At 35.7% G+C, this 57,951-nt stretch overlaps 3 protein-coding genes across 7 annotated transcripts; 2 read left to right on the top strand and 1 right to left on the bottom strand.

Moving 5' to 3' along the window:
* Positions 1 to 4,873: 4,873 nt before the first annotated feature.
* On the bottom strand, positions 4,874 to 12,348 carry LOC110460732 (flocculation protein FLO11-like). The gene is made up of 4 exons (XM_021513833.1): positions 12,209 to 12,348; positions 9,749 to 10,268; positions 8,661 to 8,924; positions 4,874 to 7,320 (listed from the first exon to the last, which is right to left on the bottom strand). The coding sequence occupies exons 2-4, from the start codon at positions 10,104 to 10,106 to the stop codon at positions 4,874 to 4,876; spliced, it is 3,069 nt and encodes a 1,022-aa protein (XP_021369508.1). The 5' UTR covers positions 10,107 to 10,268; positions 12,209 to 12,348.
* Positions 12,349 to 12,495: 147 nt separating this feature from the next.
* On the top strand, positions 12,496 to 19,541 carry LOC110460739 (coiled-coil domain-containing protein 65-like). Its single transcript, XM_021513843.1, has 10 exons — positions 12,496 to 12,598; positions 13,693 to 13,845; positions 14,349 to 14,601; positions 15,170 to 15,393; positions 15,700 to 15,897; positions 16,490 to 16,567; positions 17,003 to 17,143; positions 17,615 to 17,767; positions 18,285 to 18,502; positions 18,969 to 19,541. Exons 2-10 carry the CDS (start codon positions 13,705 to 13,707, stop codon positions 19,063 to 19,065), a joined length of 1,503 nt encoding a protein of 500 aa, XP_021369518.1. The 5' UTR covers positions 12,496 to 12,598; positions 13,693 to 13,704; the 3' UTR covers positions 19,066 to 19,541.
* Positions 19,542 to 28,423: 8,882 nt separating this feature from the next.
* On the top strand, positions 28,424 to 48,667 carry LOC110460723 (cytochrome P450 4F4-like). Of its 5 annotated transcripts, XM_021513803.1 has the most exons (15): positions 28,424 to 28,523; positions 28,620 to 28,655; positions 29,190 to 29,333; positions 29,714 to 29,970; positions 36,230 to 36,431; positions 38,449 to 38,576; positions 40,349 to 40,473; positions 41,558 to 41,620; positions 41,819 to 41,942; positions 42,867 to 42,999; positions 43,842 to 43,965; positions 44,457 to 44,652; positions 45,419 to 45,501; positions 45,795 to 45,860; positions 46,766 to 48,667. In XM_021513803.1, exons 4-15 carry the CDS (start codon positions 29,809 to 29,811, stop codon positions 46,863 to 46,865), a joined length of 1,506 nt encoding a protein of 501 aa, XP_021369478.1. In that variant the 5' UTR covers positions 28,424 to 28,523; positions 28,620 to 28,655; positions 29,190 to 29,333; positions 29,714 to 29,808; the 3' UTR covers positions 46,866 to 48,667. The 5 variants fall into 5 exon arrangements, with proteins under 5 accessions (XP_021369478.1, XP_021369479.1, XP_021369477.1 ...); XM_021513804.1 differs by lacking the exon at positions 29,190 to 29,333; XM_021513802.1 differs by having other exon boundaries at positions 28,424 to 28,655.
* The last annotated feature ends 9,284 nt before the right edge of the window (positions 48,668 to 57,951 follow it).

The raw sequence follows: 57,951 nt of genomic DNA, 5'->3' as shown, positions 1-57,951 counted from the left end.
CGATCAGTCTCAAAAGTTGCCCTGCACAGCTAAGGACCAAGGGGAACCTGCATATAAAATTTGAGAAAGATCCCTCTTGTACTTCTTGAGAAATACCGATAACAAGAATTGTTTACGGACGGACGACGGACGGCGGACGACGGACAACGGACGGACGACGGACCACGGACGCAGGGTGATTTGAATAGCCCGCCATCAGATGATGGTGGGCTAAAAAATCAAGCTTGACTAAAATGCAAGGTCTTTTATCAATTTGTAATACACGAGTTCTCACTCGTTTTAGTAGATTTCTAGAAAAATTTGGCAGAATTTTGAAAGCAGTCTGTTATTTAATGTACTTTTTATCATACCAACTTCATACTGTATCATATTATGTTCCGCCATGTTTAAATTGTACCAACTGTATGACCTCTTGTTTCGCACTATTGCAACTGAGTGAACAAATAAAATCTAAAAAATCTTAAATCTTAAAGATACCTGTCCTTTGAAGATTACAAAGGAGCGACACCCGACTTCAAAGCCAGTCAATGTTTACCGTTACGCGACCGCAAGATTCTTTTGATGTACATCAAAGGATCGAACTAGTCTGATTGTCTTTTTCTATGACATAGTCCAGGGGTGCAGAAAGCGAATGTGAGAGTAACCCCTAGTGTCTCGAGGATGGCATGACATATACACATTTGAAGTGTGTGCAGACAAGGATCGAGTTGCTAGAATACAACTACATGCTGACGTAGATCATTGATTGTTGTTCATTAGCCAGAGTTTCCTCTTGCCCTGACACCAGACTTGGATATTTTGAGCCCTAGACATACACTTTTCAAAATGTCCAAGTATGGTGTGAGGGCCAAGAGGAAACTCGGGCTAGTGGTTTATACATCGGGGTCAAGAACAGACTTGTGCTTTGTTTGTATTTTGAGTTGCATATAACTAATTTTTTTTGATTGATGGCCTGGATAGATTTAACCCACTCTAAAAGTTAATCCAATCGGGCATGCCCTTGGCTTGTCCATTGTCTGGCTCATTCTCCCATAGAATACATCAGTATCCGATATTAGTAGCAGATGATATGCAGCTTATACACGACTCCTGCTTATTTATAAAACAGTAGTTTATAACTGTGGAGAGTTGGTTTCTATGGAAGTCTAAGTTTGATGAACAATCTTTTTTTTTTTGATTGGTTTAATTAATTATGAAACTATAAATGATGAAATGTAACAGGGCGAAAATAACGTACATACGTGTACCATGTTTAGTATAACTTAAGGTAAAATGTACCACTGCATAAGCTATCTTCGTTAAAAAGAGTTCCACTTAGACGTTGTTTTTTACTTATAGTATTATTCCTTCAGTTTAGATATAGCCATCCTTTCGGAGTTTATGCTTACAGAGGGTTGAGCGTCCGAGGCGCGTAGCGCCGAATGAGGGGGAGGATAGGGCGAGGCCATATAGCTGGAAAACATTCTAATGGGCCCTAGAAGCAATCTCTCGTGTTCTGGAAACGCCTTTTTAGACTAACAAGTTAAACCCGAATTTTTGTATGAATAATATTTTATTTTGTTCTTCACTCAGTTGCTTTTGATTCACATAAACCTTCGATATTTGTCGAAGTATATAGACATAGAATAACAACACTAATTTATCAGACTAAAATTTTCAAGAAGATTTTTTTAATTTCTTTCCTTTTCATGATTGATACGGACGGTCCATGTTAATCATAAAAAAATATAATATATACGATTAGAAAAAAATCTTGAAAATTTGATGTATGCAAGCATACAGGCATAAATGTATGCTACGCCACCGGTCGATACTACGGGGGTCACGCTCACTTTCGCTCTCTGAATACCGGGAATACGCCATAGCAAAAACCAGGGCTCCGTGTAGGCCGAGACAGGAAGATTCTGGGTTTTTTTTACCAGAGACCAATTGCAATCAAATAGCTAGCCGCGTGCCTTCAATTTTGCTAGGACATATCCCAGGGATGCAGAGAGCGAAAGTGAGTGTAACCCATGGATCATGAAGGATGAGATATAGCAACCAAACGGAGATTTTTCTTGCTTAGAGTAATTTCCACTGTCAAGTTTTGTCTATTGCAATGTTTGTTGTTTTTTCATAGGCTTTGCAGCTAGAAATTGAACGCTCATTCTAGTTCATGTTTATTTATAATTCAAGGATGGCAACATTGGTCAAGTGCACACCTTGCAATGCAAAGGGCTTGCTTTTCCTTTTTGTTTCTTTTTTCAAGCACTCAAATTTTAAACAACTATACTTTTGTAGAATGCGTCACAACATGTGGTTTTTATGGTAAACTTGTTTTGAAAGGAATAAACCATTTTTTCACAATAGTGACGTTTTAACGGTAAAAATGTGTTGGTGCCATTTACCTTAAAATGTTAATGATGTAGCCGCATTGTACAAACATGTATCAATAAAACAAAAATGTCAATTTAAAATTTTCTATATTTTATCTTTAAACTCGTCAGAGAAAATTTGCATCAACATTACTCATGTAAACTGTTGCATGAATATAATTGGCCTTAGGTATTGCAGTCCAGTATTGCATACTATAGCTACTGTATTCTGAATTCCTGGGATTACACCTGAACAAACTACTGCATTAACAGTTTCTGGAGTTACACAAGTGCTGTGACTTCAATGTATGTAAATGTATGCGTGAATGCCAAGTATACTTGTTTATATTCAATTTATACATGTAGTGATTTACATGTATTCAAATCCTCAGAAATTTGAAATTTAATTGATATAAAATTATACTAAGAACTAATTATGATTCATAATTTTGAAAACAAATATTTATGATTTGCATGCACATGTTTTGTAAATCTAACCTGGATGATCTTGTCCAGTTAAAGCAGAAATAATGCCATATGTGTATCAATGGTACAAGGATAAAAGTGATAATTGATTGAGCAAGACTGATAAACGATTCAGCAAAGAAAATATGACAGACAGAAATAAAGTCCAGATTACATCTCTATTAACTTGAACATATATACGTTTTAGCACTTAAAAGGACATACTGTATTCCCTGTTATTAGCCCCCTCCCATATATATGAGCTCCCATGTGGCTTTTCAAAAGGAATTGAAATTACAGTATATAAACCCCCTCCACCTCCCAGACCTAAGCTGGCCCAGTTGATGATTATGGCTGGTGATCATGGCTGAATTTTCCTGTGAAGTGGATGAAATATCCAATATCCAAACCTTCAGTCCCACTGGAATGACTATACTGTCCTTCTGTTACACTGTAACAACAGTTAAAGTTGCATAACTTGTTCTATCAGAACGCACATCTTATTATCCTAATAAGCGCCTTCTTTTCAGCTAACTTTTAAGTGCCCTGGGAGGTAATTATGGCAAATACAGTATGGTGACTATTATGGGGCTCAATTATTACATGATCTAATGGCAACAGGTTCCCCATTTATCTATCCATGAATCGAAGCATATATGGTTATAATGATTTACCATGGGTGATCATATTCTTGAGGTTATTTATATTTTAACAACCAGGGTTAGATAACTCAATGATCTCTATAGTTGGTCCTCATTTAATGGTGCAGAAGCAAATGTGGGCTCTTCCTGAACCCTTTGCTAGACTTACCTAGTTCAAAGTTTGCTTCAGTAAATCTACTGGACCAAGTATCCTTAATAACCTGGGTTACCCTAACTGCCTTTAGTATGTTCACCAGAGTAAAACATAGACTCATCAATGTTACAGGAACAATGCTAAAGGTCCTAGATTACACACAATCATTGTTACAGGGTACGATAAACCAATAAATCTTATATTTTATACTTTGTCATCAAGGTCCAAGATATGGTCCAAACTACTGTATATCATTGTTACTGGGTAGGATAAACCAATAAATCTTATATTTTATACTTTGTCATTGAGGTCCAAGATTACACATACATGTATGGTCCAAGCTACTGTATCATCTTTGTTACAGGGTACAATAAACTAATTAATCTTAAATTTCACACTTTGTCATCAAGGTCCAAGATTACATGTATGGTCCAAGCTACTGTACAATTTATATCATTGTTACAGGGTACGATAAACCAATAAATCTTATATTTTATACTTTGTCATTGAGGTTCAAGATTACACATACATGTAGGGTCCAAGCTACTGTACATTATTGTTACAGGGTACGATAAACCAATAAATCTTATATTTTATACTTTGTCATTGAGGTCCAAGATTACACATACATGTAGGGTCCAAGCTACTGTATCATCTTTGTTACAGGGTAGGATAAACTAATTAATCTTAAATTTCACACTTTGTCATCAAGGTCCAAGATTACATGTATGGTCCAAGCTACTGTACAATTTATATCATTGTTACAGGGTACGATAAACCAATAAATCTTATATTTTATACTTCGTCATCAAGGTCCAAGATTACACATACATGTATGGTCCAAGCTACTGTATCATCTTTGTTACAGGTTACGATAAACTAATTAATCTTATATTTTATACTTTGTCATTGAGGTCCAAGAATACATGTATGGTCCAAGCTACTGTATCATCATTGCCTGGGAAACTTAAATTACAACAAATATTTTCTGTTCCCTTTTGACACTTTGGCACATTGTTTAATCTTTCTATGTTTTTCTGATGCATTGTTTATTGATGATCCCTGGAGAAAATTCCCTTACAAATATCACACTTGTATTTATTCTTCATAGATTTGTGGACATAATGCACAGCGGAGTGGTTTGCCATTTCCACCATAGATGGAAAACATAGCTTGCACAATGGACAAGGGATGGTGTCCTCATCTTTCTTGAAATTGTTCTTTATTTTTTAACAGTCAACATTGTCGCCAATTATTTTTCAGGACTTTGATGATGTTAGTTTTACTGTGGACTGTGATGGTACAATTGTTTTCGCTATGGGATGTAATGGTGTAAGTTTTGCTATGGAATTTGCTGAAATGAGTTTCACTTTGGACAGAGATGGTGTAGATTTTACCGTAGAATTTGATCGTGTGGATCGTGTGGATTGTAATGTACACTGTGAGCATGTGGATTTAATCTTTCTATGTTTTTCAGATGCATGCACTGTTGATTGATGCATTGTTAATTGATAATCCCACGAGAACATTTTCTTACAAATATCACACTTGTATTTATCCTTCATAGATTTGTAGACATAATGCACAGCGGCATGGTTTGCCATTTCCACCATAGATGGAAAACATAGCTTGCACAATGGACAAGGAATGGTGTCCTCATCTTTATGGAAATTGTTCTGGTGTAATATATTTTTGTTTGTTTTTTTATTGTCAACATTGTCACCAATTATTTTTCCAGACTTTGATGAAATGAGTTTCACTTTGAACAGAGATGGTGTAGATTTTACCGTAGACTGTGGTCGTGTGGATTGTAATGTACACTGTGAGGATGTGAATTGTACAGTAGATTGTGAGGATGTGGATTTCACTGTGGACTGTGAGGATGTGGATTTTACTGTGGACTGTGAGGATGTGGATTTCACTGTGGACTGTGAGGATGTGGATTTCACTGTGGACTGTGAGGATGTGGATTTTACTGTGGACTGTGAGGATGTGGATTTCACTGTGGACTGTGATGATGTGGATTGTTTTACAGAATGTGATGGTGTGAATTTTAGTTTAGACTGTGATGATGGGAGTTTTATTATCAACTGTGATGATAACGGCTGAGATGATAGGGGTTTCACTGTGGACTGTGATGATGTGGATTTTACTGTGAACTGTGAGGATGTGGATTTCACTGTGGACTGTGATGATGTGGATTGTTTTACAGAATGGGATGGTGTGAATTTTAGTTTAGACTGTGATGATGGGAGTTTTATTATCAAATGTGATGATAACGGCTGAGATGATAGGGGTTTCACTGTGGACTGTGATAATGTGGATTTTACTGTGGACTGTGAGGATGTGGATTTTGCTGCGGACTGTGATGATGTGGATTGTTTTACAGAATGAGATGGTGTGAATTTTAGTGCAGACTTTAATGATGGGAGTTTTATTATCAACTGTGAAGATAACGGCTGAGATGATAGGGGTTTCACTGTGGACTGTGATGATGTGGATTTTACTGTGGACTGTGAGGATGTGGATTTTGCTGTGGACTGTGATGATGTGGATTGTTTTACAGAATGAGATGGTGTGAATTTTAGTGCAGACTTTAATGATGGGAGTTTTATTATCAACTGTGATGATAACGGCTGAAATGATAGGGGTTTCACTGTGGACTGTGATGATGCCGATTGATCCAATTTCATGCTCTTTGACACTTTCTTTTCTAGACATTTATTTGTCTCTGCAGATTGTTTCCTTTTTAAATGAAGATGAGTGGGTTGAGAAGGAACTGATAAGGAACTAATATATTCTGTTTCACTACTTGACCCCACAAATCTACCACATGACGAGTCACCCTCCAGGATTGTCTGTGTCACTGCAGTGCTTGTCCTCATCAACTCATGCACGTCATCATGAGGTTCCTGTTTGATACAGGGTACATCAACATCAGACTTACAAGTATAGTTATGGTCGTTCATGATAGCTAGGTAACTACAAGGTTCATTGTTATATTCTGGTTCCTGTAGAACTGCCATATTACTATCAAGTTCAAGGTCGTCCTTTGGTTCCTGTGTGAAGGTCACATGACTATAACGTGGTTTAAGTTCATCCTTTGAATCCTTTAGAATGGGTGTGTAATTACAAGGCTCAAAGTCATTGTTGGGTTCCTGCTTGATAGTCACATTACTAATGTTTTCCTGTCCAACACTTAAGGCTCCTAATGATGAAGTGAAATCTCCTTTCCAAATTGTGCCAGGAAAAACTGTTATATTTGATGATATGTCTCCCTTTTCAACTGCCTTGGATATACTTGAGGAGTTATTTAATGTACTGACTGTCTGTGTTACTTCTGTAGAATTGATCCAATCTTTCCTGGATTCTGCTGAATCTACTAACATTTCGGTCACCTCTTCCTTCCTCACATGAATTAAATCAGCTGACATTTGGTTTGCTTTTTCCTTCCAAAGAACTGAATCTGTGTTGTTAGACTTTTTCAGTGAACAATCTCCCCTGGCATTCAGTGCTGTGTTGTTAGACTTTTTCAGTGAACAATCTCCCCTGGCATTCAGTGCTTGGCCTATGATTGTTGCACCTTTTGGTCCCACAACTTTGATCACCTTAATGATCCTTCCTGGAATTGTTTTGAGGGTACTCTCTTGTTTACCATGTTGTACATTCAATTTGGTTTTCTTCAAAGCCATAACTGGTGCTTTTACTACAACAACAAAAGATGAAGAGCTATTAAGAGATGTAGACATTTTAGTTTTCAATCTAAAGATAACTCTCAAATCAAACTGATGTCCTTTATCTTCTTTTGTTGTTTATAACTAGTTTATTTATCATTTTTCAAAAACAAAATGTCAGAAAGTGAGCATAGCTACCCATTGTTGACCTGCCTTTGGAGTGATCACAACCAATTTTCTGTAAATGTTATTTTGAGTAACTGTGACTTAACCTTGATTCAATGTCAAACCCAAGTGTGTGTGAAGCTTCTAAAACAATATACCAGAAGCTGCTAAAGTGACCACAGGCCACTTTCTGCAAAATCCTACTTTTATTTATTATTAAAAGGGACTTTTTACCAACCATGCCAATATTCAAACTGGTCGAAGTTATTTCCAATGTACCTGTCAGAGTTCATGAAACCCTGTAGTGAATTTTGGTAGAGTTATCTCCCTTCGGCTGCTGACTGCGCCAATAGCATCACTGTGACATCTTGGCGCAGTCTCTTTATTGATAATGATAATAAATAATTTGAGGCTCTTATATACTGCTTTATCACAACCTAGTTAGTAGGTCTTCTCGATGTGGTTCACAAATTTCACATCCTGACTTCTAACAGGATGCACACTAGTTATTTACCCCCATATTCTAACTAGTTTTGGGAGATGAGAGCTGTACATGTCCTCAAACCCTATGTAGAGTCGGTGTGAGACTCCACACACCACATTTTTGGAAATACGGCCAACAGAGAAATAAAATTACAATAATTTTGACCAATAATACCCATATCTGATCTTCCTAAGGTATGTCCGTATAGTAACTTACATTTCAGTAGCTACAGCACTAGTGATGATCATGGGAAAGGATTTCTTAAGTGAAATTCTATTTTTAGAAACAGACAGTGACATTGAACTTTAACAAATCATGCTCATTTTCAAACTGAGGATTCATTTTAGAAATACAGCTGTCAGAATGATGACGATAAGTGTGATGGTAAAATTCTGCTAAATTGCAACAAATGAAAAAATTGAACAAACGAAAAAAAGACATAAGATTGAGAAGATAATTTTGGCAAATACTGCTAGACGGCAAATACCAAATTGAATGTGAACAAACGAAGGTAGACATGAAACATTCATAGAAGGCAGACATTGTCTAATCATACACCAATGAAATTTATAGACAGGGAGCAATATTTTCATATCCCCAAAATTAAAGCACATCATGCTCGTGTAAATAAACAAGCTGAATTGGACCTGGCATAATGGGGGGAAATAATCCAACTCCAGATCAACGTTAAAAGGGAAACAAATAGCAGTTTATATGACCTACCTTTTTTGTTGCAATCCTTGAGACTTTTCAATGCCATTTGAACACTTTTTTCATCAGTGATGATGGTTTGGGACAGAACCTGATTATCAAGTCCAATCCTCAGTACAGTAATTTTACTGCTGTCATTGCCTTTTCTACCACTTACTGGAACATCAGTCTTTCTCCTTCCTTTTTTCTTCTTACTAAAGACAGAAAAGTTAGTTTCACCGCCCACTTTCTTCTTTCTATTGACTTTCACTTTCTCTGTTAAATCTTTGAATTCACCTGAAACAAAAGAGTGAATGTTATATATACCTGTTAAAGTACAAAAGTAGTTTGTAACAGGAAAAATTGTACCCTAACTGAACTTTATACATCTTGAATAATAAGATTGTCGCTTAGCAATTATAATCCACAAATTGATATTGCCATTTTCATCCAATAAATCTTTAATTATCATTCAGCAATTCATTCAAATAAAAAACTATTTCTTCATAAAAATGAATAGTTCAACGAATGAAGAAAAATACTAATGCTGAAATTCTCATGTGCTAAAAATAAGATTTTCAAAAATTCTTTAGGTAACTTAATTATCATAATTATAAGGCTCCATGTGTTAATTGATATTGTACAGTAGTGTAGAAGTATCATTGTGTATGTTTGTAATTGTTATACCTTTTTATATCTAAAATTTCTATCTATCCAGTTACAGTCCTTCAAACTTCAATTAGTTTAATAATCACTATTTCCAAAATTATTCAAACTCTTAAATAGTAAATCTGTATCACCTGTCAATCATAACCCCTTAGCCCTATGTTAAATATTTAATGTACTATTTGATATCACATAAGCTGTAACCGAAATCGGAGAAGATTTATAAACGCGTAAGCCTGTTGTCCAATCCTTTGGGAAACAATAAAATATCTTGAATTGAAGTTTAAGGCTCCATATGTTCTATATTCTCAAATTCAATAAATAACTATATATAGATACCAGTAGATATATATTTTTCAGGTCAAAATAATTGTGTAAGATTTCTTCTGATCATGTGAGATAAGTGTGGAAGAAGTTGGATGGAGGATGTGTAGACATTGAAAGGGCCTACTCACTTCCCATTTCCTCATCAGTGTAGTCTTCACTACTACTACTAGAACTACCATCGGATGAGGATGCAGCATCACTTCCTGTCCAGTCCTTATCGTTACGATCATCTTCCTCATCTGAACTTTTTGCATCTTCCTCACTGATGTCTTCCTCAGGACACTCAAAGGTATTCTTTAACTCTGCATCTCCTTCAGCTATGTCTTCAAAATCTGAAAGGTCTGTGGTACTTTTAACGATGTACATGTCTCCTTGGTCTGTTACCTCTACCCCTTTATTGCCTCTACACAGGAAAGTTTGAAATACCTCATCATTCTTCTCTTCACAGTCCATCTCTAAGCCACAGTTAGGATCATATGAATCCATGACTTTTCATCAAGGTATGATGAGCTTGATTACAGGAATTAATACTCAAATGTAATATTAATTTTTTAATTGAATAGTTATAATATCTTCTTGTTTTCACCGGACCTCTTTCAAACACTTTCAAAAATGTTGTCCATAGTGCCAGCCAAGTTCATCTGAAAACTAAAAAAAACAGTTTCATTACACTGTAAACATTGAAGATTTTGACAATTAAAGATGTGTATATGAAGAAATAAAGGGAATAAGATTAGATGTTTGAACAGTAGAGCCAGACTAGTGAGGACTGAACTGCTCACCTGGTCATGCATTTAACAACACTCTGAGAATCAAAAGTAACAGTTTAAATTGTTTAATATATAGGAGGTTTAAGATATTTAGACCATAATGTCTGCTTTTTATTAAAAATTGCTTTAGGTCTTTTAAAACAAGCAAATTCGTGGAATTTATATCCCCTGCTTGCAGAACATATTGTAGGTAAACATTATAGAGGTTAGGTTTAAACATGTGAGTATTGTGCTGTTGAGAGATATGTATAGCTTGAAACTTTAAGAAAAAAAAAAGCCCTATACCTCATTGATTATCCATAGATATGCACAAATCACATCGGTTGGCAAACTTAGCATGAGTTGGATGTGCATAAGCAATTTTGTTGAAACATCTTAACAATATCTACAGCAACAAGTACTAATTGTAATGGGGGACCATTACAGATCTACCCTAAATTGCCCCCATAGTCGCAAAGATGCATCAGAAAAGGATCGCATTGCCATAGTACACCTACAATGTACATACTAAATTTGAGTGAAATTGAGCAATTTCTAAATTGCAACCAATCAGAATCCTCTGTGTAGTTGCTATATGGCAATGAAATGTATGCGATTAAATTTGAAGTCCCGTAATTTCCCTATACACCAATTTTCATCGAAATCAAACAAATTGCGACCAATCAGAAACCTCAGTGTGGTTGCTATGCTAACATACTTATGCTGTTTTTTTCGCAGTCCCCTAATACCCCTATATACTGTACCAATTTTCATCGAAATCGAACAATATCCAATTTTTTTTCGTTTTTCGTTATTCAAGGATCCGTAACTCCGCCAAATAAGGTCCGCTGAAAACGGTCATCAAACTTGGCCATATAAGGCATTCAATCCAGTTACCAAGTTTGAAGAAAATCGGTTAACATTCGTTGCAGCTTTTGCATGGAAACGAAGCGTGCCAGACTGACAGACGGACGGACAAACAAATTAATATCCCCCGTTTCGGTGAAAGCGGGGGATATTAATAGGATTTTACCCTGGACCCTTTCAACATCGTTCTCCATTTTTATCGCTGGAAATTTGCAATCATTCGTTTTAACATGTTATCAGGTCGGGGAAAACCACTAACTTGCGTATCATACACAAACTCGCCTATTATACGCCAATAGGGGTATGGATTTGTTACTAAAAATAGCCAAAACCACTTTAATCTAAACTTTTTCAAATTGTTTGTCCAAGTCGCATTTATTCTTTCATGAAACATAATACAAATGCAAAAATAAACTTTATTTGCATGTGGGAAAGTACCAAAAATAGATGCAATACTTCCGGTAAAGTTACATCAAGTTTCTAAGTAGCCAACGCTTTCAGTCATCATCTTTTAGCAAAATAGTATTTACCTTGTCGTAAATTAATGCGATTTTCAATAATATCTTGCAAAAGTTACTGTTAAAGTGATTTGGGTTGTTTTTAGTAACAAATCCATACTCCAACTTGCGTATAATAGGCTAGTTTGCGTATATGCGCAAGTTGGTGGTTTTCGACAACCTGGTTATCTGTTCATTTAAACTAACCAAAATAGCCCTGTAGACTTGCTTTTTTGGTATTTACTTCAAACTACCTACATATTTATAAATGCATACAAACTGCTTTGTTTCTGTATCCCTTTTTTACCTGAATATGGGTAATAATCCTGCATTTGGGTAACAGTTAACCATTATATAGGTAACACGTATGTAAGAAAAATAAAGATTATTCACAATTAGGCCTATTTATTATGGAACTGAAAAAAACATGCCGCCAGTCGCACAACGACCTGTAGGCTGTATTCGATTTACCTACCACCATATTAATGTATGCTTCATGTAGATAAACGAGACACTCCAATCTGTCCCGAAATACAGCAGGTTTTTACATAACATTATACAACACCAAAAACACTAAGTTTTGTTGAAAGCGGTTCCCGTATTTTTCAACCGGATGTAAGCAATCGCAACTAAAACTATAAAACACAAAATGACATTCAATATCCGGAATATTTTCCGGATACCAAGTCCGGTCTGGTGACTATTTAGTTTTTACTTCATCCATGTCTTTCATATACTTGGTTTGCAGCCGGATTGAAACTAAGCGTATTTAAGACATAGTTTAGTATCCAGTGGTTACCATCAAAATAGTTGAGGCTGTGTTTTACAAAAGGAATTCTTGTCGTCCCATTTGTACAGTTCTAAGGTTTGTTTGTGAAAATAGACATAGTTGAATGAATAGGATATTCAAAACTGTCGTCGTCTTGTCTTGATAGACGTTATGATGTCAGCTTCAAAGCGAATAATATCTTGATACTGTCACACTGTTGCGAGGAGGTGAAACTACCGATAGCTGACTAAGGGAATCTGAAATTGATTTAGTTATCATATTCTTGTTGATTTTCGGTTGACAGTTACAATATTGGCGTCTGAGGAACAGTTTCTGAGCCTTGAAGTTAAAATGAAAGAATAAATTAAACAGCAACGTACTTCACGTTGTTTTTAGTCTAGATGATTTAACTTGAGTAGTCAGTTTGCAGTCACTTTCGTTTGTCTATAATAGCAAGTAGATCCCGTTTTCATTATTTAACGACGCAATTAGGTGTCCAGTTTCTATGCCTGTCTACTTATAGTACACAATAGAAGGAAGTCTACTTTTCTTCAGATATAGCAATAGTATTTTCCCCTCATTTTCTTCATCATCCTCACGGACGCGTAAACTAAATGTTTACCATCACCACCAAAAAACTGATAACAAGGGCTACAATGTTATATTGCACAATAATACATCACGAATAGTTAAATACAGTACGATACAAAATAGTTTTTTGGAGGTTACGATACACATACAATATTTTCAGGATTTTGTCATTTCTGAATTTCGTCTACTCATATCGGTTCAACATGCATATTGTGAGTGACAGTTCCAGCTCAACATGCACGTTGAAAAAAATGAAATATGTGAAACTTTAAAGTCATGACCATTTTTGACCTAGTCTATTTCCAGTTGAAATATTGCCATTAATAATTTGCAACATATCTTTTCTCTTTGCTTCTACTGTTACAATATGTATTGTGATATGTATCGTACCATGACTGCAGTATCACAATATGTATAGTATTGTCATGTTAATATATCGTTGCAGTCCTACTGCTAACAAACGTTAGGTATGCATGCAGTAATGTACGTGGTAATGGACAGAAACAGTTCCCCCAATGATAAAATATCTTAAAAGTTTGACAGGTGATGTGTGACTTACATTATATTGAGCTTTAAATGATGTTTGGTATGCCTTCCAGAAAAAAACCAATATGCCTAAAAAGAAGTCAAAAAAGTCGGGCAAGCTGTCCAAGATGACAGAGGAGGAGAGAATTGCATACGAAGAGAACAAACGTTTAGCTGAGGAAGAAATGAAGAAAAAGAAGGAAGATATGCTTACACAGTTTCTGAAGGTAAATAAAATGAAGACTCAGATCAATGTGTAATTAGATAACACCTAAAAGGTCCTTTTTCAGGTTTTGCGATGATAGCAAAGATTATATTAATTTCCAAAAGTCCTTACAGTATGTCATTTTACAAGTACACCTGCCAAGTTTTTTCAGGAAATCACAGGCAATACTAAAACCACATTAAATTGAACATTTGATAGAATTTCAAAATAAGAACAGCATTTCAACAATTATAAATTACAAGGAAATTGACATTTGCATTGAACCTTTTCAGTTTGAATGAAGAAATAGTTTTAAATTTCAAAAAAAACGTTGCCACCAAATCAAAAAGACGGACACAAGTAGTGATAAACTGAGATAGTTTTTCTCTTCTTGTCCCATAAGAAACTGTTTTTGTTAATTTAGGATTGGGTCTTTTTGTTTCATTTTGGAAAGAAAATATACAAACTTGGTACTCTTTCATAGATTATCAAGTAAGACATGTTCATTTGCATTTATTATTACAGGACAAATTAACCAAGGAGGAAAGAGCAACAAAGTTTAATATGAACAAACTGAACCATCAATGGAGGAACATTATGAGGGAATCTAAATCTAAAGAGCTGAAAAAAGACATTGAGATTCTAAGTCAGACCTTTGAGAGAATTGTGGATAGAAAAGATGCTACTATCAAATCTCTGGCCAAAGACCTCCAGGAAGCCGAGGAACAGTACGCCATGGCTCTGCGTAGTCATCTACAGAATGTTGACAATCTTATCGGTAATTCTCTTATTAAACATATATTTGTTTGACACACAGTTAGTAGTCAAACACTTTATAATTAACCCCCGTTGATTTTTATGTAATACAGTCATAATTAGCTTGTAGAGAGATGGTGACATGGACCTTTTATACCTTTGGAAATATAAACCTGAAAATTGACAGCTGTTTTAATATGATCATTCTGTGCTGCTCATGAGACTTAAGAAGGCAACAACAGAAAAGATTCTGAAAAAGAATCTAATCTTTAAGATTGAATACCTGTATTTTTCTATTTGGAAACTTTTTAAATTTTATTTTTGAAAAAAAAATGTGGCTATATATATATCTCATTTTTCTCATCAACCAGTCACATATATATTATACACTGCATCATTCAAAAGTAAAAAATCAGAAACTGGTCATCCACATGCTTCCAACAATAAATAATCTATGGGTTAAGATTCTTCTATAGATCTATTTATTTTGTGGTAAATCATTGACCCTGGCAGTCAATGGGAAACTTACTAGTTCCAGGTCAGGATTTGTGAGGTTTTACAATTTTGTTAACTCCCAAGTGTTTGAACAGATTTACAGAAGGAGAGACTGGAAACATTACATAGAGAATATGATGAGGAACTTGCCATCGTCCGCGAGGAATTCGACACTGAACGCGCCATCATGGTCGACCAACACAATGTGGAGAATAATGATATAGCAGATATTTTATTCGCCATGGAACAGAATTTCAATGAGAAAGAAGCTGAAGCTAAAGCCGAGTTCCACAGTTTAAGGGATGAAATCAGAAATAAGGTAGAGTTGTGTTTTTTTCTTTCTTGATGATATAAACAACGTATCTACTTAAAGGTGAATATATATATATATTTCATGTGCTCAAAAAATCTGTGGTACATGATTAGTCCAAGTATTCTATAGTCCTACCACCAAATAAGGACAACTTTGACAGATAGACACTGCACAATCAGATCAAATATTGCAACCTGTCCATAATAATTACCTTCAGTACACAAAAAAGAAGACAGTATATATATGTTGGTGAGGAGGATATTATGGTAAAGTCTGGCATAAACGATTTGATAAAAATATCTTACCCATCAGGACATGGAGGAGAAGCATGGGCTGCGACACACACTACAGGATAAGGTGGAGAATCTGTGGCTTCAGTTCAAAGTGGCCCTGAAAAATTACAATGAAACAACAGAGGAAAGGAAGACAGCGTTTGAGACACTTAAGAAAAAAGATGATGAATCTGCGAAAGAAATTGATACCCAGATGAGAAGACTCCAGAGAATATCAGTAAGTGTGATCCCTCCCTGAGTGTCACATATTGTAGTAGTATGAAAACATGTTTTGTTTTATGTTTACTCATTTACCCTTGAATACACATTTGAACTCTTCCAACTCAAAAGTTGGAATAGTTCATTATGAAATTTCAGGAGTAAAAGAGTTAATTACTATCCTAATGCCAGGATCATTATGATTGTGATTCACACTTTAGTCCTATGATGCCAGGACTAACTAGTAGATTTGATGTTCAGGCCAATGAAAAGTTTCCATATTTATGATGAAAGTACTTAAGATTTTCAAAATCTGCATGTGTACAATGTACTTTGAAAAGGAAATTCTATACCATCCTGCTATGGTTTTAAGAACGAACCTCTCAGTTATCTAGAAATTGGTGTATGTTCAGTGCTTTCTCAAACTATATATATATTAAAGTTTATTCAAAACATGAAAAAGAAGAATCTACAGATTCTGGGTCAGTGAAAGTCATGTGTAAAATATAGGTTTCTCTAAAAGTTAACTACAACTTTTGAGAGATTTTCATGGCAAACAATTAAATGAAAAATGAATACAGGTTGCAATCATAATTTTCTCTTCCAAACAGGACCAAATAGCCCAGCTGAAAGGAAAGATGTCAGCAAATGCAAAAGAATGTGAGGAAAGAAACAAGCAAATCAAAGAGGTATGTTTCAGGTCAGAGATTGCCATTCACCCAAACACAAACTACCCTAGTTATGGTCTATCCAGGTGGCTATACATGTAAGATATTTCTATTCCTTGAAAATAATTGGATTTGCAGATGTAAACAATTTAGTTCACCAAATATTACTGCACGTCCTGTTGTTATTAAGTTAAAGATAAACATTTCCCCGTAGTATTGTCTGAGATGTGTCAAAATATTTGATATTTTACATTTTATCCCAATTTTTTATGGAGCTATTGGGCGTATTTATAACTTTTAAGTGGGAGACAACGCTAAGTAAATGTGTCACTTATTTCACAGTAAAAAATGTTAGGAGAGAAGCTGTTGGTGTCAGTAAGGTAATTACTGTATACTACCCAAAGTTTAATGATGCAATTACCTATGTGTTTCTTACGTTATACCACTGTATTACAGGAGAGGGAGAAGATGCTGGCACACTTCCAGGAACTCAAGGCTCAAATGAACAAAATGAGAGAGGGCGAGAGGGACAAACTGACCAAACTGACCCTAGAGAGTAACGCTAGTATAAAGGAGCTCAAGAGACAAAGGGAGAAGGTGAATTTATATCCACTATCTTAAACTGTACCATTAATAGAGGTTAAGGTTCAACCTGAGAGTAAAAACTTGAAGCTCTGACTGCCAAAGGTGTTACCCTATTAGTAGTTCCAAAGGATAGAATATCCTAGTAGCTTTATTCCATGTACACAATATGATATACTTCATATCCACTTTCATATTCTAATGGTACTAGTATCAAGGACATCACCAAGACCACTTCCTGATCAGTTTAGAAGACTCATAATATAAAAGCTGTTTTAAGTCTGTACATGATGAAGGTGCAAAAAAATATTGGATTTATTACATGTCAGCCAGAGAATGAGATGACAATTGTATCCAAATACAAGTTTTCTATAAATTTTATTTTCTTTTTCATATGATATTGTTTGCCTATGAAAAAATCTTAGTATAAGTTCTGACTTCTCATTTTATAAAAGTTGTTAAATTTGAACGTTGTGTTATGAACAGGTGGAGAGTATAATGAAGGTGGCAGAGATGTGTAGGAAACTAGAGACGGAGGAGGAGAAGGTGCTGCCGTTCTACGCCACGTCACTCACAAAGGAGGAGGTGGAGGATGTCGAGGCAGCCATATTAGAGCAGGCTAACGAGCCACTTGTACAGGTGAGAACTGTGTAACAAGTGTACAGAATGATATGATAACGGTATTAATAACTGAGGAGTAGGTTTTCTTATCTGAAATCTTGTGCAGGTTTATACAGATTTAAGATTGTCTGATTCTCTTGTAGGGGTGTGAATTGAATTTTATAATGATCAGAACCTTTTCTGTAAATGAGAACAATTTCAAATTTGTCTGCATCTAATGTATGAGTGTGTAAAAGTTGGAATATCAATAAAGCTCTTCTACAGCTGTACACAATTGTGATACTAAGTCTTAACCTCATGTTTTGAACTTGTATTTGTGCATAGTTTATAATCATCTACACCCCTCATTCACAAACCTGATACAAATTGCTTTTAAAAAAATGTTTGCAGTTTATTATTTGACCTTGTAAACATGTAATGATTATGAGAAGTTGAAAATGGCAGGTATTCCAGTTTAATGTCCAATAGTACAATCGTTAAATTTAAACGTTTCATGTGTAAAAAGGTCAGCTGTTATCATACCTTTATTTCATAGATTATGCATGAGTACACCTCATTGGAGAATTTCTGGAAGCGGTTTAACAAAGTTATGCTGGACAAACTTGCACTGGATAAGGAGAAGCAGGGATTAGTTCAGGAGAACCAGCAGCTTAGGACCCTCCTCAAACAGTACCTGGACGGTATCTCTGTCAACGACGAGATCCTTAGCCAGGTCAATCCACTCTTCATCGTCAACAACAAAACAAACGTCAAGTATGTACTAATCAACTATTCAATGTAAAGTAAAACCTTGATATAACGCCCTTCGTTAGATTTGCCATCTCGTTTACCACCAACATATTTCAATATCCCTTTTTCTCTTGTTCTTAAGAATTCCTTTATACATTTCCCTCAATATATTGCCAAACCCCTTTACAGCCCCAAAATTTCTGTAGACAAATGCTGGCAGCATAACAAGGTTTTACCGTACTTTTTGTTTTGAAACAAAATTATATGATGTGCACGGCTTTGCTTGTTAAACAGAATTAGATAAGACGCTATCTAAGTCCATGTTAAAACTAAATCTGAAGTATATCTTTCTTGAAGTATTTGTTTTACCTGTTTAAATAGTTCTTCATATATTATGTAACCATAATTTTAGACTTTGATTTAAAACATAAAATTCTGAATATGTCTTGATTAAATAGGTATAAAACAAAAATGTCTTGTTTTCTCCCAGGTTGAACGTTCCAGTGATGGACCCCCGTGTGCGTCGCCCTGTCGCCCAGACAGTAGTGGAGGCCGCACATGTGGTCAAGCACGTGCTCCACTCTTAGTCGTTGTGAACAGTGTCAACCAAGAAAACATTTACATTAAAAATCAACCAACAAAAACATTCCAGTGCTGTTTTACTGAAGAAATGAAAATTAACATCATGAATATATATGTAAGAAACAGTTCTATTTCACACTGTGGAGAACTTTTACATAAGTGCTCAGGAAGGATCTTTCCTGATAGATGATGTAGCAGTAAAATGTTTTAAACATTAGAAATATCTTCAGAATGACCACGACCCATTTATTCAAATACAAAAGCACTTGAGCTGTTTTTCTTAACAGTATTTATATACATGTATGAAAAAAGCATAACTTTTATGCTGAATTTCTGTAAATAAGTGAGAAAGGGAGATAACACAGTGATGTGTATTGTCTGTGATATTTTGTACATGTGGTACACTCTGTGTTGATGACACAGATACATATTGTATTTACCTGTACATCTATTTAAATGTAAATAAATCAATTTTAAAACATTTATCTATCTGTTTTATACATTTCCAACCACACATTGTTAAGCTTTTGAGATGTGCTCATCCGCCCATCATTCACTTTCTCTAGGACATTAACGATGACAAGATGAACATATTAACGATGACAAGATGAACATATTAACGATGACAAGATGAACATATTAAGGATGACAAGGTGAACACATTAACGATGACAAGATGAACATATTAACGATGACAAGGTGAACACATTAACGAAGAAAAGATGAACATATTAACAATGACAAGATAAACACATTAACGATGACAAGATGAATACATTAACGATGAAAAGATGAACATACTAACGATGACAAGATGAATACATTAACGATGACAAGATGAACATACTAACGATGACAAGATGAATACATTAACGATGAAAAGATGAACATACTAACGATGACAAGATGAATACATTAACGATGAAAAGATGAACATACTAACGATGACAAGATGAATACATTAACGATGAAAAGATGAACATACTAACGATGACAAGATGAATACATTAACGATGACAAGATGAATACATTAACGATGACAAGATGAATACATTAACAATGACAAGATGAATACATTAACAATGACAAGATGAACATATTAACAATTACAAGATGAACATATTAACAATGACAAGATGAATACATTAACAATGACAAGATGAACATATTAACAATGACAAGATAAACACATTAACGATGACAAGATGAAGGGATTAACGATGACAAGATGAACATATTAACGATGACAAGGTGAACACATTAACGAAGAAAAGATGAACATATTAACAATGACAAGATAAACACATTAACGATGACAAGATGAAGGGATTAACGATGACAAGATGAACATATTAACAATGACAAGATAAACACATTAACGATGACAAGATGAATACATTAACAATGACAAGATGAATACATTAACAATGACAAGATGAACACATTAACGATGACAAGATGAACATATTAACAATGAGAAGATGAACATATTAACAATTACAAGATGAACATATTAACAATGACAAGATGAACACATTAACGATGACAAGATGAACATATTAACGATGACAAGATGAACATATTAACGATGACAAGGTGAACACATTAACGATGACAAGATGAACATATTAACGATGACAAGATAAACACATTAACGATGACAAGATGAATACATTAACGATGACAAGATGAACATATTAACGATGACAAGATGAACACATTAACGATGACAAGATGAACATATTAACGATGACAAGATAAACACATTAACGATGACAAGATGAATACATTAACGATGACAAGATGAACATATTAACGATGACAAGATGAACACGTTAACGATGACAAGATGAACATATTAACGATGACAAGATGCACATATATTTTTTATATTATGTACTGCATAATTGTAAATAAAATGTTGTTTAAACCAAAGGAAATCTTTACATGGAGTTTATTGAAAACTATAAGGATAATAAGATCAGGTGTTCCGGAAGGATAAGCGTCTTCTGCTTCATCGACGGAGTATTAACAATGAAATAACAAGGCACACTAATGAACATAGTGAAAAACATAGACATTTAAAAGAAAATACCTGTAGCATATTTCCATGTTATATCAGAATGACTGCATTAAATGTATACATGTCCTAATTCCTCAACCTCGTCTTTGTAAACCCTGTGCTGTAAGTTTGTCCGTCAGCAGTCAACATCTATCAGGGAAGCCGTTATGTTTGGGGAAAGTTCTTTCACCGAATATTTTAGGAAGCTAGGCGGTTACTATAAAGAAATGGAAAGTTCACGATGCGTTTGGCTACGATTTTGTTGTCAGACCTGATAAACCAATCAAAAAATTCAGCCCCATAAGAAAGCAAAATCAAGCCAGCTACAATAGGGACAAAGTCTGCCTCGTTGGAATGTATACAGTCCGCTGGAAAATATTGCCGTCGAACCCAACCACAAAGATATTGGTATTTGGTAAGATCGTATTACAGAAGATTGATCAGCTAGTATTTCGTCTCTAAAATGGAAAATGTGTAGTCAGGACTGGCTTGGTAATCAAGCAAAGGATTATACTTAAAAACAAACAATCAGCATACCTATTATGTAGATCGTTGATTGTGGTTAAGATTTCGGAATTAAAAAAATACAGGCTTGTGTTTTGTTTTCATTTTTGATTTACAAGCTGCCAAATGTTTTTATAATGGTTTGATCCGTCTGACCACGGAATGAGCTATCTAAGTCTGTGGTCTAACAGTTAATCATACACTTCAAGCTCTTGTTTTGTCCATCGGCAAATATTTCCCCAGAATCCATCAGTAACTTGAAATGAACATTCCAGTTGTTAGTAGTAATCTCTCGACACTAAGGACCTTTCACGGAAAGTTCTCGTAGATTTGCATTCTGGATAATATCTAGACTGTCATCCTCGATATCCAGGGGTTACGCCCACTTTTGCTCTCTATACCTCTGAAATATGTCATAGCAAAATTGAAGGCACGAAGAAAGCTGTTTGATTGGTCTCAGGTAAAAAAAAACCTGACCAATCGCTAGGCTGATACATGTCCTTTGAAGATTACAAAGGAGAGACGCCCGACTTCAAATCAAAGCCTGTCAATTTTTACCGGTACGTGACCGCGAGATTCTTTTGATGTACATATCAAATGATCGAACTAGTCTTCGTGTCTCATCAACAAGGTGGCGCACACCGACTCATTAATTTTGCTATGACATACTCCATGGGTGTAGGGAGTGAAAGTGAGCGTAACTCCTGGATATCGAGGGTGCTGCATGTCAAGCTGGACCCTATAGTTGTATGGGGATATGGTGCAGGGACGTGCTGATGGGGGAGTCTTCCAAACCAGCTGTTGTAGCGTATGTTTGTAGATAAAATGCAAGGAAGCAATGGGTTCAGAATAATTGTAAGACATCATCTGTGAAAACCTTTCTATGTACGAACACCAGCGGACCCAATTACAATGTGACACGTTAAATATGTACTCAATAACAAGTTAATTTGTTAACGCTGATGATCTGTGTTCTATGTACGATCAAAAGCTACATTATGTAGATATGTTGACATAGGGTATCCTCTCGATTTGTCAGCATCACCATGTGTGGTCAGTGGCTGTATCGTTGTCTGTTCGCAGGTTACAGACCGAATTCCTTCAGGCCATTATATCAGATATGGAGTTTTTGACGGAGAAATGCCTCATATGTGAACTTGTAAAATCAACTGAAGCCGTCGTTCAAAAGTATTGTGACATGGTGTGAAACTTTGATTTAGCAATATTGCTGTGCCTCGAAATCCTCACAGAGTGCTTCTCATAGAATTATAACTAGCATTTTTAAAGAATTTGAAACCAACTTTAACAGGAAACTACAATCGATGACGGATAAAAATAAATTATTCTCGTATAAAGATATTAAGAAAAAAAACGCCCAAGAAAAATACCTATCTATCACTAATAAAAACCTCAGAATGTTGTTTACAGAATTCAGATTGTGTGAACATAACCTTGAACTAGCAACATGAATCTCAAGAAAAAAACCTAGAGAGCAAATAGTATGTAGAAACTGTCTTGTTCTAGACGATGAGGAACACTTCTTCTTTAGGTGTGGCTATAATGCACAGCTGAGAAAGGACTATATAAGTCAATATATTCAAAACTATTTTATACTAGACACAAATACTTTAACTCATTTTTATCTTCTGATAATATGCAAATTATACTTGACTTGACTTAAATATAAAACAGTCACTTGAACCGAGGAGTGTGGGCCTGGCTTCTGTGTAAGTGTCTATATTGTTCACTATGGCAGTTTCTTTGTATACTTGTTGTTTTGTTATTTGCCTTCAAGTTACTCTGTAACTATCAATGAGCAATACAATTATTGAATTGACTTGCATCAAACGATTTTTTACGGAGCATTTATAACATACCGAGACCCGTGGTGTGATCGGCTGGAAGTGTAGCCATTTTTCGCTAAACCAACCAACACTGTATGTTTAATCACGCGCCCTCATTAATATTTAAAAAAAATGGCAGGCTGACTGCGACAAAACTGTGAAATTACTCTGAACACCTTAGTTTAAGTCAAAATATAGCTGTAACCAATTCTAAGGTCCCTGTGGTTTACATTTCTTAATAATCGCGATATATACTCCACCCATTTTATATTGGTTTTACGAAACTTGAAACGTATAAAAGTGTTTTTCGTTGATCTCCGTGGGTGACGCTACGCATGTTCAGTTTTCTATTTACATTCTAGGGTATCGTATTACCGCATGGTTTGGTTTTGTAATAGTAGTTAATACCATTCTTGAAAATTAATATCATGCTTGAGATATTTCACATCATGTTGAAAACATTGCCTGAGATTTTACATCATGTTAAGAACATTGCAAGAGATTTTACATCATGTTGAGAACATTACCTGAGATTTTACATCATGTTGAGGACATTGCCTGAGATTGTACATCATGTTAAGAACATTGCAAGAGATTTTACATCATGTTGAGAACATTTCCTGAGATTTTACATCATGTTGAGAACATTGCCAGAGATTTTACATCATGTTGAGAACATTACCTGAGACTTTACATCATGTTGAGAACATTGCCTGAGATTTTAAATCATGTTGAGAACATTGCAAGAGATTTTACATCATGTTGAGAACACTACCTGAGATTTTACATCATGTTGAGGACATTGACTGAGATTGTACATCATGTTAAGAACATTGCAAGAGGTTTTACATCATGTTGAGAACATTACCTGAGATTTTGCATCATGTACAGAACATTGCCTGAGATTTTACATCATGTTCAGAACATTGCCTGAGACTTTACATTATGTTGAGAACATTGCCAGAGATTTTACATCATGTTGAGAACATTACCTGAGATTCTACATCATGTACAGAACATTGCCTGAGATTTTACATCATGTTCAGAACATTGCCTGAGATTTTACATCATGTACAGAACATTGCCTGAGATTTTACATCATGTACAGAACATTGCCCGAGATTTTACATCATGTACAGAACATTGCCTGAGATTTTACATCATGTTCAGAACATTGCCTGAGATTTTACATCATGTTGAGGACATTGCCTGAGAGTGTACATCATGTTAAGAACATTGCAAGAGATTTTACATCATGTTGAGAACATTGCCTGAGATTTTACGTCATGTTGAGAACATTGCCTGAGATTTTACATCATGTACAGAACATTGCCTGAGATTTTACATCATGTACAGAACATTGCCTGAGATTTTACATCATGTTGAGAACATTACCTGAGATGTTACATCATGTTGAGAACATTTCCTGAGATTTTACATCATGTTGAGAACATTGCTCGATATTTTACATCATGTTGAGAACATTGCCTGAGATTTTACGTCATGTTGAGAACATTGCCTGAGATTTTACATCATGTTTAGAACATTGCCTGAGATTTTACATCATGTTGAGGACATTGCCTGAGAGTGTACATCATGTTAAGAACATTGCAAGAGATTTTACATCATGTTGAGAACACTACCTGAGATTTTACATCATGTTGAGGACATTGCCTGAGATTGTACATCATGTTAAGAACATTGCAAGAGATTTTACATCATGTTGAGAACATTGCCTGAGATTTAACATCATGTTGAGAACATTGCCTGAGATTTTACATTATGTTGAGAACATTGCCAGAAATTTTACATCATGTTGAGAACATTACCTGAGATTCTACATCATGTACAGAACATTGCCTGAGATTTTACATCATGTTGAGAACATTGCCTGAGATTGTACATCATGTGAAGAACATTGCCTGAGATTTTTTCGTCATTCTTGAGAACTCTTCCGACAATTTTCATGCAAACTTCTCGAAATTATGTACTCCGCACACATGTACACGCACAACTTTGATTACTTTTTGATCTGCTATTTTCCCCTTTTTATATTTATTAACAAGTGTTTCGGCCAAATTGGGAATCAGACTAGATGGGGAAGCGGGGGGTATTAGTCAGCCATCCTGGCGACAGTTCCAGTTGAAAATTATCCAGTTCCAGTGTTTGATAAGCGGGTAACTTTGGTGGTTAGCGACTAGTAGCTAAGTTTAAAAATAAGTACTTGCTTTTGAATGTATATCAATAATCGTGTTGGCATCTATATTTACATTTCATTATTTTCCATGTCCAAATATCTTACTAAATTATCCTCCTTCAGTAATTTGAAAAGTAAAGCGGTTTGGGATTTTTGTTTCAGCTATGAACGTGGCACCGTCTCAAATGTTATGATGTTATCTTTCAATCGTGGGGTTCTTTTCGACAATTTATCGGCATGTCATTAAAATATAGTTATTTGAGTACATGCACTTTTTACGCTGGAAGCAAGGTTCGTTTACTTAAATATACAATTGTGGTCGGATGAAGAATTTATTTTATATTGATAAAAAGGCTACATGTACCTGCGTTTGGAATACAAAGGTGGGGTCAACATTTGGCCCCCACTTTGATTTCCTTTATTCTAATGATTATTCATAATTGTTACTGATAACCGTAGTGGACCTCCTTGCATAACACCAGGTTGAGTGACGAGGGTATCCTTACAAAATGACCGATAAATATCACAGGCAAATGTTAATTTCGAAATGAATTATGATAGTGTATAGTGTATAAAACTACTGTTATTTTGATACTAAATATGTCATATTGGTAGACATAAAGTAAGCGTAGTGATACTTTTAATTGGAAAAACATGCAAAATGTTCACAAAATTTAAAATAAAACTAACATTGTCAACTTGCCTTTATATAGTTACAATGGTAGTCTATATTTTAAACTTCTTTAAAAACTTCCTATATATGTATTCTGTCAACAGAATCATTTGTATGTACTATCAAAACCGGTTAAGTACTTTTTAGCATGCCAAACATGATCAATGCCCAATTTCACATAACCTTGAAGATTTGACCATCAATGTTTATTATGATAAATACCGAAACATTTTCTGTTTTTGTATCATACTAAAACATTTTATTATGTTAGGCATGTTTTCAAGTTATGTGCAGCAGTAATAACTCATAGATAAGTATTCTGTCATAGTAATCTTTCCTCTGGAGAACTACTTTAGGTTTGAGATTGTGTTATAGACAAAGCTATGCAATCATCTAAAAATAATAAAATAATCTTAATAACAAAACTATTATACACTTTATTAAACCCCCGCAACGAAGTTAGGGGTGGGGGGGGGGTGGAAGGGGTGGGGGTATACTGGAATCAGCGTGTCTATCCGTTTATCTGTCAACTCATTCTAAAGTAGTGGACCAATTTCAACGAAAGTTTCCAGATATGATAACTAACACCCGAAGTTGTGCATCCAGGTATCATTTTTTCATTCTAACCTTTTTTCCCTCAAAGTTATGGCCTTGTGTTGAAAAATCCTTGTCCGGTTTTGTCCTCCAAAAAACTATGGGGCCAATTTCAACGGAAGTTTACAGATATGTTAACTGCCCCCTGCCATTGTGCATCCAAGAAGTATGTTTTTATTCCAACCTTTTAAAAAGGACCTTTTCTTTAAAAAAAAACCTTTGTCTGTCTCATAAACGTCTGGGCCATTTTCATGAAAGTTTACAGATATGGTAATTACCCCCTGATGTTTTGCATTTCAGAAAAAGTGGGTCATCTAGGCTAACAAGATGTGGTATGAAAGTATGTTTTGGCATGGGGAGGGAGTACAAGAAGTATGTCCATACATAATTACTGGTGGGAGACTATGGATTAATTTGCAATGCTTTGCTTTAGTTAGCCTTTAGATTACAGTTCTGGTTTATATAAGAGCGGGGGTATTAGTTAGTCTTTGGCTTACAGTTCTAGTTATTATTTTTGTTGCCTTTTTACCATTCATTAAACAAAATATTAAAGGATATTACACTATTTTATATCGTTCACTCTAAACAAATAAAGCAAGGAAAGATACTCTTGTCTGACTCCCCATACAAAAAAAATATTTCGGCACATTTGGTCGTCAAAATTAACAACACTTAAACTCATTTACATGAACAACCTACTTGCCAAATATCAACACCCAAGGACCTTTAGTCATGAAGAAACACAAGTTAAAGGAAATGTGGAAAGAACGCTTTGTTTTTCTTTTTTTGAACCAAAAGTAGTATACGGCAAATTTACCGGTGTTCATCTTTTTTTTGAAATTCCTGATGTTGAACGATATTATTGGTAGCCAACTTTTTAACAAGTAAGAAAAATAGACTAGTTTTAGAACTATATGAATTAACGTGTCAAAAATGGAAAATTTCTCATTAGAAATGAAATTTCACAAATTTTCCTGCTTAAATCTTAAATAAAAAGAACAATTCTTTATTGAAATAGTGTAATATTAGGTATCAAAATAATAGTTGAAATACGTTGCACACGATGATGATATAATTTTATAGTAATTGTGCCATTTAAATGCTCTAGGAGGAATTGAATTACTGCACCTTTAACACCCACACAGGTTTAAGTCAAGGAGGTCCCAATTATCATCAAATGAAGCTTCCTATACCCATACCTTTTCGGATTTATCTTGTTTTGAAATTCCAAGTGGGGGCCGAAGCTAATGTTAAATCTCCATAGGCGTTGACCCTATCTTTGTTACATTGTTTGCTTATTTCATAACAATATTTATATATTTTTTATTTAAAAGACATGACCAATGTCCCTGCCGAGCGACGAACCACGATGCTGTTCATAACCATGCACTCAATACCACTCGCTTAACATTTCCGATATTAAACCACACAAACGTACAGTGTACTCTTTCTTAAGCCTCACTCCACCCACACCCTGTATGCCTCTGACCTCTGACAGAGGAGTGTGTGCCCGTGTCACACACACACGGCACATAACGTGACCTGGAATTGATATTGTAGTATTGTTACCCTATATCATCTGTACGCAGGTATACGTGCTTTCCCGATGTGAGCCTTTGTAAGCGAGGTCTGCTTTATACACGCACCAATATTTCTAACGGGTTCACTTCATCTTTTATTTTTAGACAAACCGACACAGCCTTACGAGCACGAGTGGAAAGGTGAGTACGTATACTTGTTACACACAAATGTACCTGTCTGTTATCACGTGTGTGTGTATTTTATGAAGATTGCTAATTTACGTTCACACCGGTTATACTATTATATGTGATCTGTGGAGTTTGTAACTGTATGCTCCACATGTTAGGTAGTATTTGACCTCTTTTCAACAAACATCACGGAGACGAGGATAATTGAGTCAATTGAAGAAGACAGCTGAATGCTGATGAAACTACATTTACAAAGTAAAATACGAAAGGATAATACATACCACTGCACCAACACACAGGACAAACTCAAAACCAATAAGAGGTGGGCACTATATACTCTAGAAAGGGAAAGAGCTGGCACCACATGCGGCATCCTTCAAAACCCGGAAATGGACACTGTATGAGACGTAGTGGATACTCTTCGATCACCATCTCACACTCCTAGTAGTTAACCAGACCACGATATGTGTTATATAGGCACTACCGGATTGTTTATATATATATGATATACGATAGGATGGTACATGATGATGATTTTTTTTATAGAAATAACAAACCAATCATCACTTACAAGCTGTACCTATTTTGTCGACGCTGAGGGCGGGCCCTGAAAAATCTAGCCGTAGTCCCACTCATATTCCTAGGATGTTACACAAGAACGTAAAACCCCATCAATCAAATAATAGGAAGGTACTAGCCCGAGTTTTCTATAGATGTCAAAATGTCTAAGTCTGGTGTTAGGGTCAGAGGAAAGTCGGGCTAAGGAAGGTACGTGTGTTTTATCTAGTTCATATGTACGGAACCTTATCACAAGTCGGTTCTTCGGGAAGCGAATATTAATTCGGTATATCAATGATTGAAGTTTTACAGAAATTACAACGTGCATTTAAGTGTCTGTGATAAAGGCTATATCATATGTCTATAGTCTGGATTACACCGCCACACCATTAAACTATTATCTACGAGGTCAGATAAGGACATACATTACCTAAAAAACACAATTGGTTACAATGATATAATGGTGATTTTGTTATTTAGTGTATACTAATTAGCGTACATGTATGTTTCAGACGGCGCGAGTGTTTCCTGTTACTAAACTATGCTGGCTTTGACTGACAGTTGATCACACACAAAATAACTTAAATTACGAAAGAGACCATAAAGAATGGATAGCTGGTGGATTGTCCAGCTGGTATTGGCCACTGTCCTGGCTGTGGTTGTGTGGAAATTGGTCAAGTTCAATGTACGGTACCGAGGCTGGTGCAGAGTAGCGAGACAGTTTCAGAATATCGGTCCGCTCCATCCTGTCTGGGGCAACCTGCATCTGGTGAGTAAACTACCTCGACCTTTTTCTTCATCTTCTTCCGCATCTTGCGACAGAAGAACTCATAGAAATTAGCGCACTTGTTGGTGCATAACTTTGTTTTTAAAGTGAAACCTACATAAACTATCAACATGGTTCATATAATCTCGTTCCAGATTGTAAATGTTATTTGGCCTCCTCGCGAGAGCCACCATCATAGTGTAGCTAGTTTAAATACCTATATATTGGACCTCCTCGTAAAGAATGCAATGCTCTCCCCGTACGACCCACACACGTATAAACTGTTTAAAAGTAATACACATGAAATTGAAAATATGTATATGAAAGCATATCAATATAAAGCAACGTTTGATTGTCACGTTGTGAATTCCTTAACTAGTTTTTAAAACCAAAGGTGTATATTCCAGTCAGTCGTTGAATCGACATCGTTCGGAATCGGACCACGTACGCGCATTCCGTTTGTTCACAATCTATTTCAATAAACAATAATATTAATGCAATACCACGTCTCTTTAATCTTACTGGACATTTAAACCGAGATCATCCTGACTCTGAAATTGGTTTCATATATATTTTTAACACTTGTGAAGAGCACTTATGGATGTCATTTCGTTTCCTGCGAAATATTTTACATTTCAGGACTGTCCCATTCCACTGTCAAAATATTAGGGACTAAGTCCATTGTGAAAGTTACTGCATATACTTAGGGACCTAATCCACTGTGAAAATGATAGCATGTACTAAGGGACTTTATCCACTGTGAAAATGATTGCATGTACTAAGGGACCTAATCCACTGTGAAAATGATTGCATGTTCTAAGGGACTTTATCCACTATGAAAATTGTTGCATGCACTAAGGGTATTAGTTCATTGTAAAAGTTACTGCATGTACTAAGGGACCTAATCAACTATGAAAATGATTGCATGTACTAAGGGACCTAATCCACTATGAAAATGATTGCATGTACTAAGGGACTTAATCAACTATGAATATGATTGCATGTCCTAAGGGACCTAATCAACTATGAATATGATTGCATGTACTACGGGACCTAATCCACTGTGAAAATGATTGCTTGTACTAAGGGACCTACTCAACAGTGAAAATGATTGCATGTACTAAGGGACCTAATCAACTGTGAAAATGATTGAATGTACAAAGGGACCTAATCAACTGTGAAAATGATTGCATGTAAGGGACCTAATCAACTGTGAAAATGATTGCATGTACTAAGGGACCTACTCAACTGTGAAAATGATTGCATGTACTAAGGGACCTACTCAACTGTGAAAATGATTGCATGTACTAAGGGACCTAATCAACTGTGAAAATGATTGCATGTACTAAGGGACCTAATCCACTGTGAAAATGATTGCATGTACTAAGGGACCTTATCAACTGTGAAAATGATTGCATGTCCTAAGGGACCTACTCCACTATGAAAATGATTGCATGTACTATGGGACCTAATCAACTGTGAAAATGATTGCATGTACTAAGGGACCTAATCAACTGTGAAAATGATTGCATGTACTAAGGGACCTAATCCACTGTGAAAATGATTGCATGTACTAAGGGACTTTATCCACTATGAAAATTGTTGATGCACTTAGGGTGTTAGTTCATTGTGAAAGTTACTGCATGTACTTAGGGACCGAATCCACTGTGCTAATACACTGTGCTAATCCACTGTTGAAATTATTGCATGTACTTACGGACCTCATCCGAGGATCCACTGTCAAAGTTATTGCATGTACATTTACTTATGGAGCTAATCCACTGTGAAACTTACTACATATACTTGGGGATTTAGTCCACTGTGAAAGTCATGTATGGTTGGGTGGCGCAGTAGATAGCGCAATTGCCTTTACCCAAGGCAGTCGGAGTTCGATTCCCAGATCGGACGTGAAAAGGTGAGGGGTCACCTGCCCGATCACTTGGGTTTTCTCCGGGTACTCCGGTTTCCTCCTACATTAAGAACCCCTCGCATTAGCATCCGGGCCAACAATTGTGATTCCTATAAGTTGTAAAAACTTGCTTTGGAATTCTTGTAAAATAAATAAAGTTGATATGTATATTTATATGTAAAAAGTCATATGCTTAGGGACGGAGTCTACGGTGCAAGTTATATACTTAGGGACTTAGTATAATGTGAAAGTTATATACTTAGGGATTTAGTCCTCTGTGAAAGTTATATACTTGGGGACTTAGTCCACTGTGGAAATTATATACTTAGGGACTTAGTCTTCTGTGAAAGTTATATACTTAGGGACTTAGTCCTCTGTGAAAGTTATATACTTAGGGACTTTGGCCAAACTGAAAGTTATATACTTAGGGACTTAGTCCTTTGTGAAAGTTATATACTTAGGGACTTAGTCGACTGTGAAAGTTATATACTTGGGGATTTAGTCCTATGTGAAAATTATATACTTAGGGACTTAGTCTAATGAGAAAGTTATATACTTAGCAATTAAGTCTATTGTGAAAGTTATATATTTCGGGACTGACTTATTCAACGATGACATACATTACATAGCACTTCGGAACTTTGTACTAAGGGATGTTCCTTACTTAGTTTATGTACTTGGGAACGTCCTTGATCTACTATGCGATCCTTATGACACATTTACAGATGAATACGTTCACTTCATTTTAGACAAACTTTCAAGTATCTCCGATACTACGCAATCGACATTCCTGACTTAAGTGGCTGTAAGCTTTTCCATCCTTCTCTATACATACGCTGTCTATGTAAATTAAACAGGCCGCACGCCTCCTTTTCCGTGCCACAGAGGGTTATGTAGGGAAAGTGTTCGTTGTTATGGTAACGTTTCAGCGATAAAAATGTACGGCAACGAGATAGTTTGATAATATAACTTAATTTCACCAGGGAAGTTTAAAGAAGATGGATAATCTGACATGCTGTTGGAGGTGGCAGTATTCAGACTTTCTCTGGGTTTTTAATGAATTTAACATGTAACTCAGCGAGATCGGGTAATCTCATTCGAGGGCTAATTACAAGATTCTGAAATATAATCACAACCGATTTGAATTGTACAAGCCGAGACTTGTGATGTTATAGAAACTTAGCCACAAACTGAAATAGGATGATCTCGCTCAGTTACATGTAATTTATTATTTTCTCCATCCTCTTCAGCTCGAGTCGAGTCGGACTGTCTCGTTTACCTCCGCGAAAAAGTAACCCGTTCTAAGAAAATATGAATTTAAGTATAAGCTAGTCCATAGAGTGGATAAAACTTTATTTATCTATATATTATCGTAAATTTAAAAGCGTTAAACATTACATTTCATGAAAAAAATGTATCTAATGCAATCTGTTTATTTATTGAAAGGTGCGAATAAATATATCGCCGTACGAAAGAAGATATCGCCGTGTAAAATTTTACGCTGATATAACGTCAAGGTGACAGGGTTTGACATGAGATATCCTGTCTGAGGCGGTATTATGAAAATCTCAAACTATCTCAGATATTATGGTCATTTCGGACTTTCTCTTGTATTATGGTTATCTCGAACTGTCTCTTGCATTATGGTTATCTTGAACTGTCTCTTGTATTATAGTTATCTCGAACTGTCTCTTGTATTATGATTATCTCAAACTGTTTCTTGCACTATGGTTATCTCGAACTGTCTCTTGTATTATGGTTATCTCAAACTGTCTCTTGCATTATGGTTATTTCGAACTGTCTCTTGTATTATGGTTATCTCGAACTGTCTCTTGTATTATGGTTATCTCGAACTGTGTCTTGTTTTATGGCTATCGCTAACTGTGTCTTATGTTATAGTTATGTTAGACCGTCTCGGATAACATGATTTATATCTTGGTCCGTTTCCGGTAATATAATTATCTCCGACTGTCTTTTGTATAATAGTCATGTCGATCGAACTATCTCCGGTACTATGGTTATCTCGAACTGTCTCTGATATTATGGTTATCCACAACTGGCTCTTGTATTATGGTTATCTCGAACTGTCTCTCGTTTTATGGTTATCGCAGACTGTCATTGGTATTATTGTAAAGTCGGACTGTCTCGGATAACATAGTTTATATCTTGGTCCGTCTCTGGTTTTATGGTTTTCTCGAACTGTCTCTTGTATTGAATAAGTTTGTTCATATTGGCAACATTGATCGATTGTCACGGTCATGTAAATGGGATATGAATTACAAAACCTGGCCCCTGCAGAAGTATGTAGCCGAGAATGATAATATTTCTTTTAAATCTTGCTGGGATTTAGCGCCTTGTAGGTTTTAAACTTGAATGACCGTTCAATGTCACAAAGGTCAAACGTGATATTAAGGACCATACCTGATTTATTTGCTACTGCTGGTGTCGTTTTATTCAAGTTGATGCATCTACATGGGTTTTTTTCTTCTTCTTTTTTCCGTTTCTGCTTCTATTTCTAATGCCGCTATCCATCAATGTATTGAGAATGATGATTGCTACACTAATCTCTCACCTTCCCTTGAAAGGAGGATGGTTTCCTTTCAGACTTGTTATGATTTGGTATCCTCTGGTCTTGGTATAACTCTAGGTGTGAGAAGTCTAACCTCTGTCTGTATAACTCTAGGTGCGAAAAGTCTAGCCTCTGTCTGTATAACTCTAGGTGCGAAAAGTCCAGCCTCTGTCTGTATAACTCTAGGTGTGAGAAGTCTAGCCTCTGTCTGTATAACTCTAGGTGTGAGAAGTCTAGCCACTGTCTGTATAACTCTAGGTGTGAGAATTCTATTGTCTGTCTGTATAACTCTGGTTTAAACTATTATTATAACAGTTCGAACATTGGGAGTAGAACTCATATCGGATGATGTGTGTTGCATTCCTTAAAGGAACATGCATCTAAGCTCTGTCATCCGACACATGTCTACGATAGCAGGATACATTTTTAACACCTGGTTGTCAGTTTTATCGACATCCCATCACAGTTCGTGTCAATGTCGTGGTCTTTGTTAACTCTGTTGATGGGTACTCTTACTGTAATGAGGAGACCACCAAACACTTTTGATGTTCTATCTTTTCTATACCGTATCCATCGGGCCATATTTCTGAGACCTTGAAGTCTAGATCCAGCCATTTTTCTGTTTCAATGAATAAGTTATGTTTTCTTGTCGTCAATCATTTTGTCCGTCCGTATACAACTTCTGCTAGACAAATTAGGAATGTATATGACGTCCGTGAATGAAACTGGCGATGATGATTGTCTTACCACGGGAGATGACGACGGGTGTAGATGTTTAACTTACCTTGATGCAGTGTAATTATTTTTTGGCCTACTGTATTTATTACAAACTTTGAACAGTGCAATCACCTGTGTATGCATTACGTTCGTCTGTCAAGCGTGTTGATTGAGTAAGAGACTATACAGATAGTCTGGAATGTTTCCAATGGAGGTACCAGAGCGTGCACATCAATCTCTGTTTACTGTTCGCGGAATGGATCAGTCGTTGTTTTATTAGTAGATTTTAAAGAAGTGCGCGTTAGAGATGAGAAACTGTCACATTCAAATAAAAACAACTATTTGACCCAGTAATGACCATCTCTTTCCCTAAGATGTCGTACACAGTGACGCCGCCTCTTTGGAACAGTACTTTGTGTTACTGTTTATATATTTCTGAAAATATTTCTGTAAATGACGACTTGGTAGAGGAAGGATTTTTATGTGGATAAATGTCCATGTTTGAGTCCGCTTACCGGTTGTATGCAGCTATAATGACGAGTATTAGAATATTGATATTTGAGGGAATTCTGAAGAAAGGAGTGGGGCACGCGACTTCGACTACAAAGTTATGAGAGAAACAAAACAAGCAACTCGTGATAATCGATTATGATTTGTATCTATAGCTGTGAGATCATTTACTTATTATTGTAAATTATACGTAATAATAATTAACTCACACGACCAGATGTAACTCATAATGGGTGATGCACTGATAGACAGTAGAAATATCCTGTCTGTAGGCCCCATTCAAATACATATCCGTTTTGTCAAATCTCGAATATTACACATTGAAAATGTTGAGCTCCTGTCCTTCTTCAGTCAAAGTTGGAAATCATTATTTGTTTTGTACGCTCTCCTTGAAAATGGACATCACTTAAAAAGCAAGACAATTTTTCCATAAATGAGACTGGAAACATTTGTCTAAACGTAATATTCCATGAAATAAATTTAAAAGACATGTTTTTCTGAGCGACTTTTCAAAGTTATGGCATCCATTTTGTATTTCAAGAATGTCCATGTTGTAGTTCAAGCACACCTATGACTGGATGGTGATAGCGAAGAAGGTAGTCAACAAGGACAAACCTAGAATTATCGTCACATGGATGACAAACCTGTTCCCTAACTTCTCTATGGTGCACCCCGACACCGCCAAGGTTGTGTTGAAGGCCTCAGTACCCAAACCCACGGGGGTAGGATCACCATACGGGGCGTTTGTGTCTTGGCTTGGTAAGCTATATTTCTCCCTTCATTTTGAATGCTGCAGCAGACGGAGTTTTCGCTAGACAGAGATAGCTATAACCTCTTTGTTATCACATGCTCGGTTGCTCTCTGGGCACTGTTTTATTAGTGTTTTAGTGTTTTTGATAATTCAATGTTATATCATTTCTTAAATGTAATTTAATGGCAAACACGATTTAACAGAATTGTAGAAATATGAGATTGATAATAAATTATATCTTAACCCACGTTAAATTCATTCCTCTTTCACCATTTGTCTGGTATTTATCGATGACGAGAATTGCTCTTAGAACAAAAGTGTTATTTTTCACTGCAGTTATAGATATCTTTTCACTAGTGATTTTTTCAATGAAAATATTGAATACAAAACCGATGAATAAATTAATCGGTCAGATAGATTGAAATATGCCTGTTCGGTATTTGTCTTCATTGTGACAATGTAAGTAGTCCGACGACCTGAACAAATATCCCGTCCAACAAAGTGAGGGATTTCAATTGATGTTCCCTTAAAATATATCACAAGTAATTAGAACGTATTTTGCCGCAAGAGAAACTATTAAATATCCTGGTTAATGCAAAATTTTAGCTTCAAAATAAAGAAATTACAATTCAATAAACAGTGATAGTGCAACAGAAAATTTACTGAAATTGTTCATATTGTAACGTAAGTAGCACTTCATGCTTAACGCGTAACTCTACAAACTAAACAAACATATTTGCATATCAAACAAGTAGGACTACATAACCAACAAGTCACTCTACTGATTGAAAGGTAACCCTACATACATAACAGGTAACACTAAATACATATAGCAAGTACTTGTTACTATACACTCCCTTCAATTAAGCAACATTACTGACCGTACATACAAGTAACACTGCAGTCTTTACAATAAACACAACGCACCTGACAAGTAACACTAAACACCTAACACGGAACAACAGACGTAACAAGTAGCATTACAGACTCAACAAGTAGCAAAACAGACTCAACGAGTAACATTACAGACTAAACAATATAAAATTATGGACTTCAGGTGAGGTCTATCCCTGATTTACGGACTTGGTCTGAACAATATTTACAGAGGCCGAAGGTGTGATTGGTAACAGAATTACAGACTGGCTGGGAAATTACCTAGGCCTATTTCTAGTAGCGGTCTGCAACACTTTTCTGTTTATAGGTCGAGGTCTGTAACACTTTTCTATTCAAAGAACGAGGTCTGGAAGAGATGATTTGATTGCAATTGGCTGTTAATCGATGGCTGGGAAATTACCCAGGTCTATATTAGTAGCGGTCTGTAACACTTTTCTATTTATAAGTCGAGGTCTGTAACTTTTCTATTCATAGAACGAGGTCTGTAACATATTTACAGACTCGTCACATGACGTCGCTCCTCCAATCAGGGCTGGGAATTAGCACCAGTCATATAATAATAAGTAACATTACAGACTCAACGAGTAACACTACATAACTGACAGGTAGCAGTACAAACCCATCCAGGAACACTTCAAACCTTACAAGTAACACTACAGACGTAACAAGTAACATTACAGACTGACTCAACAAATAACATTACAGACGTAAATTACAAGTTACAGTGTACACTACAGAACTAACAAGTAACACTACAAACAACAAGTTTCGCTTCAGTGGTTACAAGTAACACTACAGAACATACAAGTAACAGGACAGACTCAGCAATTGATATATAGTTCACGTGCGCTAATTACGATTTGATCACGTTAACTGTAAGTAACAATACTGGGCATTAAAGCTGTATAGAGTATGTGCTCATTGTGGACTCTTACATTGTATACATAAACATGCATGTATACAATCAGGAATAAACACTGATATAACCTTTTACGTGTAGTAAATTACATATCAGGCACGAACAGTAACACGCCCGTCCAATTAGATATTAATACAAACACTTACGAAAAAGTACGTGAAAAAACGGTAATTAAAGCGGTTTGACTATGAGTAGTTCTATATCACTTACAGGGTACGGACTGTTGACCAGCTCGGGCTCCAAGTGGCAGAGGAATCGACGTATGCTTACACCGGCCTTCCACTTCGACATCCTACGTACATACGTAGACGTCTACAATAAATCGTGTGATAGGTTTATAGTGAGTTCCTATACATATTAGGTCACCTGAGTCAATCGGATGAACTATTGTGATCACTTATTGTCCGTCGTCGTCGTTCGTCGTGCACTTAGAAGCTGTCAATCAGATTTTGATAAAACTTTGTGGTAATCCTAAGTCCAGGGTGGGGTAGGGGGCAGAATGTATACTCACAATGGGGTTGGTCCTTCAGGGGGCAGAGGACTGGCCATCAGGGGGCCGAGGACTGGTCATAAGGTGTCATAGAGTGCCAAACCTTCAAAAGAAGTGCAGTTTAATTTTCAACAATTTTCATAAACAGATGCTTCGGTGATGAGGATCAGAATTTAAACTCATGCAAAACCTGAAACAATCATTTTGTTTTACGTCTCCTCCAGAAACTGTCTGTCAGATTTTGATGAAACTTGGTTGTTATCTATAATCAAGATGTGGCTGACCTTTCAAGAACCTGAGTGGTGGTGCCTTAAGTGGTCAAATTGGCTGAAATTTCAACAATGACATTTTTGGGTATAAATTATTGATTTTCAATGGGAAATAATTCAAACTTAGTTTGAATTTTTATTAATTGCAGTTAAGCTATTCTCCTTTAATGGTAAATATTACTTTTATATTATTATATATTTTTACTTATATTTACTAGCTATATATAAATGTTGGTCAAACCCCACCATTATTTTTCAAAACGCCAATCCATTCATAAAGATGTTTTTTTTTAGATGTACTAAAATTCTTTGTCGCATCACAATAACAGTATCAATTGTAATTTAACTCAAGCCCATGGGCATCGTGTATATGAATCACTTTATACAAAAGACAAACAGAAGAAGAATTCCTAAGCAATATCGATGTAAAGCTCACTTGTCCAATGAACAATGTTAGCATTGGGTATTTTCTTTCCATTCATTTCTTAAGTTTCGCCTGATGAAGACTTCTAAGCCAAACTGAATGAAAACTTGTATAAATAAAGGATGAGATTGAGCAGCATGCTATGTAGGATTAAAATTGATTAAGAAATGAGCTGAACATATTTCAAAAGTTCTTTTTGAATATTACTTTGCGAAAGTGATTATGTTTTGCAACTATTTACTGTATTGTCATCCTTGGGGCAGTATAGTGCTCAATGTAGGAAATAGGCGATCACTATTAAAAAGACTACACTGTGAGACTAACAAAGTTACTGCTACCCACTGGACCAGAATATTATTTAACACAAAAATATATTAATATTATATACATGTAGAAGAGACATTCTCGGGAATCTTTGACAAAGCAGAAAAGACAATGGAGAAGACCGGAGTTCAGCTACTTCAGGAGTGGGAGGCATTTGTCGGGTTTAAATTATTTGGTCGGTAAAACTCGTATTGGACAAAGTCCGATTCAGACGTAAGAAAGTGTACTTAAAAAGTATATAACAATAAAATAATTCCTGGACCAACATAATCTAATGGGATTCCAGATGATGTAAATAAGGGTACAACTTTATACATTTACTGTGTGAGAATAGTTTGACATGTATGAACGTATCACAACATCTATTAACATCTTTACCCATTCCTCACTTCAAACACATACAAACAACTCACACGCACACCAATCCTCATTGACAGTATAGTGTTGAGAAAACTAGGACGAGCAACATAGTTTGTTAGTGTTTAGATTCATTAATGGAATTCGATCTGCATTGTTTCATTTTACCAATCCTTTAACCGTATACAATAATTTATATTTGAATAAAATATATTATTCCTGGGTTTATTTTCCATTTAAACATTTAGAACAAATTGGAATCCATCTCAACGGAAGGAAAATCTGTTGAAATAACGAAGCCAACTGCGGTAGCCACCCTTGATATCCTGCTGAGGTGTGCATTGTCCTACGAGTCGGATATACAGGAACAAGGGTAAGACTTAAACATTTACTGTCTTACAAATCTGACAAACAGCAACAAGGGTAAGACTGAAACATTTACTGTCTTACAAATCGGACAAACAGCAACAATGGTAAGACTTAAACATTTACTGTCTTACAAATCGGACAAAAAGCAACAAGGATAAGACTTAAACATTTACTGTCTTACAAATCGGACAAACAGCAACAATGGTAAGACTTACACATTTACTGTCTTACAAATCTGAAAAACAGCAACAAGGGTAAGACTTAAACATTTACTGTCTTACAAATCTGACAAACAGCAACAAGGGTAAGACTTAAAAATATACTGTCTTACGAGTCGGACATACAGGAACAAGGGTAAGACTTAAACATTTACTGTCTTACAAATCAGACAAACAGCAACAATGGTAAGACTTAAACATTTACTGTCTTACAAATCTGACAAACAGCAACAAGGGTAAGACTTAAACATTTACTGTCGTACAAGTCTGACAAACAGCAACAAGGGTAAGACTTAAACATTTACTGTCTTACAAATCGGACAAACAGCAACAAGGGTAAGACTGAAACATTTACTGTCTTACAAATCTGACAAACAGCAACAATGGTAAGACTTAAACATTTACTGTCTTACAAATCTGACAAACAGCAACAAGGGTAAGACTTAAACACTTACTGTCTTACAAATCTGACAAACAGCAACAATGGTAAGACTTACACATTTACTGTCTTACAAATCTGACAAAGAGCAACAATGGTAAGACTTAAACATTTACTGTCTTACAAATCTGACAAACAGCAACAAGGGTAAGACTTACAAATACACTGTCACAAATCGAACATACAGTAACAAGGGGTAGTCTTTGACGTAAGAGCCCGACATGCAAGAGCAAGTGTAGTTATAAAACGAACAAGGTTAATACTGAGGCGTAGACTATCTCTCGAGTCCATTACACATGCTCTACAGTTAGTTCAGACATACAAGGCTTAGGTCAGAAATATTTTATACGTTTTTAATAAATCATTATATTTGCAGAGATGAATAACATCACATTTTTATCTTTCTGTTGGTATTGATATCTCTTTGGCAGGGACAAACATCCATACGTTCTGGCTGTGGATGAGCTAACCCACATGGCTGCAGACAGGTTCATGTAAGTGTGTAGATAAAGTTATAGATTCCAACAGGAAGCTTAACCCCATGAATGGGCACATGTGCTCAGTTGCTATATACATTAAATATGTGTGTGTTTATGTTAATATAAGAATATTTATATGAGTTTAGAAAAAGTTATAGAAAGGATGTTTGCATTTGATGAATATTACTGATGTCAACATCATTGTTTACACAGAAATCCGCTCCTTCAAATCGACGCTGTATTCCGATTGACCAGTGCTGGCAAACGTTACTTCAATCTATGTGACTATGTTCATGACTTTGCCAATAAAATCATCCAGACCCGAAAGGAAACCTTGGTACGTACATGTATGACCCACAGAAACGGGTGCATACGGTAATGAAATAGTCTTAATGCAATGACCAATAGACTTTTAAAAGTACGTGTTTAACAAATACATACATGGAAAGTACACGTCTGACCATGAATAATATACTTTGATAATGCATGGATGACCAACATACATTAGTAAGTGCTTGTATATATACAATGCTCATTTTTGAGGTTGATCTAGCAAGGAGCGCAGAGAGGGACACTGAGACTAGCAAATTCAGGGAACATTTCAAAAGTATTTTTCTTCATAACTTTGTTTAGGATTAGTATTTTTCTGGAGAGAAAGTATTAAGTCCCTTGATTTTATAATTGCAATTTAGTAACTATCCTTGACTGATTTCCCCTATCAGATGTGATATAGGAAAGAAGTGGATCCGGTATTCAAAAGATCTGGATGTCATATATATTAAATAGTTTGTTTATGTTGCACGAGGGAAGTATTTTTGTCGATTAAAAACGAAGAAGGAAGAAATAAGCATAAAACCGAAAATATTTTTTGTTTGCAACATTTGAAATTCGCTATGATGTTTCCTGCCGAATTGGGACATCATCTCATTGTTCTGTGCTGCGTTGATAATGTCCTGGAACAAGGCAGACACAGGAACACCACAGTTAGTAATAATAACATTGGGACGACTTTACATTTCCTCAGCATAGATTGCAGCTTTATGGATCACCTGCTCCTTGGACTGCCCCAAAAACCTGTGATATTCTGTTTAATATTTTTAGTAATATATATGTATGTATGTACTGTAATATGTATGTCAACTGTTATGTTACATGTGATGTCTATGATCTATTTCCTGAAATAAACATTATTATTATTATTATGGATAGCAGTTTCTGATTCTTCATTGTAGCAACTTATACATATTCTTCCACTATGTAGGAAAACAACCCGTCCTCAACCCAGAAGCGGCGTCTAGACTTCCTGGATATGTTGATCACAACCAGAGACACTGATGGTCAGGGACTCAGCGACCTGGAGATTAGGGACGAGGTGGACACATTCATGTTCGCGGGTAAACTGTATTACAAATTTGGAACTTATAGAAAGGATCGATTATTTTCTTGATAATAATAATTCGAGGTTTTTTCAAACCGCTTTATCACAACCTAGGTCCAAGGTCGTATCAAAGCGGTTCACAAATTATAACCCGTGGTTATAATCTTTTATATTTAATTATTATATATTTTGGAGAAGCTGTACGTGTTCTACAACTACATTGTAACCTTTGTTTTACCACCAAATCATTTATCAAATACTTAATGAACAATATCTGTTCCTGACAAAACTGTTAAATTAAGCTAAACTAAACAAATATGATTGACATACTGTTGAAAATGGTTTCGCAGATATTAAATATACCCAATTCAACATAATAAAAAATGTAATATTTTTCAAACGCACTATGTTGAAAAAGGGTAACAATGCACTTCTAGAAAGCAGAGCAGATAAGTTTTCTCTGCAATTCATTATAATGATTTCTTTTTAGGATTTCATAAGCCTTGAAATTATATTACATGTTATTTTTAACAAAACTCAAAGTAAACGATAACGCTATTGCCTACGACTGCAGATCGCTTATGCCTACATCTAGATCTATTTCTGACCATAAAGCACAAAACGCTTACATTATTGTGAGAGTATGTAATCCTAGGTCCGTCTCTTAGAACGTAAAGCATTACTTAATTTTTCTTCTTTCGTACTAGCAAGAACATAAGTATTGTATTCTGTATTCCTATTTCTCATTCTAAAAATGATGAACAATTGCATTATGTTAAAAGCATGTATTTTATTTATATTTTAAGAACACGCACGGTTACGTTATTTGTTTATGTGTGTTCCCATTCACTGTCGTAGGTCACGACACGACAGCTTCAGTACTAAGCTGGACGTTTTACTGTCTGGGCAAGTACCCAGAGTATCAGCAAAAAGTGTTTGAGGAAGTAAGGGAGATAATGCAGGACAGAGTTCAGGTCACATGGTATGTTTTCATTACTTACACGATAAACATTACAACTTATCATAACATGTGATATGAGTACACGTATAAAGTAAATTAATTGAAATAGATGTTATTCATGAATTGGTTTTCCCGTTTACACCTTTTGATGTAATCGTCTCGAAATTCTTAAGTGTAACTGTCCTTAACTTTTTAATTTTAAAATAGATGTCAGCTTTGTCCATAATCACACTGTATCAGCTATTGATGGTAAACTGAAATTGGCTGATGTCCTATTACTTGCTCCATCATTAGCTTCATCGTGACGGCATAGTATCGTCTTTTAGTTATGCACACCAATGTCTCCAAAACAAGTGGAATCGTTTGGAAACTATTGTATCTTTAAAGCCTGCTGGGCTGTGACTGATACTTTATATCTCTGTAGCTACCGCTTGATTCATACTCTATTTTACCGTTGATGATGTAAAATGTTGTATAACAATTATCTGACTTCTCCACCATGTTTTACCCAGGGACGACCTACCACGGATGCAGATTATTCATCTTTTCTTAAAAGAGACCATGCGGATGTACACGCCCGTGCCAACTATCTCGCGCACGCTCAAAGAGCCCCTGGAAGTGGATGGAGTTATTCTCCCCGCGTCCATCGACGTTATGGTCCAGATTGATTGTATCAACCATCACCCTGATAACTGGCCAGACCACGAGGTATGACGTATCATTGAATGACGTCATGTTTTGAACCTTATTTGCATTAATGAGTTTATATCTTTGATACTTCGTACAGTTTCCTATGCTGGTTTCGGATACGATCAACCTGTAAATGACATTTGCCGGTGACGTTGACATTTTCCTTCCCGCACGGTCTAGGTGAAATTTCACTAACCACTCATGATAGGAGGTTTTATGATTATATATCCTGTTTCAAAGATGCTTTTAACTTTCCATTAAAACAAATTAAGGAACATCTGAATGATAAACACGCAGTTCTACAGCTAGCTTGGTCTGCGGTAAAACATTTAAGTCATTTGCATATGACATGGTCAATAGATTTGCAGTCAGGTTGGTTACTTTCCTGTGTTATTTATGTATATGTTGGGCTAATCTATATTCAACTTCGTCTTTTTATTGACTCGTAGAAATATCAAAACCCTTGAAAATCGAGATAGAGTTTCTAACGGTATGCATACAAGATAGAATTGACCATATAGCGAACTCACTGTGTCTTATTTCAATATTTCTAACTTTGGAGTCTAAATCGTTAAGATTAAAACTATTCTTTTGTATATTTTTTCTCATGTTTTCTCTTGTGTGATTAACCTTTGTAAATGTAGCTCTTTGGGGTTTCTGGTTGCTGAGGGAGTTTGTCTTTGAATTGACACATCTAAAATGTAATTTCCCTGTCTATTAGCTTAAGCATTCATGTCATCTCCACACGCGGTCTTTATGAAACAGATTTATTTCTTCCCTTTAGAAGTTCAGACTTGACCGGTTCGAAGACCATGCATCTAGCGACAAAGATCCATTTTCTTATGTTCCCTTTTCTGCTGGACCAAGGTAAGTACATAATATACGTCTGTAAGCCAAGTTTCCTTATTACCAGACCAAAATAAGCAGGCACATTTTACTTTTATGCATGACACATCTTTCAGGTGCGTTCCCTTATTTTTATAATAGCAATAAGTCTATGTGCGGTCGCGTATATACCTCTTTCAGTGCAGAGACTTATATTTAAGATTTACTCCCTTGGCTATTGTTTTTAACTCCGTCAATGAATGGTTCAACCTCGAGTATAATTTATTTTAGTAATGTGCGATTGTTGACATCTTATCAAGTGTATTTTGTTGTAGAAACTGCATAGGGCAAAACTTTGCTCTAAATGAAATGAAAGTTATTCTTGCCAAGGTCCTGAACAGGTATGTAATTCATATTATATAGTGGTTTGGTTTTTTTTTTAATTTACAAGACACATTACACTCAACATATCCTTTTCTCAAAAACGTTGGAATTGCATATAAAGCGAAGGTAACGCAGAACGGAAAGACCGAGATCAGTTAATCGTTAAACAATACAACGATGGCATGTGTCGTGTCAATTATTGAAAAAATGATTAGCAAAAACATTCATGTCAAGGTTTTTATCAAAAAAATGAATGATTTCATGAAGCTCACATTTGTTCTTTTACATTGACCTTCTGATGAACTCTCACGATGACAATGGTGAGTTATTTTCCATACAATGCATTGTGTGTGTCTTTACCCATTTAGTCCATTTGCGTTAAAGACACTTCGACATGTATCTTATGATGGGATGGTTCTTTTTGCACTTGCTGTGTATGCATCGCATTTTAAAGCATCTCTACATTCAGTTCCAACAGTCATTTTAGCATAAGGGTTACAAACATTCGGCTCGACACAATCGAGAAAATAGTTATCATTTATGTACCGTTTCTGTTACTACTGCTTTAATTTGACCTATTTTAAAATTATTTTTATAAATCTATTTGATTGCTATTTTACTTTTGACAGGATACTTAAGTGTTATTTTATCATTCTTAGACAACCAACGATGTAACAATTAATTTTTGTCAAACAGTGACATTTATACAATAAATTGTTTTGTATAAGGATGTTGCAAGTGCTTGTTGTATTTCTCTGTAACTGTGGCGCTACTCGTTTATTGTTGTTATACAATATTATTATAAACACTTATAATATAACAGTGAGATTACTACAGTGTACTTGTATTGTTCCAACTATGTTACTATTCATTTTTATATAGTAGGACAGTAATATTTCACGGTTTTGTGTCAATGATTTAGATTTCGTATTGTGCTTGACGAGGACCACGAAGTCGTAGCACTAGCAGAGGTCGTCATGAAAGCTAAAGATGGGATCAAAGTGAAGCTGCTACCCCGGTAGAAGAGTCTGTTTGGTGTACCTCTCACCAACCAGGTTAAAAAAAGGCGTCAAAAGAAAACCTTGTCTAGGTAGAGCGTCCGTGTGATGTAACCTCAGTACCCTAACTAAGAACAGAATCAGAGTTAAACATTTGCTAATAGAGTATTTCGAGAATGGATTACATCATATAGCTATTTCGTCCTTCTAGAATGCATCGATGATGCAAGGGGAAAATAATTAAAAATCCAAATTGTCGAAACTTCTGTTAAGGAGTGCTGGTTAATTTCAAATCAAATAATCTATAAAGTATGTATAGTATGAACATTGGCACTTCTCAATAGATATTACTATGGCTATCAAGGTTACAGCAAAAACGTGGTAGAACCACTAGTCACTTGACGCCGTCAATAGCAGGGTATTGTTGGCTAAACTGTGCTTAAACGTTTATATAATTAAGCAGCGTGTTTCAGTTAGTCCATTTACTTCATGTGATGAGTAGAATTGATACGTTAAGCAATCAATTCCAGTCGTAATATAAATGGTATTAGAATAAATAAATCTGAATAATTCTTTAACCAGTTTGTACATGATATCCCCTTAACACTGTCAGATTATTTTGTAATGTATCTGATTTAAAGATAAATATCAAGGAAAACTAAAAGGGTATGGATTGGGGCAAAACGGGGATGTGGAGGAGAAATGCCTTCCGATAATAGTGTTTGTTTGAAATGCCAAGGCAAGTTTAGTTAATTGGCATGACCTATACTTGTATTTGAAAATAATTTAAAGGGAAAAGTTATCGACAGTACAAAACAAAGATTGATCGTTCAGAAAAAGTAACCCAGTAAACAAAGGATTGATCAATCTTTTTACATTATTATAAAAAAGATTTATTTCTGAATACTGGAAGTTTCAACAAAACCGTTATTCGTAATCAAAGTCAATACTATAGAGAAATAGGATATTCAATATCTGAAGAAACAGGAAAATATAAGAAATATGTTTATACACATGTGCTGCAATCTTTACCTGAAATACCGAACACTGGACTATGTAAACGGAAGGGTAGAGTACATGTAGACATTCCCAGAGAATTAGGCTAAGTCATGTTTAATACCTACGTATGTTACAGGTGGCAGACATTTTTCTATAAAACATACATGTAATAGAACGAAATGTAACATACCAACGAACAAGTGAAGCATTACAAGTAGAGCAAAACAGAGAGACGCAGGTTTTGTGAAGAGGGAAGAGACAACGTTCAACATTTATTATTGAATATTGTCGTCAGGAACAAATGTATTTTGTGATTCATCCAACAATTTTTAAATCCTAATTTTAAAATAACTTTACAGGAAATTCAGTAAGTGGTTTGGTTGTTTGTGTGTTTATGAACTCAAACAAGGAATGGGAAATTGATTTATAAACATTTAATTTATATATGTTAATTTCGAATTGCTAATGTACATTTTGAATGGATTTGGAGTCAGCATGGACATGATTAAAAACTCCGGAATATGGTGAGCCAAACAATGACATTTCATTGATCCATGGCTGAAAGCTGATACATCAATTAATAAAAACGGAATAGATCAATATGGGGAAATGATCGAACGAATGAAATGATAAGACTTGTATAGAACATAAAGGGACGATAAAGTGTAATTTGACAATGAATATATGTAGCACGTGCATCAACTCTATGTACACGTGTATTTATGCAATACTGTACTGGGTGATATATGCTCAATCAATTTAGTTTGATGCTATATGTATGCAAGTTATATTAATTGTATTTTGTGGAGAAATACATTTTGTGCTGAAAATGATATGCTATGGTCGGACTTTTATATTGTCCTGTACTTTGAAAGATCGCGTGCTTTTTGATACGACAGTTTATAGTACGTGCCTGATAACAAAGCTCTCTGTCAGAAGATGTGCAATTCCTTACAATTCCTTACTAACATTCACATCACATTGCCATCATACTAACAGACTGTGTAGCAGTTTCAAAAAGCATTAACGACAGTAAAAATCACTGGAATAATTACAGATTGAAGGCAGCAAACAAAAACCATATTCATTATATTTCAATTATATCAACATTTGCAGTTCCTATTTAAGTTTTGTAACATGAAAGCAGGTCACAATTAGATATCGACCTGCTTCCATACGGCAATCAGAGGCAATATTAATTACACGAATACGAACACGCAGCGTACTTATTGTACGGTTGATGTAGTACAGTTTAGATTCGCAATGCAATTTAATAATTATGTGACATTAGACTTATGTTAATCAACAACAGGGAAGTAAAAGTTACGAGTGTTTGAACCCGGAAGAACTGTGGATAATCAGGGTGATTATATGCATACTGATATTTTACATGTATTGCCCTTGTTGAAGAGAAACACAATCCTCCTAAGTTAATCATGTTTCACTCGGACAAAGGCCATAATTTAATATGTCAAATAGTAACACAAATACTGAAGGTGATTAGGTTTACACGCCAATGTTGTCATTTGCTTCAGTCACTCGGAAATCGGTTGTATGATGGGTCTTGCCAATTTTGCTAGAGAAGTTCCGAATAGGGAAATATGTGCGGGGAAACGCGAGCCCATGAGGGGGACACGGTGTTTTAATTCCATGTCAATATAATTCAACCAGACAGGTTGGTATGTATATGAGATATGAAAATAAAATGCAAATGTTCGAATGAGGATCTCAGAAATTTAATTCAATAAGAAATTTTGAATATGTTCAAGTTGGAAAAGAAACACAAATTATAAATCTGGTTTCTGTTTTTATGGTGTTATGGTAATTGGAAAAAATCCACACACAAACTCTGAACTGCTTTAAACAATCCAATACTGTACAATTACACTAGTTTGGTGTGGTGTAATTAAAAAGTATCATGAATAGGAACATATTTACTATAATACTTAAATTCTTACTCAAGTTGGACTCAATGCAACTACCAAATGTAACCCGTTTCATTTGCTGATGAATTTGCCCAGATAAACATTGGCTGTGCGTATGTTTTTGCGAAAGGAGATAACTATTGACATGTTTAAACAAAGATACCACTTGATGAGATTTTACATTTTGTATTGAAGCAACACAAGAAATTGTTCAAACAACCAAAAACGATCAATCAGCAAAATATTATCACCTCACGGTTACTACCGTTAGTGACAAGTCATGTACTGCCCTTGAAATTCTCCCTCCATTTACCCATTCTGCCTTGTGTAGATCCCCAGGGGTTCGTTACAAATGTCAGAAATACACATATCGTACTATACCTGATATGAGTCACAACACACATAAACATACATTTAAATGTATGTTTATGTGTGCTGTGACCCATATCAATATAGCATATGTGTATAAATGTATGTTTGCGTGTGTTGTGACCCATATCTGATCAGTACAGCATTTCACACATTTGTAACGATCCCCTGTGGTAGATCCACGTAGTCTCGTCTTATATGAAATACAGTCGAACAGCTAAATATCATATCAGATGTTTCGTGCTTTCATGTCACGTCTGGTTTCCTTTCTATTTCGACATTCAATTAGGTACTACAGCTTCACATTCCAGAAGATGAAGAACCTCGAAATTTAGCGGCTCTCAACTTCGAGCTAGTAAAAAAATGGCTTTCGTAGACTCGTCGATGAGCCTGTGCACCGCGTCTAGACATTATTCTTCCGCGATAACGCATCAGAAAATTTGATATCTTATGAATTCATCAACAAAAATTAAATATGACATTTAAAATATGGTTGTGTGGTTTTTTAGCGTCCGTCGTCCGTCAACTTTTCCTAAAAATCGCTACTAGTCATAAACGACTGAGCAGATTTTGACCAAATTTGGGGAAGGGGAACAAATTTTGTATAAATGGTGGGTCTGGCCCCCCTGGGGGCTGAGGGGCGAACCCAATAGGGGACATAAAGCAATTTCTTTAAAATCCTTCTTCTTCTGTAGGAATGAAAGGATTTGTTCCATATTTGGTCTGAAGTATCCTTGGGTAAAGGGGAACCAATTTTGTGTAAACCATGGGTCTGGCCCCCCTGGGGCCTAAGTGACGTGGCCAAATATGGGAAACATAGCAAATTCTTTAAAATCCTTCATCTTCTGTAGGAATGAAAGTATTTGTTCCATATTTAGTCTGAAGCATCCTTGGCTGAAGGTGAAACAATTTTGTATAAACCGTGGGGCTGCCCCCCCCCCCCCCCCCCCCTGTGGCCTAAGCGGCTGGGCACAGTAGGGGAAACATAGCAAATTCTTTAAAATCCTTCTTTTCTGTACAAATTTTGTATAAATAGTGGGTCTGGCCCTTGAGGGACCTGAGGGGCGGGGCCCAATATGGGAAACATAGCAAATTCTCTAAAATCCTTTTTATTCTGTAGGAATGAAAGTGTTTGTTCCATTTTTGGTCTGAAGCATCCTTAGGTGAGTGGGAAACAATTTTGTATAACTGTGGGTCTGGCCCCCAGGGGCCTGAAGGGCGAGGCCAAAAGAGGGCAACTGGGCTATATTGATTTTATCGACTTCTTCTCTGGAACTAAGAGATGAATATTAACCATATTTGACTGGCAGCATCACTCGGTAGTGGAAATTTAAAATTGTACAAATGGTTGCTTAGATATCCAGGTGAGCGACCCAGGCCCTCTAGGCCTCTTGTTTCTTCATAGATTGGCTGTATTGAACTATCATGGTAGACCATCATCTTGTGTGATGGTCCATCAATGACGGACTATATTGTTGCACAAGCTCCAGAACCTGATTCAAACTATCAGAATGGATTTCACAAGTTCCAATTATTGAAAAAAGCACGTTGATTGAAAAAAAAGGATTTAATCTTGCTTTGGTCGATTTCATGGGGTGATGAATTGAGTTGGTGATGAAACAAATTAACATTGAACTGCTTCACAGTTCATTAAATTTGTTTCATCACCAACTCAATTCATCATCTCATGAAATCGACCAAAGCAAGATTAAATTCTTCAATATAAAATCAAACCTTGCCTCAGTCGTATGCATATTAAGGAATATATGTGTATCTTTTAGCTTCTTTTTCCTGGGCTTTGAAACAATAAAATATCTTGTAAGTGCAATTATGCGCTAATATTTCTTTCTAAACAAAATCATTCCTGCAGGGAAATATTTTTTTTCTCCCTCTTTCCCTCTTGAGATATTATTTGGGAATCAAAAAATCTTTGTTGATAGATTTACATTGCTATCTATATTTTGAAGAATATGGAGAATCTCCCTTTGTTTTTGTAAAATATACAGCTCAATGCAGAAGTAAACGAATTAGATAATGATAAGATAATAAAGATGTCAATATTTTATTATATTTAGCAGTCTTTTATCATGATGGGATAGCAAACAAATTTTGAATATTGTAGATGGTCTCACAAACAGTACAGCATAATGCGTATATTTTATGTAGCTACCGTGTGCATGTATACTATTGTCAGGTTGTCGAAATCCTCGGACTTGAATCCTGGCCAACTCGACATTGAGTTTCTGTCGCTGATTGGTCAAATTTTTCTACATCTTCGATGGCAAAAAGATCGTTCCAAATCTGTCTACAAATGTTGAGAGAGAATCAGTTTTCCATATGATGACCTTTATGCAAAAGTAATTTTTCTTATATGTACAAATGCATTAAAATGCATTTTTAATCATCATACAGTGTAAAATATAGAAAAATGCAAATTATTTTTAGTTGTAGTACCAACATATTTTAATATTTTCTTTAGGTGATAATATGACTTTTTTGTTTTTATACAAGATTACAAACGTAACATGGAATTCTGTCTCAAAAGATCTTTAGTAAACCTACTATTCGAAAATGATTTTCAAATACTTTTTGTTTCTTTGAAATAGAAATCAGGTTATCAAACCCGTCATATTTTCTCATAAGTTTTTGACATATTCTTTCTGTCATATCTATCGAAATATGTCACTTCGTGAGATTGCAACCATGACTCATTAAATTCGTCATGGCACGTCACGTCACGTTGCATATCAGCGTGTATAAAACCTATTGTTAAGGTACATTGTATCATATATGAATGAGTACGTCCTTGACAACCTGATGACGTATCAGGGCAATTGTACTAAGCAATAACTTCCGCATTATTTCCAGTACTAGGTACGTAATGTTTCACAGAACCTTTTTCCCCGACATGATTGTTTACATGCTCAATTTGTACTCCACAACCTTTAAAACACCTCATTATGATCTTACTTTCTAAATTTACAAGTATACTGAATGTAAAGTTCAACTGTAGGATTTCAAAATTATGTGTGAAAATTTACTTTTGTAATGAGGATTATATGAAATTTATCACCGATATCTCTTTATTAGCCATCGAAACTTGCAGGTACTGACACCTTCCCTCCTAAATTCATAAAAAGAGTCTCACGGTCGCTTGTGAGAGCCCTCTATCTTATATTAAATACATATATTTCTTCAGGTTTGCTTCCTTGTTTTGGGGAACAAAAACACCTGATATTTCATCGAATGTTCAAACTGTATTATTTGGTTGTCAGCGACTGAATGTTAGTTTGAGGATTCAAGTTAGGTACTAGACGTTTTTATTATATTTTTCCTATTTTCTAACAGGTGTTATTGTTGTTGCGGGTGTTGGTCGGCTTGCCCCGGGTTTCCAGCCCAGAATGGTGCGAGTGTTTTGACAGTTTGTATGTGCTGGTCTCCAGTTTATGTCTGACCGTCTAGACGTTGTTGGGCTTTTTTTGTAGCAATCGTTTCATATTACTTATAACAATCTGTGATTCAATAATAACTAATTAATACTTATATATATATTATCAGACTGTATATGTCTACTATCAATATATTTATGCATTGTTTATATTGTAAGGAGAGGGCTTTTATAGGCTTTGCCTGGTGCCCACTTCTATGTTGTTGTAACACCTACAATGTATACAGTGAAATTATTTGAAATTAAAACATGAAATGAAATTAATCATGCCGTTATCTATGATTTAGACACCAGTGACCCTTCTGCGACCTTCAGATTGTAATTATTTCAATTATATATTAGAGTACCAACTTTAATAGCGTGTCATTGCACCTGAGCAACCCATATCAAACTGCCATTATAACTTGTTATGTTTTTGTTCACCTAAGCAACCCATATCAAACTGCCGTCGTAACTTGATGTTGTTTTTGTTCACCTGAGCAACCCATATCAAACTGCCGTCGTAACTTGTTTTTGTTTTTCTTCACCTGAGCAACCCATATCAAACTGCCGTCGTAAACTTGTTTTTGTTTTTGTTCACCTGAGCAACCCATATCAAACTGCGTCGTAACTTGTTTTTGTTTTTGTTCACTTGATCAGCCTATTTCAAACTGCCGCCGTCATAACTTACTATTCTAACTGTGAAACCAAGATCACAACCGCCGTCAAAAGTTCTTAAATTAACATTACAGCCATTGTTTAACCGGTCGTATTAAAGTTATTTCACACAAAGTAATAATGTCAACAACACTGACATGAAATGTTTTTTCTCGTTTAGAAATGAGTTAATGTTTACACTACCGATTAAACATGATTTGTTTTTACATTGTTATGCGTATCTTATAAATCTAATCACTCGAGCAATAGTGACAAATAAGTGGTATTAAATGGTCGCTCTTGTTTCCCAATTTTGGAGATTGTGGACAAATATGTAAACGTTCGTATCAGAATTCATGCATATGTCTATTTAAAAAAAGAAAAGAGAACACCAAAGTGGCAAATGGATCGCAATTCGAGCTCAAAATTGATAAAACCGGGGTAAGATATGAACATAGGAAAAGACTTAAACGTTAAACGAAGAACCTTGAAAAGGTTCAAGGAAAATAATTCCAGATGTTCCGGAATGGTAAACGTCACCTGTTTATCAACGACACTCGCCCTGTTAATCTCTGTAAAATTAAACTAATAGCACATCCCCAAAATGAGAACTGAGAGAGTGATCACAAAATAAAAAGGCACAAAAGGGAATAGAATATTTCACAAGATGAACGTGATTGCGACAATAACGCTTGCCCATAGTCTTCAATATACCCCTTGTTGTAAGGTTGTCTATCAGCATTCGACATATATCACGAAAATGTTTCCATCGAACGCAACAAAACATGTTGTCTACACGGAATCATCTTTGCCTTTGTCGTGTTTTTAAAGAATATGCTTAAACATAATCTACAACCATAAATCGGTATCGCCGTTTACCTTTGTTCTGGAAAAGAAAACTCTCTTAATATGAGAACCAAGGTGTTCACTCAGTTTGGTATAAGGTTTGGTAGCGCATAAAGTGGAAAAGTTAGAAGAAACAATTCTGGAGCACAGATATTCAAAATTGATCTAAAGATGTTCAAAATTTCTCTTTCGATTTTTTGCCTGGTTTACTGGCACTAAGACTAGATTTTATGGTGACAAGAATGATAGTAGGAAGTTTGGATAACGACTAAGTTGAACAATTAGCAGAGTCAACGACCTATTACAAAACATGCAGGTCCGTATCCTTGTAATTAGCCGATATTGTGAATACAGACGAATGATCAGTAATAATTTCAGAAAAATGGAAGATGTATAATAAGTATTGGTTATCAAGCAGCATAGTTTGTTTTGCAAGCAGAGTATTTAAAAGAGTTTGCAGACAAAGATGACATTTTCTTCTGCTTTGTCTGCCGACCCAAACACATACTTTTGTATTCAATACTGGTTGCAGATCAGAATGCATTTGGTTTAAATTTTGGATAACAAGCTGCTAATTTATTTTTGAAATGCATTAAATTTCCAACAAACAAATATCAGACTACCATACACAGATTTTAAACCTACTATCTGTACAGCCATTCAAAATGAATGGCAGCAACGCTGGTCTCGAGAGACCACCAACAAACTTTTAAAGGTACAACGGAAACTTAAAACATCTATTCCCAGTCGGAAAGATCGTAGAGAGGAAGTTGTCCTCGCTCGGCTCCGTACTGGGCACACATCGTACCTTCTAAAACGAGAAGATCTACCTTCATGCCACGCATATGACACTCCATTTACAGTGGAATATTTTTTAATAGAATGTTCCGATTTTAAACACATTAGTGATAACTACTTTCGAGTCCTGGATATGAAAACTCTTTTCAGTTCCGTGGACTTTAAGGCATTATTTAAGTATTTGAAAGACATGGGTCTATTCTATAGACTCTGATGTCTTTTAACTCACCTTACGCTTTTGTTTGTTATTTGGCATGACCTATAATTATATTTCAAAATAATTTAAAGAGAAAAGTTATCGACAGTAGAAAAAGATATTGATCGTTCAGAAAACGTAACCCAGTAAGCAAGTCTTGATAAATCTTTCTACATTATTAAAAAAAAGGTTCATTTCTGAATACTGGAAGTTTCAACAAAACCGTTATTCGTAATCAAAGTCAATACTATAGAAAAATAGGATATACAATATCTGAAGAAACAGGAAAATATAAGAAATATGGCTTTCGTAGACTCGTCGGTGAGCCTGTGCACCGCGTCTAGACATTATTCTTCCGTGATAACGCATCAGAAAATTTGATATCTTATGAATTCATCAACAAAAATTAAATATGACATTTAAGATATGGTTTTGTGGTTTTTTAGCTTGGCGCGGCGTCCGTCGTCCGTCAACTTTTCCTAAAAATCGCTACTAGTCATAAACGACTGAGCAGATTTTGACCAAATTTGGGGAAGGGGGACAAATTTTGTATAAATGGTGGGTCTGGCCCCCCTGGGGGCTGAGGGGCGGGGCCCAATAGGGGAAATAAAGCAATTTCTTTAAAATCCTTCTTCTGTAGGAATGAAAGGATTTGTTCCATATTTGGTCTGAAGCATCCTTGGGTAAAGGGGAACCAATTTTGTATAAATTATGGGTCTGGCCCCCCTGGGGCCTAAGCGACGAGGCCAAATATGGGAAACATAGCAAATTCTTTAAAATCCTTCATCTTCTGTAGGAATGAAAGGATTTGTTCCATATTTGATCTAACGCATCCTTGGGTAAAGGGGAACCAATTTTGTATAAGCCATGGGTCTGGCCCCCTGGGGCCTAAGCGACGAGGCCAAATAGGGGAAACATAGCAAATTCTTAAAAATCCTTCATCGTCTGTAGGAATGAAAGGATTTGTTCCATATTTAGTCTGAAGCATCCTTAGGTGAAGGGCAACCAATTTTGTATAAACCGTGGGGCTGGCCTCCCTGTGGCCTAAGCGGCTGGGCACAATAGGGGAAACATAGCAAATTCTTTAAAATCCTTTTTATTCTGTAGGAATATTCCATATTTGGTCTGAAGCATCCTTAGGTGAGGGGGAAACACTTTGTATAAACCGTGGGTCTGGCCCCAAGGGGCCTGAAGGGCGAGGCCAAAAGAGGGCAACTGGGCTATATTGATTTTATCGACTTCTTCTCTGGAACTAAGAGATGAATATCAACCATATTTGACTGGCAGCATCACTCGGTAGTGGAAATTTAAAATTGTACAAATGGTTGCTTAGATATCCAGGTGAGCGATACAGGCCCTCTAGGCCTCTTGTTTCTACATAGTTTGGCTGTATTAAACTATCAACGTACACCATCATGTTGTGTGATGGTCCATCAATGACGGACTATATTGTTGCACAAGCTCCAGAACCTGATTCAAACGATCAGAATGGATTTCACAAGTTCCAATTATTGAAAAAAGCACGTTGATGAAAAAAAAGGATTTAATCTTGCTTTGGTCGATTTCATGGGGTGATGAATTGAGTTGGTCTTGAAAGAAATTTAACATTGAACTGCTTCATAGTTCATTAAATTTGTTTCATCACCAACTCAATTCATCACCTCATGAAACCGACCAAAGTGTGATGAATGTACATATCGTAATCCTACCTTCGCTGATTTAGCATATTATTCAGGTTAGATACGTTGATCTGTTGGCGTTAATCATTTGTGTTATGTCTCCGTAATTCGAACGCTTAGAAGACAGATAGTTTTCGAGGTACAATCAAAACGTACAGGTGATTATACCTCACTCACCGCTAGGTGTCGCTAGGATAGCAAGAGGGTATAAATA

Source organism: Mizuhopecten yessoensis, unplaced genomic scaffold (assembly GCF_002113885.1).
Source record: "Mizuhopecten yessoensis strain PY_sf001 unplaced genomic scaffold, ASM211388v2 scaffold10477, whole genome shotgun sequence".
Classification (NCBI taxonomy): Eukaryota; Metazoa; Mollusca; class Bivalvia; order Pectinida; family Pectinidae; genus Mizuhopecten; species Mizuhopecten yessoensis.
This window is presented reverse-complemented; position numbering and strand designations above follow the sequence as displayed.

Excerpts from the sequence above, each read along its gene's own strand:
- LOC110460732 (XM_021513833.1), bottom strand. The coding sequence starts at position 10,106 with ATGGATTCATATGATCCTAACTGTGGCTTAGAGATGGACTGTGAAGAG. Across the intron at positions 8,925-9,748 it reads CACTGATGAGGAAATGGGAA|GTGAATTCAAAGATTTAACA; the intron begins GTGAGTAGGCCC and ends CTTTTGTTTCAG. Across the intron at positions 7,321-8,660 it reads CAAGGATTGCAACAAAAAAG|TAAAAGCACCAGTTATGGCT; the intron begins GTAGGTCATATA and ends TTGTTGTTGTAG.
- LOC110460739 (XM_021513843.1), top strand. The coding sequence starts at position 13,705 with ATGCCTAAAAAGAAGTCAAAAAAGTCGGGCAAGCTGTCCAAGATGACA. Across the intron at positions 15,898-16,489 it reads GAAGACTCCAGAGAATATCA|GACCAAATAGCCCAGCTGAA; the intron begins GTAAGTGTGATC and ends TCTTCCAAACAG. Across the intron at positions 18,503-18,968 it reads AACAACAAAACAAACGTCAA|GTTGAACGTTCCAGTGATGG; the intron begins GTATGTACTAAT and ends GTTTTCTCCCAG.
- LOC110460723 (XM_021513804.1), top strand. The coding sequence starts at position 29,809 with ATGGATAGCTGGTGGATTGTCCAGCTGGTATTGGCCACTGTCCTGGCT. Across the intron at positions 29,971-36,229 it reads TCTGGGGCAACCTGCATCTG|TTCAAGCACACCTATGACTG; the intron begins GTGAGTAAACTA and ends TCCATGTTGTAG. Across the intron at positions 44,653-45,418 it reads ATAACTGGCCAGACCACGAG|AAGTTCAGACTTGACCGGTT; the intron begins GTATGACGTATC and ends TCTTCCCTTTAG.